General features: G+C 40.7%; 1 protein-coding gene across 1 annotated transcript; it reads right to left on the bottom strand.

Moving 5' to 3' along the window:
• Positions 1-19,420: 19,420 nt before the first annotated feature.
• Positions 19,421-51,116, bottom strand: LOC124777236 (SET and MYND domain-containing protein 4-like). Its single transcript, XM_047252563.1, has 5 exons — positions 50,421-51,116; positions 50,080-50,341; positions 28,439-28,560; positions 27,615-28,352; positions 19,421-19,921 (listed from the first exon to the last, which is right to left on the bottom strand). Exons 1-5 carry the CDS (start codon positions 50,937-50,939, stop codon positions 19,451-19,453), a joined length of 2,112 nt encoding a protein of 703 aa, XP_047108519.1. The 5' UTR covers positions 50,940-51,116; the 3' UTR covers positions 19,421-19,450.
• Positions 51,117-72,089: the final 20,973 nt, after the last annotated feature.

Here is a 72,089-nt window from a genome sequence, read left to right as displayed (position 1 = left end):
ACCCCGCCCGGAAGATCTTTTTGATAAACTGTGCCCAGGTAAATAGTTTTCGAAGTTGGACCTAGCAGATGCGTACTTGCAAATCCCAGTGGACACCGAATCCCAGCGCGTCTTGGTGGTTAACACGCATCTTGGTTTGTACCGATTCAAAAGACTGCCATTCGGGTATGCATCCGCCCCTGCATTGTTTCAGCAATATTTACAAACTGTTTGTGCGTCGGTCCCTACTGCTGCGAACAATCTGGACGATATTATGATCTCCGGGAAGACAGCCGACGAGCATTTAGCACACCTACGAACATTATTTCAGGTATTGCGACAAAATGGTCTTCACTTGCGGAAGGACAAATGTGTGTTTTTTGCTCGGGACTTGCCGTATTTGGGACATGTCATCAATGCCCAAGGCATACATCCGAGTCCAGAGCACCTCCGTGCCATACAAGATTTGCCTTCACCACGGAATATGAAACAGCTACAGAGTGTGTTGGGTAAAATTAACTATTATCATCGCTTTCTGCGCAATGCCTCTTCCATTTCAGCTCCGCTTCATAGCTTACGCCGTAAGGGTGTTCCGTTTGTCTGGACGACGGAATGCGAATGCGCCTTTCGCCAGTTGAAATCGGCGTTGCTTTCTAATACTTGCCTTACGCCATTCGATCCCCAGAAACCCCTTTTGTTGATGGTAGATGCATCGGATTTCGGGATCGGTGCTGTGCTTGCGCACAAAGTTGGCTCGCATGATCGCCCTATTGCCTTTGCGTCCAAATTGCTCTCATCTGCGCAAAGAAATTATTCACAGATAGAGAAAGAAGCTTTGGCTCTCGAGCTTGGTGTTACTAAGTTCCATGATTTCTTGTATGGTCGTCACTTTACCATCATCACAGACCACAAACCTTTGATGTCGCTTTTTCATCCGAACAAGCCTGTACCTCCGCGTACAGCGCAGAAATTCATTCGCTGGTCTATTTTCCTCTCGCAGTACCGCTACGATATCTTGTATCGGTCCACTGCTAAGCACGGAAACGCCGATGCGTTGTCCCGTTTGCCTGTTGCTGAGGATAGAGCGTTCGATTCTTCCAAACTTGCTTGCATGTTCATTGATTCGGAAACCGATGATGTGGTCGAATCGTTTCCGATTGATTTTCGTCGTGTAGCTACAGCCACAGCTGCTGACCCGGTCCTTGCTACCGTTTTGCATTTTGTTGCTATGCAATGGCCTTTGTCAAAGTCTTGGATCGAGGATCCGTTGGTTCGGCGATTTTTTGCTCACAAGGAGAGACTTTTTGTTCGACGGGGTGTTTTGTTGTTGCGTTCTGATAATGATCAGTCCAGAGTCGTGGTCCCACGTTCGTTACAGTCCTCTGTTTTACAGCTTCTTCACCGAGGACATTGGGGTATAGTGCGAACGAAACAACGTGCTCGTCAGCACTGTACTTGGTTCGGAATCGATGCTGCGATTACGAATATGTGTTCTTCTTGCATGGCGTGTGCCGAACAACAATCCGCACCGCCGCGGAAAGTCTTTGCATGGCCAAAAGCCACTTGCCCTTGGCAACGCTGGCACATCAATTTTGCTGGTCCATTCTGGAATGCTCGATGGTTGGTTCTGGTAGATGCCTTCAGTAATTTTCCTTTTGTTGTCCGGATGTCTTCCACGACGTCCTCTGCCACCATCCAAGCGTTGTCTGCTATCTTTTGCATTGAAGGTCTTACGCAGACTATTGTTTCCGACAATGGCCCACAATTCATGTCGGCAGAATTTCAGTCATTCTGCCAGGCCAATGGTATTCAACATCTGACATCCGCGCCGTTTTCGCCTCAGTCAAACGGTGCCGCTGAATGATTGGTCTAGACTTTCAAGTCACAGATGTTGCAGTTGAAAGAGTCGCATTCTCGGGAGGACGCGTTGTTGCTCTTTTTGTCTTCGTATCACTCTCAGCCCCGAGATGGTCGCTCGCCGGCTGAGTTGCTCCACGGTCGTCCTCATCGAACCTTGATGTCTTTGCTGCACCCGCCGCATCAGGTTCCTGTGCAGCGGCAGACTTCTGCTTTTGCTCCAGGCGACGTTGTATTTTATTGCAACTATCGAGGTTCACGGCGTTGGCTTGCAGGGCGCATTCTTTGCTGCCTCGGCCGCGCGATGTATTTGGTTTTGGGGGCCTCTGGTGAGGTGCGTCGGCAACTCAATCAGCTGCGCCTCTGTCGTCGCACGGGTTCTGCCACTCCCCGTCTGCTTTCAGCGACGGTGCCGTCCGGTCAGCGCCCTGGGGACCCATCTACTGCCTCGCCTCATCCCCAGGTGTTGCCGACGATGCCTTCCATTTTGCCCCATGGTGACGCGCCGCCGCAGCAGCCGCCTGTTCTCCCGCCGGCGCCGCCCGCATTCGACGCTTCGCTGCAGCCGCCAAGTGCCTCCCTGGGTCACGCGCCACCGATCGCTTCCCGTGACCAGCTGTCCTCCGCCATGGAACTCTTGCCCGCTCCGGACCACATGACGTCATCGCGCGTCGGGTACCCCGACGCAATGGAGGTCGACCCTTTGGCCCCTCCTGTCTCTTTACGGGCCCATACACCGCATGTTGACGTGCACCCTGGACTATGTTTTCAGGCGTTTCCTAGCTCCCCTCGAACCGAATGGCCGGGTGCGGGTGGCACAGCCTCGCCTGTTGTTAGGCTCCCCACCTCATCGCATACGTCAACATGGGGTCCTCCCCACGGCGGGCGGAAGCCTTATAACACGACCGTTCGCCAATTTGCAGGGGAGGAATGTGGTGTCACCGCCAGACACCACACTTACTAGGTGGTAGCTTAAATCGGCCGCGGTCCATTTAGTACATGTCGGACCCGCGTGTCGCCACTGTGTGATCGCAGACCGAGCGCCACCACAAGGCAGGTCTCGAGATACGGAAGAGCACTCGCCCCAGTTGTACGACGACTTTGCTAGCGACTACACTGACGAAGCCTTTCTCTCATTTGCCGAGAGACAGTTAGAATAGCCTTCAGCTAAGTCCATGGCTACGACCTAGCAAGGCGCCATTAGCCTTACATAGTTTGATAGTTATCGTATGAAATGTCTCATCAAGAATGCTGTATTCACATGGAATAAAGTTAAGTATTCGAGGAGCTGCATACTTTTCTTATTAGCATTCACTACTTATACTGTTCCAGAATTCACGCCCGTCTGCGTTAGATAGCGTGCATTTCGGCCTCCTCTATCTACAAGGTGTTGGCACATTTGCCAACACATTAATATGATTATGTAGGATCTAAGTGCATCCATAGTTCTATTCATAGTAATAGAGAAAAATATGAAATATATATGTAGCCTTTCTTAATTATTTTTATTCTAAACCAAGTTCAATAAATTGGCAAAATCAGGAAGTACATATTAATGAATAAAATAACAATCATGTATATACAGTAAAACCTAGCCTACTTTCATATATAATTTTCGTAATTTCAGGAGGAAATGTTGGTGATACATCCATATGACTGAATTTTGTGAGAATTAGTTTTTCAATGTACTGCTGTGATTTTTCTCTTGAACTATCTATCCCTGTCCTTTCTACAACATTTATGAGATGATTATTAACTATATTTGCCACCTCACCTGTGGCTCATCATTTATAGCTCTTGCATTCAGTTCAACAGTGATGTTACCCAGTTCCACATGCAGAAGCGATAACACCTGCCAATATTTTTTCACAAATCAAAACATAAAATGGTGAACATGTTATGAACAAAATGAATGTTTTAAATGGTGTAGGTAGTTTGATGAAGACAGAACAAATGTTCAAGAGAAACAGAGGAGTGGAAGACCTTCCATTGTGACTAATGAGTTGATGTAAAAACTGGAGGAAATTGTTTGGGAAGACTGCCGATTGACTGGATGAAATTTCTGCAGTGTTTTCATAACTCTCCAGAACACTTTTATATGGGAAACTCACAGAAACAATTGGGTAAAGGAAACTGTGCACAATACGGTTCTCAAAACAGCTGACAGGGTACAAGAAAATCAGCTTCATAGTGCCTGCGTGTTTTGTGAGTGACTTGAATTGGAAGGTGAGATTTCCTGAGCTTTATTGTATTACACGTTTATTACCTTATGAATAAATAAATAAACTTTTTCCATTTTAAATTCAGTGCATTAGTATTTGTAAAATGATTCCTTCATATAGTGTTCATTAAAAAATGACGATCATTCCACTTGGGACCCGTGGAATGGTACGTTAGCTTATTTGTTTGAGTTGTAAATATTTGTCATGTATTGGTGTTTTTCTGGCATGTTCCACATCCTGGAGGACCTCCTCACTATGGATCAATTGGAATGAAAGTAAATCTAATCTGGAGATGATGTATGGGTGGGTCATTAAATGTCTGAGACAAAAAGACAGTTGTCAAAGTGGCATCACACCAATGCCCCATCTGCCAAAAAATTCAAAACCACAATTTCGGGCAAAATAATCATGACCTCAGTGTTTTGGGATCAAAAAAGCATCATTTTGGCCAACTGTCTGCCTCGGGGAACACCATCAATGGACAACGACATTGTGAGATCATAAAAAAAAAATGTGGAGGGGGGAGTGCTGACAATAGGAGTGAGCTTGTTGCACGACAACACTCGTCCTCACACAGTCTTAGCCACCAAGATACTCTTGGATTCATTTCGTTGGGCTGTTTTGACCCCCCCCCCACCCCCTCTCCTCCCCAATCTCCTTGACTTGGCGTCTGCAGATTATCATATTTTCACTTCCCTGAAGGTGCACACATAAATGGAATTAAATTTTCAACTGACGAGCAGGTGCAGACAGAGGTTCTGAAGTGGGAGAAGGAGGTGGTGGGAGTTTTCTTCGAGGAGGGCATAAAGAAGCTTGTGCCATGGCTCACCACTTGCACTAAATAGGATGGCAATTATGTGGAAATATAGTGAACAAGTGTATCAACAATACCCTGTAATTGATATCAAATGCATTTTTTATAAAAGAAATATAAAAATCTAGTACACTTACTTTCTGAACATGCCTTGCAATTAATCTAACGAATTTACTACATTAATATTTTTGTTTGATGGAAACTACAAACTGTCTGTCTGTTTTTACTTGTCACATACACATTGTTGAGACCTAGCAAGTGCTGAAGACTATCTCCATTTGGCACAGGTTTATAATACCAGCAGATATAATATCCAGCTGGCTGATGGTCATCCATCACAATAATAAGCCACACAATAACAATACCATGTCTCCGGCACATCTCTTCCCCTTACAATAAAATGCATAAATCAATACTCATTGTATGTACGCCTTTTAAAATGTATTCATCTCCTCTGGGCGACCCCTCAAATCAAGTTCATTTTATGATATCAATCAAGATTTGTTGTTATGTGGTGAATAAACCCAAAGTTTATGAAAAATAAGTAAGAAGATCATTTCAGTTGTGTCTGACACGAAATTTTTACCAACTGGATAAAACAAACAATGAACAGTCCATGTTGAAATATTAACAATATTATGAAAAGGATAGAATGCTAAGCATTGTAAAGGTGACACTTTGAGTTGAAGATAGGCATGATGAAATGACTGTTACATATAGGCTTTCAGCCAAAGCCTTCTTCAGAGAAAAATGGTGCACATATTCATACAAGCAAGAACACTTCACTCACATGACTGCTAACTCTGGCCGCTATGACCAGGGCTGGATTGTTACCCTGGAGACTACCTACTCAGAACTCTGCAGGTGCAAATGGGCATTACATGTCCTTGGTTCTTACCACCCACCTGGCCTTAATATTCATCAATTTCTTCAGTCTTAGCATTTCTTCTCAGTAATTATTCCTTTCTCCATTCTTCTTTAGTTTTCAATATCTTTTATTTTATTTTCTGACCTGTCTTTTCTTTCCTGTCCCCCCCTCCCATACAATACATTTAGCTTTCCACTCTCATTAACTCTTGCATGATGTTTTGTCAGTAAACTCTGTCTTCCTTATCACCCATCTTCCACTTATAAGCTTTAAGGTTTTCAGATCTTATCCAGTGCAGTCGCAAACAATCAGCCTTTCCTTCTCATCCCATCTAGTAAGTCTCCCCTGACCCGAGATTCTGACACTCTTCCTTCTCCTTCAATCTTTCTTGCAAAAGAAGGAGCAACTGGCTCCAAAAGCTTGCAAATTTTCTCAACCTTTACATGTGTGTTTCCTCCTGCCACCACTTCTAGAGTACATTTCTTATCTATTCAGTTACATTATATTTTCAAAAATTGATTAGTTTTGTTGATGTAGACTATATTCATCATCATTTCATATCAAAAGGAACCTATTAAACCAGAACATGCATGTAAAGTAATTACATGGACTGAAATCAGTGTCACTATTGATTTACTAACAGTATATTTGAATTGTTTGCATTGTTATCTTTTGTGTCTTTGCATCTTAACTGGTTTCAGCCTCATCAAGCCATTCATTTCATTTCAGTGTATGTAATTAATTTCATACATATATTTCTCTTGTGGTAAGGTAAAGCACTGTCCTCCACTGCCTCTACTCTCCAGAGGTGCTGTTACCAAATAGCCCATGGACAGACTCTGACAGTAATGTTTGGAAGTCATAGATGGAAACATCAGTGACTACAGAAGTTTGAGTTGAGGCCCAGAGATGCCCTCAGATAGCCTGATGTTTGAGGTGACTGCTCATGATAAACGGATCCGGGTTCAAGTTTCAGTCTAGAACAAACTGTCAATTGTCGTTGTAGTTTTATTACAAAGAAAAGAGTTCAAATGATGAAAAATAATAATTTTTACAAATTATCAGATCATAGATTGGAAGCAGTCTTGCAGAAAGGAAAACGTCATTTTCAAAACAAAGTGGATTGCTTTCTATAGTATCCTACAGGTATTAAATATGATAATCAAACCTGATACAATCAGCTGTTAGCTATACGAGTCTCCTAATGGATGCTGAAATCAATCTCTTTATTCATCCGTTAACAATATACATTGTATGGATGTAGTCAATTACAATATAGTTTCTTATCTTTGATTTGTTTCAAAATCTTGGATAATAAATACAAATATTTTATATCAGTATATATAAATATTACTTTTCCATATTCAGATATCCTTCAATGATATAAAAACTGTGTGTTAGTAGATCTACCTTGAATTTATGAAATTCTTTAATTTTCTTTATTGTAGAAGGCAATGCACTAAAAATTATTTTGGGCTGGTAGTTTATACTTTTTTGGTAGAGTGCTTCTTTGTTGGTGTCTCTGTGGAAATCATCCCTGTTCCTTGTTTCATGGTTATGAACCTGATTATTTCATGCTGAAAATTCCTGGTGAGTTTTCAGAAAGCATACACATTCACAGATGTATAAGGTAGGAAGAGTCATTATTTTAAATTCTTTAAATATTTCCCTGCATGGCACTCTGCAGCAAACCCCTTTCATTATTCTAATATCCCTTTTTTGAAGTTTCAAAGCTTGTTTTGCCATACCTGTATTTCTCCAGAAGATCACACCATATCTAAGCAAACTGTTCATGTAAGCATAATAGGCAAACAGCAATGATTCAGTATTGCAGCATTCCTGAAGCATTCTTAGCACCTAGCAGCATTTGCTTAATTTTTTACTCAAAACTTCTAGATGCTTTTCCCATCTCAAGTGCTCATCCACCCATATACCAAGGCATTTTGTGTATGGAGCTTGTGCAATAACATAGTTCCCTAACTCAGCTTTTACTCTTCTTCTAGCTTTACTTTTAATATAACTGAACTTCATCAATACTGTTTTTGTTGTGACTCGCTAATCTTTCAAAGTACTGCCGCGCAGTTACGCGCGTCCTCTACATGCAGCGCTGTCTGCCAGCCATGCAGCAGCAGCGCCACCTAAGCGGCCAGCCAGCCAGCGGACACTAAACTTGGACTCAGTTATGATTTGACTGTTAAAGTGTACACACATCTTACTCTGTTTACCTGATCTGTGACTTTCATGTATTGCGTCTTCCTTGAAATATATTTGTTCAACTTGATTTATTACAATTGGCGACGAGGTAGTGATTTTTCTTTTCCATCATTGACCCACATGTTTCCATGGCTACTTTAGAGCAACTATTGCAAGGTCTCATAGAACAGCAAACGCTTCTCACAAATGCGATTCGTGATTTCATCGCAGTATCAAATGCGGGTCGTCTCTTGTAGTTGCCTCTACCTAATTTTCCTCCTTACGACGAGATGGCAGAAGACTGGTCTGATTACGAAAAACGTCTTCAACAGCACTTCTTGGCATTTCATGTCACAGGCGAACAAACATGTAAATCTCTGTTCCTTTCACGGATTTCACCTCAAATGTATCGGTTGTTGCCGCAATTGGCTCCTTTGAAAGATCCTGCGTCTTTGTCGTTTGCTGAAATGTGCTCACTTCTGTCCGTCTATTTTCAAAAGCAAACACATGTGGTAGCCTCTCGTGTTGCCTTTTATCATTGTCAAAAACAACCGAATCAATCCTATCGCGCTTGGGCTGCTGAACTTCACGGCCTCAGTAGAAAGTGTCAATTTGTTACTGAAGTTCACAAAGAATCCTACGCCGATTCCACGGTATGGGATGCTATTATCTGATCGGCGCCCGACAAAGAAGTTAGGCAACGTGCCTTTCAGTTGGCAAATCCGACTCTAGATGAAGTCTTATCCATCGCTCAGTCTTTTGAAATTTCTCGTGCCACTGGAGTGCAAATAGAGGCATGGGGCGACGTCGGGGAAATACAACCTCTGTGCGATGTTGATGAAGCGTGTGGCATGTCCCCGCCGGCTGATGTGGCTGCAGTACGGTCCCAACCGCAGCCTCAGCCTAATCGTAAACAAACCTCTAAGAAACTGCAGCAAAACCCACGGCAACTTCCTTCATGACCGCGGTGTTTTACGAAACATTCACAAGAAGATTGTCCACAACGTTGGGCCGTGCGTCACAAATGCAAAAAAAAGGGTCATGTGTCATCCGTTTGCAAATCCGACCACATACATGATGTTCATGAACATGATGCTGATTCTGTGCTGTCTGTCAATTGTACTTCTTCCCTTTCAGGGAAGTTATTCCTCACTGTCCAAATACTTGGTCGAGATGTTCGCATGCAGGTGGATACTGGTTCTGCTGCCACTATCATCAATTCTCAGACGTATCTTCAGTTGGGTTCTCCAATCCTGTCACCTGTCACTAGGCAATTACGGACTTACAATAAACAGAAGATTTCTCTCTTGGGACAATTTGATGCTGAGGTATCTTACAAATCTGTCGTTCGCACTGTTCCCATATTTGTGGTCGACCATAGTAACGTGGAGAATCTTTTTGGTTTCGATGCCTTTCGCATTTTTGGGTTCTCCATAGATGACTCTGTCAATATTGTCTCTGATGCTGTTTCATATGCTCAATTGGATTCCATGTCGGCGACATTTTCGTCCCTTTTTCTCCTGGGTTAGGCCATGCAAATGACTTTGAAGCTCATATCGCGCTCAAACCCACTGCTCGTTCTAAGTTTTTTCGTGCTCGGCCCATTCCTGTGCCCCTTCGTGATGAGGTCAAACGGGAGCTGGATCGTCTCACTGCTTCAGGGGTCTTGCTTCCTGTCACTTCCAGTGAGTGGTCCTCTCCTGTCGTTGTCGTTGCTAAGCCAAATGGTGATATTCGTCTCTGTGGTGATTTCAAAGCCACTGTAAATGCTCAATGCCTTATCGACACTTACCCTATGCCTCGACCTGAAGAATTGTCCACTAAACTTGCTGGAGGCCAGTATTTTTCTAAACTTGACCTGTCAGAAGCTTATCATCAACTTTCTCTCAGTGCTGCTTCCCAGCAGTTTCTGGTCCTTAACACACATTTCGGCCTCTATCAATACCAACGATTGCCATTCGGGGAACAATTATTGCTCACTGTCCCTGGGTGTATAAATTACCAGGACGACATTGTTGTCACTGGCTCCACCACTGACGAACATCTTCAAAATCTCCGCACACTTTTTCATGTCTTACAGACTGCTGGTCTTAAGTGTAATCTTCAGAAATCAAAATTTTTTCAGGCATCTATCACGTACTTGGGGTTTCAACTCTCTCAGGATGGTATTCGTCTGCTTCAGCAAATTGTCACTGCGATCGATGCCTTTCTGTTAAGGAACTGCAGGCCTTCTTGGGGAAAATAGCATACTAACACAAGATTTTACTGTCTGCTGCTTCGGTGGCTCAGCCGTTGCATCGCCTGTTGCATAAAAACGTGCCTTTTCACTGGTCCGTGTCATGCGATGCGGCTTTCCAGAAATTGAAGACTATGCTGAACAGGCCCCATGCCTGGCTACTTATCGACCTGGACAACATCTTGTTGGCCTCTCAATATGGGGTTGGTACAGTCCTTGCGTACTGTTTTTCTGACGGTTCTGAACAACCCATTACTTACGCCTCCAAAATGCTCATGGATGCCCAACGAAAGTATTCTCAAATTGAAAAAGAAGCTTTGGCCATTATTTCTGCTCTTCATAAGTTTGGTGTTTTTTTTTTTTATGGATCCAAATTTCATCTTGTTATGGACCACAAACCACTTGTTTCCTTGTTTCATCCATCAATGTCGCTTCCCGACAAGAATGCACGCCATCCCCAGCGTTGGGCTCTTTACTTGTCTTGTTTCAATTATGAGATTCATTTCCGGCCGATGGCTCAACATGCGAATGCTGATGCACTGTCTCGTCTTCCCAGGGGTTCTGATCTGGCATTCGATAGGGACGAACTTTTGTATTTCCACCTGGATGTTGCCGAGCAGTGGGTTGTGGACTGGTTCCCCATCACCGGGGACCGGCTGGCGGTTGCTACGGGTTCTGACCCTACCCTCTCCCAGGTTTTATGCTGTATTCAGAAGGGTTGGCCAGATCGTCTGTCCGCTAAGACTTCTGATCCATTGTGGAATTACTACGCTTTGCGTTACCGCCTCATGGCTAGGGATGGTGTTATCCTCCTTTCCACCGAAAATGCTTCGCCACGTGTTGTGGTACCTGCGTCTTTGCATCCTTCAGTCTTGTGCCTCCTTCACCAAGGCACTGGGGTGTCTCTCGCACAAAATCTCTGGCGCTCTGTCATGTGTACTGACCTGGCATCGACTCCGAAATCACACACATGGTCGCTGCCTGTGGCCCTTGTGCGTCACAGGCCGCCACCCCGAAGTCATCTTTGTCACCGTGGCCTTCGCCTGAGAAGCCCTGGGAGAGTATTCATGCTGACTTCGCGGGACCTTTTTTAGGTACTTATTGGCTTCTCGTTATTGACACCTACTCTCACTTTCCTTTCATTGTCCGTTGCACGTCGCCTACCACCGCGGCAACCGCCAATGCTCTAGCTCGCATTTTCTCTTTGGAAGGACTTCCCTCTACTCTTGTTACTGATAGTGGTCCACAATTTGCCTCTTCTGATTTTGCGGATTTTTGTGCCCGTCATGGCGTCATGCATGTCATGGCCCCTTCGTTCCATCCACAGTCAAACGGTGAGACTGAACGACTGGTCCGCACATTTAAGGCTCAGATGAGGAAACTCCTGACTTCTCCAATTTCTGGCTTCTTACCATTTCACCCCCATGGGTGACCACAGCCCGGCTGAGCTCTTACATGGCCGACAGCCCTGCATGCTACTTCATCATCTGTGGCCTTCCACCTCACAGCCGCGGGTACCTTCACTTGGCCGGTTCACCGCCGACGAACTTGTATGGGTACGGGGATATGGCAGGCGGCCGAAATGAAGTCCTGGCGACATCTTACGACACCGTGGCCAACGCCTGTATGAAATCCAGACAGACACGGGTGTTGCAGTGAGTCATTCGGACCAGCTTTGGCCTCGTGTGCCGGCAACGCCTCTTCCGGATGCCGCTACACCACCTTCGGTTCTACCTGACGCTCGGGATACTGGAATCTCTCATTACTCACAACACAGTCCTCTCACCATCATATCGGTGCCAGCACAAGAACTGACGCCACCAGGATATGTGCCCATGCAGGAACCAGATTACCATCATCTGTCGCAGCAACTCTACTCGCCTCCTTCTCCTACGGACGCAGGCACATCGCCCACGTCTCTTGTTATAACAACTGGACTTGCCACAATGGGCAGATTGGTGCACAGGGACCCAGCAGATTCGACCCCCACGTCTCCTGTCAACTCGACCCGTTATCATCGGAGACATTACTGTCCGTACGGGAAGCCTCCTCCTCGAGACTTTACTGCCAGTCACACAACACCTATGGACGTTAGCAATCTACAGGCCACCTCCATCAAGACCTGTGCAAAAAACTCAAAGGGGGGAAAAGTGTTGTGACTCGCCGATCTTTCAAAGTGCCGCCGCGCAGTTACGCGCGTCCACTACATGCGGCGCTGTCTGCCAGCCATGCAGCAGCAGTGCCACCTAAGCGGCCGGCCAGCCAGCCAGCGGCCGCTAGACTTGGACTCAGTTATGATTTGACTGTTAAAGTGTACACACGTCTTACTCTGTTTACTTGATCTGTGACTTTCATGTATTGTGTCTTCCTTGAAATATATTTGTTCAACTTGAAGTTATTACAGTTTTATCCTTATTTATGATCAAAGCATTATCACTAAACCATTTTCCTGTCTCGTTTATTGTCCTAGAGACACTCTGCTGTAGATCATCCTCAGTGTATCCTTTTATAAAAATGCTAGTGTCATCAGCAAACATCACCGTTTCTGCAACTGTCAGATGGTTTGGCAAATCCTTTATGTACACCAAGAACAACAGAGGGCCTAACACAGAACCCTGTGGCACTCCATAGCTAGTTTTTTTGAAATATGAAAGATACTCTTTGCCTTCATGGCATATTTGTACTTTCTGTTGTCTATCAGAGAGATAAGTCTTGAACCATTTGAAGGCAAGTCCACGGACCCCATAACATTCTACTTTCATAAGCATTAAGTCATGGCTGATTAAATCAAATGCTTTAGATAAATCTAAGAATATTCCACACCTTAATTCGTTCTTGTCCAAGGCATTTAGAACCATTTTCATGAATTGGAAGACTGCCATTTCTGTGGATCTGTTCTTTCTAAACCCATTTCGAGCATCAGTCAGTATTTTATTTTTACTCAGGAAGTCAGCTAGCCTTACATACACTACTCTTTCAATTACTTTAGAGAAACCTGACAATAATGACACTGGTCTATAATTATTTATGTCAGCTGTACTATCCTTTGAGTGAAGTGGCTTTATTATGGAGAGTTTTAGTTTAGATGGGAACACCCCCGTCCTGAAAGAAGTATTAATAATGTCAGTTAGGTGAGTATCTCCCCCCATGAACCATGGACCTTGCCGTTGGTGGGGAGGCTTGCGTGTCTCAGCGATACAGATGGCCGTACCGTAGGTGCAACCACAACGGAGGGGTATCTGTCGAGAGGCCAGACAAACGCATAGTTCCTGAAGAGGGGCAGCAGCCTCTTCAGTAGTTGCAGGGGCAACGTCTGGATGATTGACTGATCTGGCCTTGTAACATTAACCAAAACGGCCTTGCTGTGCTGGTACTGTGAACAGCTGAAAGCAAGGGGAAACTACAGCCATAATTTTTCCCGAGGAAATGCAGCTTTACTGTATGATTAAATGATGATGGCGTCCTCTTGGGTAAAATATTCCGGAGGTAAAATAGTCCCCCATTCGGATCTCCGGGCGGGGACTACTCAAGAGGATGTCGTTATCAGGAGAAAGAAAACTGGCGTTCTACGGATCAGAGCGTGGAATGTCAGATCCCTTAATCGGGCAGGTAGCTTAGAAAATTTAAAAAGGGAAATGGATAGGTTAAAGTTAGATATAGTGGGAATTAGCGAAGTTCGGTGGCAGGAGGAACAAGACTTTTGGTCAGGTGAACAGAGGGTTATAAATACAAAATCAAATAGGGGTAATGCAGAAGTAGGTTTAATAATAAATAAAAAAATAGGAGTCCGGGTTAGCTACTACAAACAGCATAGTGAACGCATTATTGTGGCCAAGATAGACACGAAGCCCACGTCTACCACAGTAGTACAAGTTCATATGCCAACTAGCTCTGCAGATGACAAAGAAATTGAAGAAATGTATGACGAGATAAAAAAAAATTATTCAGGTAGTGAAGGGAGACGAAAATTTAATAGTCATGGGAGACTGGAATTCGTCAGTAAGAAAAGGGAGAGAAGGAAACGTAGTAGGTGAATATGGATTGGGGGGAAGAAATGAAAGAGGAAGCCGCCTGGTAGAATTTTGCACAGGGCATGACTTAATCATAGCTAACACTTGGTTCAAGAATCTTAAAAGAAGGTTGTATACCTGCAAGAATCCTGGAGATACTAAAAGGTATCAGATAGATTATATAATGGTAAGACAGAGATTTAGGAACCAGGTTTTAAATTGTAAGACATTTCCAGGGGCAGATGTGGATTCTGACCACAATCTATTGGTTATGAACTGCAGATTGAAACTGAAGAAACTGCAAAAAGGTGGGAATTTACGGAGATGGGACCTGGATAAACTGAAAGAACCAGAGGTTGTAGAGAGTTTCAGGGAGAGCATAAGGGAACAATTGACAGGAATGGGGGGAAAGAAATACAGTAGAAGAAGAATGGGTGGCTCTGAGGGATGAAGTAGTGAAGGCAGCAGACGATCAAGTAGGTAAAAAGACGAGGGCTAATAGAAATCCTTGGGTAACAGAAGAAATATTGAATTTAATTGATGAAAGGAGAAAATATAAAAATGCAGTAAATGAAGCAGGCAAAAAGGAATACAAACGTCTCAAAAATGAGATCGACAGGAAGTGCAAAATGGCTAAGCAGGGATGGCTAGAGGACAAATGTAAGGATGTAGAAGCTTGTCTCACTAGGGGTAAGATAGATACTGCCCACAGGAAAATTAAAGAGACCTTTGGAGGGAAGAGAACCACTTGTATGAATATCAAGAACTCAGATGGCAATCCAGTTCTAAGCAAAGAAGGGAAGGCAGAAAGGTGGAAGGAGTATATAGAGGGTTTATACAACGGCGATGTGCTTGAGGACAATATTATGGAAATGGAAGAGGATGTAGATGAAGACAAAATGGGAGATAAGATACTGCATGAAGAGTTTGACAGAGCACTGAAAGACTTGAGTCGAAACAAGGCCCCGGGAGTAGACAATTCCATTAGAACTACTGATGGCCTTGGGAGAGCCAGTCATGACAAAACTCTACCATCTGGTGAGCAAAATGTATGAGGCAGGCGAAATTCCCTCAGACTTCAAGAAGAATATAATAATTCCAATCCCAAAGAAAGCAGGTGTTGACAGATGTGACAATTACCGAACTATCAGTTTAACAAGTCACAGCTGCAAAATACTAACACGAATCTCTTACAGACGAACGGAAAAGCTGGTAGAAGCGGACCTCGGGGAAGCTCAGTTTGGATTCCGTAGAAATGTTGGAACATGTGAGGCAATACTAACCTTACGACTTATCTTAGAAGAAAGATTAAGAAAAGGCAAACCTACGTTTCTAGCATTTGTAGACTTAGAGAAAGCTTTTGACAATGTTAACTGGAATACTCTCTTTCAAATTCTGAAGGTGGCAGGGGTTAAAATACGGGGAGCGAAAGGCTATTTACAATTTGTACAGAAACCAGATGGCAGTTATGAGTCGAGGGGCATGAAAGGGAAGCAATGGTTCGGAAAGGAGTGAGACAGGGTTGTAGCCTCTCCCCGATGTTATTCAATCTGTATATTGAGCAAGCAGTAAAGGAAACAAAAGAAAAATTCGGAGTAGGTATTAAAATTCATGGAGAAGAAGTAAAAACTTTGAGGTTCGCCGATGACATTGTAATTCTGTCAGATACAGCAAAGGACTTGGAAGAGCAGTTGAACGGAATGGACAGTGTCTTGAAAGGAGGATATAAGATGAACATCAACAAAAGCAAAACGAGGATAATGGATTGTAGTCAAATTAAATCGGGTGATGCTGAGGGAATTAGATTAGGAAATGAGACACTTAAAGTATTAAAGAAGTTTTGCTATTTAGGGAGTAAAATAACTGATGATGGTTGAACTAGAGAGGATATCAAATGTAGACTGGCAATGGCATGGAAATCGTTTCTGAAGAAGAGAAATTTGTTAACATCGAGTATAGATTTAAGTGTCAGGAAGACGTTTCTGAAAGTATTTGTACGGAGTGTAGCCATGTCTGGAAGTGAAACATGGACGATAACTAGTTTGGACAAGAAGAGAATAGAAGCTTTCGAAATATGGTGCTACAGAAGAATGCTGAAGATAAGGTGGGTAGATCACATAACTAATGAGGAGGTATTGAATAGGATTGGGTAGAAGAGAAGTTTGTGGCACAACTTGACTAGAAGAAGGGATCGGTTGGTAGGACATGTTCTGAGGCATCAAGGGATCACGAATTTAGCATTGGAGGGCAGCGTGGAGGGTAAAAATTGTAGAGGGAGACCAAGAGATGAATACACTAAGCAAATTCAGAAGGATGTAGGTTGCAGCAGGTACTGGAAGATGAAGAAGCTTGTACAGGATAGAGTAGCATGGAGAGCTGCATCAAACCAGTCTCAGGACTGAAGACCACAACAACAACAGGTGAGTATCTACACTGATGGAACTATGTTTGATTACTTTGTGTGGAATTCTGTCAATACCACAAGACATTTTATTTCTCTCTCTCTCTCTCTCTCTCTCTCTCTCTCTCTCTCTCTCTCTCACACACACACACACACACACACACACACACACACACACACTGTATGCCTCTGCACCTGAAAACTAATCTTTTTTCAGATTACTGCCTTACTTGAATGCATGTTACCATAAAATGAGGTGAATCCGATCAAGAACAGCATTTTTTTTTTTTTTTAACTTTCGTCCATTTACTGTTGTGATATCAGAATAAAAATTCAGTATGTTAATTTCACAACTTTTTAGTTTATAATTGCAGTTATTATTTTGAGTTAATTGTTGATTGGTTTCACCTCCTCAGCTGGGGTGAATCCGATCACCATTGTATTTTGTGTGCAGGAATGGAATCAGTCCAGTGGAGTGAATCCGATCACTATCTTAATTTTTTAAAAATGTATAGCTGTATTTGCAACAAAATTTTACAATTTCTAGACTAAACAAATTTTTACAAGCACATTAAACTTGAGATTTTTGGTATACAAACATTTGCATTCACAAAATTTGACAAACAAATATTAATTTTTACTTACGGTATGTCATAATCAATGTGAAAAGTATTACTCAATGTCATAATCATCTATCCCTTCAAAAATAAATTTACCTTGCCTTCTATGTTCTGGAACAACTTTTTAATAATTTGGGCTCTTTCTAATTCAGCTGCATTATCAATTTATGGAAAGACAAAATAAACATTACCATCAAGAGCTTTCTTTCTCAGAAATGCCATTTCACAGGTGTCATTAGAGATGCTCTCAATTTTACCAATAAAAAACCTGAAACTTTTTTTGTAGGAAATTTTACTATGGTGAAATTATTTTCTTTAAATTCATGCTGATCTTAATCTTTCTCCTTGTCCATTTCTTCATTTTCATTTGACTTGTGCTGTTCTAGATCACTGTTAGATGTTCTGGATAGGGACTCCCTGCTTGCAGCCCCATCACTATCATTTTCATTGAATTCACTGACAATAATTCCTTTTCCCGGAATTAATGCTACACGCTTTCCTTGGTGTGGCTTTCCTTTTGTTTCGTTAGAGCAAACCCATTTCAATTGCATTTCGAAGGCTGCTGCCCAATAAACTTCTGATAAGCTGGTGCTGTGTGCATTGTTATTGGTTGCTTCTGGAATCTGTGAAATGACTATATCGAGACAGAAAGAAAAAATTCCTGCTTTTCTGAACCCAGATATTGCATTTGATTTGGATGTGATAGCTATATTTTGAACGGTGTTTTTCAACAACCCAGGAAATTCGGATTTTGGCACCACTCCTCTATTCTTCCTTTTTCAATCATCTAGCACATTTCTCCAAGTAAGTTTTCAAGGTCTAAAAATGGCCACATCAACCAGCAGCCACAAATGAGTATAATTAGGTGGTAGAAGCACAAATTTAATGTCCTGTTTCTGGCATAGTTTAATCACGTTATATGACAGATGACTTGAGAGATTGTCATGTATAATCACTTTAGATCCCTCTAATTGCCAGGTATAAGGCAAGACAATTTCAGCAAACCACGATTCAGACATTGTTAAGTCAAACCAACCACTTTGATTCCAATTATAACCTGCACCAGTTATGCCCCTTTCAGTCCAACTATTGTAGAGGTGTTTTGCCCTATAAACTGCATATGATGGGAGGACTGCGTCATGGGCAGCTGTTGCTATCATCACACTGATACCTGACTTAGAACGATTCACTATCCTTACAAGGTCTTGTGCCTCATTTCACTATTACTTTCACTTGTCCAGGATCGTCACAAAAGTTTGTCTCGTCATAGGTTATAAAATTGGAGGGAGGGACACCACTCAAGGTCACTTCCAGGTTTTTAAGATAATCAATCACTGTTTCTCGGGTAACTGCTGCCTTTGCCCTCTTCACATTTTCATTCAGTCTAACAGTTAGTTCTTTATTTCTTTTCAGAAAAGATTTTACCCACTCATGCCCAGGTTGATTGTCACAAAATCTTTTTCGATCCTCCCTGCTCAACTGAAATATGCCTGTACAATGTCCCTAACATCATTATTCCTCAAAGGAAACACCCATTTCGCACAACACAATTTTCCTTCAACCAGGCTTTTTTCCTCACTATTGGTTAAAGCTGGTTGGCCGCCTATTTTGTATTTGTACCTTTCCTTGAGTTTATCATTTAATGTGGTTTATGGAACTGTGTATTGTTCTGATGCTTTCTAGATGCTTAATTTTCCTAATTTGACAGCTTTCACCACATTTAGAAGAAATTCTGGTTTGTAGTTACATTTCTGTGTTGGTCCCAGAACCTTTTGGTATACTCACATGACTGGATTCACCTTACAAAAATGGAATTTTCTAATTAGGCCTGCATAGTGACTAAACAGTATTATTAATGAAAAGAAAAAAGAAACTGTGTCACTTAAGATGTTCATATGCAAGCAATAATATTGCAATTTACCAATTACATTTCGGAAGTAACAGGCGCCAGCAGAAGGTTTTGCACTGTTGTGTTGACTACACGAGTGTAGCACAAGGATCACACACCTACTTACAATGCAATTTGCTGGTTGCATGAACTCCAACATGCCGTTGTTGTTGATAGATTAGGCAAGAATTCACGACAATGGTCAACTGAAATGTAATTTTTAAAATGCTATGCTAAGTTATCCAAAAGTGGAAAAACTGGTAAATGATTGGATTGACACCACCTGGTCAGATTCACCTCATTTTGTGGTACATGAAATGACCACAGAAAGATTAGAAAGGCACCAACTTTTTATTTATTCATCAAATGGTATAACAGTTTCCAAGAAAATTGAAGCACTGTTTCAATGCTTCTTGACAGTCATTGTATTCTTTCCATGGTCTTAGTACATTTTCATGCAACAATGTCAAATGAGTTACTAAACTGGTAGCAACACCTTCGGTGTGGCCACGTAAAACAGCTGATATATTCTCCATAAATCGATCTGATGACTCCATTAACACTTTCTTCCTCTTGACAACATCATTCACACCCTTGCACATTGTGCATGTAACCAAGTTTCCTTCAGACGGGTTGGTTGGAAAGTTATCTTCTAGCATAGTGCTACAGTGAGTGCATTTAAGCAATAGCTGTGCACTCGGGAGACTGACATATAAAGGCCAATTACCAGTGCATGGTTCACACATGCACGTGAAAAAGTACTGTGAACTCAGATGTAACTGTCTTTCCTCAAGGCTATGAGTTGCATAATGATAACCATAATTGTCAAAGACCTGAAAACGAAAATCATTAATTATAAGAAACTGCTTCTGTTCACTAAATTAACAAACAAATATAATGAATGACACACAGTTAAAGTTGCAGCAAACGGAACTAAGGAAAGGGAACCTGTAACCAGCAGGACTAATGTGTGTGACGCACACAAAATGTAACAGGTCACTATAGTTCAATTCTTTAATCTTGACGGTTCGCGCATGCCCGCCCAGATGCGAGAGATTGCTGCGTTGCCAGTTGTATGCGCCAAGAGAAGCAGTGCCATAGTATAGTTAGCAAACTTACGTTTCGGGGGGAGTGTGCAGTTTATGAAGTAAAGCCACCACAGCCGCATTAACCCTTTCGCTGCTACAGAGACGTGCTCCCCGCATTCCACGATTTGAGCAATTTTATCATCATTGAACTGCTCGCCTGTGCAGACACATGGTGTTTCGACGGCTGTGACACACTTTATCATTCGATTTCACAAAAACTATTTGGCCCAAAAATTTGATTTTTACACATCGTCTTGACTGATACTTTCCCCCCCATATATGACTTAATTTTGTTTCGATGTTCAATGCAGTTATTGTGCAGCATTAGATGTAGTAAACCATTGCACGAAATTTTGAAGAGTTTGCAGAGGTAAAAGTCCATAGCGTATACTTTCCGTATGGTCGATTTTAGTTGCCACTAGAAATTTCAAAAAATTACATTCAAACGAATAAAATTTATGAATTAAGACCCTTCGATATTGTTTTTAAATAAAGAAAATATTAAGCACCGAAGAAGTTTTGAGCTCAGAACCTTTCACTTAGCAGCCATACACTTTAACCATTACGCTAACGTAGCTCGTCATTCAATACGTTTCCCGGAGGACTTCAAAATTTGACGCAAAATACCAACAAACACTGTTGGTATGACTATGAATTACTCATGTTTTGTCGAAGTACAATAGGAAATAAACAATTACCACTTTTCTTTATTGCGAAAAAGCGGTTAGTGAGAATGATACAAACACCTTTCCTTGCTGTCACTATTAGGAGGCTTATTGCTTGTTTGGTTTAATTCATAATAGAATATGAGGCAATTGGTATAAAGAATGCTTTTTCCAAGCTTTCTGTAAAAGAAAGTCCGCTATCAAGACACTGCTTTTGTTCAATTACTTTCTTTATAACTGAACGTTTCTAAAACTGAAGACACTCGTCCGTGCTCTGCACTGCAGTCGAGCTCTGGCAACGTCGTTCTCTGTTCATTGGCTGACTGTGTTTTGTGACGTCAGATGCACACACACACACACACACACACACACACACACACACTCTCTCTCTCTCTCTCTCTCTCTCTCTCTCTCTCTCTGTCTCTCTTCCTGCACTGTGAAGTACTTGACAGGGGGTACTTCTTGGCTGTTATGTGCCACCCATCTTAATTTTCACTAGTCTTTTCCACCTTGATTTGCTTGTCATCTTCCATGCCTTTCTTTATTCCTGCTTTCCACTTATCTATTTATACTCTGCGTTATCACTCACTGGCATTATCAATGGTAGTTTCTATACTCAGTAATGTTATTTAATTTTTTTGATTATTTCTTTATTTACTATTAGTCACATTCAGCTATACATTACTGTGGTTCAGTCTGGTTAGAGGGACTAGAAAGAAAAGAGAAAGCACATGTTTCTATTATATACGGGAACTGGATACAAGACATAATCTTCTCCTACTTCCCCCTCTTTCTATCCATCTTCTCTCACCCTCCTCCCCCCACCCACTGACCTGGAACCTTTTCTATTGTCACTGCAAATTTAGATGCTGTAGTAGTTTTCCAGTCATAAGACGATAAGCCCAAAACACAACATTCCTGTTTTCTGTGAAAACAGTCTGCAAGAAAGCAAACAAAACAGTTCATTGCTGTTTATACAATTTACATTTAGAAACATTCAGCTGCCTGAGACTACAGTTGTGTGTGTGAGTTAGGTTTGCATGAGAGTATGTGTGTGCATTTGTGTGTCTACTGTTGATCAAGCCTTTAATGGCTGAAAGCTTTAACTGTAAGAGGTTTTTTTTTTTTTTTTTTGCTGGGCCTATCTGCGACTCAGCATCTCTGCTATGTGGTGAGTAGCAACTTTCCTTCTCATAATATTGTTACATTCCATCCTGGATTTTCCATTGTTGGATATTATGAGAAAGAATGTACATGGGGGAAACAGTTTGTCTAATTGTTTAAATGCCTCACTATCACAGTAAAAACTAGCTGAATCCAAGGAACAAAAATTCACATTTTTACAACAGCAGAGCATTTTCTTGTTTAGGAGATATTTACAATTTTGTTTTTCCAATGTATAGCTGGAGTCAGCCCAAACAAATAGTGCTTGTCACATTTTTCATGCACTGTAAAGCATCAATAGAAAATGTTGGTTTGTTTCCTGCTACAAACAAAATGATTTTTAAAGTGGAATTTTACATGCAGATTCAGTATAGTGGTCCCAAATTACTCTAGTACGACGTTTGTTTTACCGACCTGTATTTATAGGGGCAGTAAAACATGAGGAGTAACAAGTACTTGAGCAGTGACAGCACTGCCCTGGCCTGCACTGGCTGCTACCAACGTGCAGAATGTGCTGTTCAGATGCTGCTGGAGTACTCATTATTTTTATGTTTTACAGTTCCTGTTAATACATATAAGCTACTGTCCATCTGAATGTTCATTAGAGCAGTGTGTAAAATTTTAAGTAAATCTGTTAAAGACTTTTGTGACTTTTGGTAACAATGTTTCCCCTTTATATATTACATATATATTTGTATATTAAAATGTACATCTAAAATGTTCATAGAGTATTGTGTAAAACTCTGATAAATCAGCCAAAAACTTTTCGAGATGAAGAACTTTCAGAGAATAAATGGCTCTCCAGTGGGTACATGAAAACACGTGTATTCGAATGCAATGCTATGTCAAAATATCAAAGTGACCGGTGAAGAACTTGCACAGATTAAAGATTTTGAACAAATGAACATTTACAATTTTATTTATGTAGATGATTTTATCCATTTGATGTTTCTTGCTATTTCTCATAATTTCTATTTTCATCAATCTCTTGTTTTATGTATCCGTCACCAACACCCCATTATCAGTATGAAACTGAAATCCAAATCCTGGCAGTTATCTCATATGTAAGAGTCTCTGCAAGATACCTTTTACAATTTTTGGCTGTTCTTTGTTTCTAAAAGACGTAAGAATTGATCTCAGGGTAAAAATTCCTTTATAGTCATAAAATCCTCAATTATTTGAACAATCTGCATTTAAATCCAAATAATTTCTGGCATCTTGTGCACGTCTTAGTGCAGGATACAGTGTGACTTAAAACAAATTATCTTCATACTTTAACACATATAAAAGGTCTGAATCATAATTACCTCTAGAATAGTAATTTATCTATGTCACTGGTGGTTGAGCTCCATGACTGTGGATTAAACTACTAGAAGAAATACAACACCCAGTCACTGGTTGATGTATTTCTTCAAGTAACCTGATACTACGTTATAACCATAAAGTAAATTGCTGCCTTTTTCTATTTTGCTTCTCTGTTTGGAAAAAAATTTCAAAAATTCTGAACGGTAGAAATGAAATGAGTTATTTCTTTGAATCTTGAATTTAATGTTAGTGTCTGTCACCTTCTCTCTAATTATACCCTTTTTGTGGGTTGTTGATCAGACATTCATTGCCTGTGATTCATGCAATAAAAATTCATTTTTTACTTTCAATTTGAATTAATTAATTTAAATCTTCTGAATCATAATTCTAAGAGCAAAAATTGGACTTCATTTTTAAGCAGGGAGCCTAACCGGCAGTAAAAATACTATCTGAAATGTTAGAAGCTCATTCTTGAAGGGATTTAACAAGGGAAACCAGTTTAAAAATCATCTAATTTCTAATGCAAGCTGAAATATTACATTTTCAATGTTTTATACAGCAATGAATTTTGCACAACAAGGCATGGCTGACAGAAACACAAGGCCATTGAAAAAGGAAGAACAGATTTCAATTGTTTATTGCAAAGCAACTATGGAAGTTAGAAAGACATTGCACATGTCATTGGACAGAGGAAAGTTCAAGGTCTTACTTTATTTATTTCTTTTATTCTACATGTCTAGTTTCATAGGACCAAATTGAGGAGTGAATCTCCAAGGTCATGGAATGTGTCAGTACATGAAATTACAACATAAAACTAATAAGAGATACAATTTTTATCAACCCAAAAAAGACAAGCCATATGTTTATGTAAACACAATCAACACTATAACATAGGAATCAGCTTAATTTTTCAAGGATCTCCTCGACAGAACGGAAGGAGTGGACCATGAGGAAACTCTTCAGTTTCGATCTGAAAGTGTGTGGATTGTTGCTAAGATTTTTGAACTCTTGTGTTAGCTTATTGAAAATGGATGCAGCAGTATACTGCACACCTTTCTGCATAAGTGTCAAGGAAGTGTGATCCAAATGCAGAGTGGATTTCTGCCTAGTACTAAATGAGCGAAAGCTGTTAATTCTTGGGAATAAGTTGATATTGTTAACAAGAAATGACAATAAAGAATATATACATTGAGAGGCCAATGTCAGAATACTCAGACAAATGAACAGGGGTCGACAACAGGTTTGCAAACTCACATCACTTATTGCCCGAACCGTTCATTTCTGAGCCAAAAACAAGCTTTGAGGATGGGAAGAGTTACCCCAAAATAAAATACCATACATCATAAGCAAATGAAATAAGCAAAGCAGACAACATTTTCTGTGAACTATCACTTACTTCACATATCATTTGAATAGTAAAAATGGTGGCAAAAAGTCTTCAAACAAGACCCTGAATCTGGGCTTTCCATGACAGTTTACTATCTAACTGGACAACTAGAAATTTGAACTGTTCAGTTTCACTAATCATATGCCCATTCTGTGAAAATAGAATGTCAGGTTTCATTGAACTTTGTGTTAGAAAATGTAAAAACTGAGTCTTGCTGTGATTTAGCATTTGTTTATTTTCTATAAGGCATGAACTTATGTCATGAACTGCACTATTTGAAACAGTGCTAGTGTTACACATGACATCCTTTACTACCAAGCTAGTGTCATCAGGAATCATCTATAATACTAGAGGGCATATCATTTACATAAATAAGGAACAGGAGTGGTCCCAGCACTGATCCCTGGGGCACCCCTCCATTTAACCATGCCCCACTCAGACCCCGCATCATAGTCATTCTCAGCACTGTGGATAATGACCTTTTGCTATGTGTTGTTAAAGTAACAGGTGAACCAACTGTGAGCAACGCCCGTATTTCATAATGGTCCAACTTCTGGAGAAATATTTTTGTGATCAACACAGAGGCCTTAGTTAAATCAAAAAGATGCCTAGTGTTCAAAATCTTTTGTTTAATTTGTTTAGCCCATCCAGTATCTCTCAGAGAAAAGAGAATATAGAATTTTCAGTTGTTAAATCACTTCTAAAACTGAACTCTACATTTGATAGCAAATTATGTGGTATACAATGAGCAATTATCCTTACATACACAGCCTTTTCAGAAACTTTTGCAAACACTGATGGCATAGAAATAGGTCTAAATTGTCTAAATCATCTCTTTCTCACTTTTTATAAAGTGGTTTTACTACTGAGTACTTTAATCATTCATGGAACTGACCATTCTTAGACGTGACATTACAAATATGACGGAGTACAGGGCTAACACATGCAGCAAAGTACTTCAGTATTCTGCTACATACTCCATCATATCCATGAGAGGCCTTAGTCTTTAGTGATTTAATTATTGACTCAATCTCCGACTTGTCGGTGTCACAGGGGAGTATTTCACACATCAGCCTCAGAAAGGTATTATCCAAGAGTTATATGATTGCCTGTAGAGCCTAAGTTTTTATTTAATTCACCAGCAATGTTCAGAATGTGATTGTTAAATGCAGTAAATATATCTGACTTATCTCAGTAACAGAAATATTTTTACTATGAAATGACTTTACATTGTCAACCTTGTGATGCTGACCAGACACTTCCCTCAGGACTGACCATATGGTTTTAATGTTATCCTGTGAATTAACTATTCTATTTGCATTTGCACAGACACTATTCCATAAACTCAACATGAGCACCATGCAATGCTCAAGAAATATTGAAACGGTAGTGACAGCTTCAATAACTTGATTTCTTAGCTCTTGATGAGTAGCTGCCATAGGTGGAACAAAGACATAAGCCCACAGAAAAAAAACTACGAGGTATGAGGTCTGGTGACTAGAGAAGCCAGAATCAATGAACAAGATCTTGCTGTCCAACACACAAAATGATTTCTCTTGTGGTGTAGTCACCATGTTGCTACAAACAAACAACAGTGCAGCTGTGTCAAAATTTTGAACCTTCCTCTATCCAGTGACATGTGCAGTGTGTTTTTATTTTTAATAGTTTGTCTGTAATAAACAACTGAAATCTGTTCTTTCTTTTTGAATCCTGGAAATGATAGCTTCAATTTTTTGAATGCTCCAGTTTTATTAATTAAGAGCAACAAAGAAATAAAAAAGAGTGGAGAAGGAATAAAATAGCAAGAAAGAGTGCACCTGACCAAGGAAAACAAGTGCAGCACAAATAATGAAAAAGACACAAATGAAAAGTGATAAAAAATAAGTTCCCTATGCTTACTAAAACTAAAAACTAAATTCCATCCAAACATGTCTTGTCATGACTAATGGTACTGACTGAACACTGTGTCAGGTGTAACAGGATACAGATAAGGAGGGGCATGTGGTCAGCACACTATCTCCTGGTTGTTGTCAGCTTTTGTGACTAATTCTCAGTCAAGTAGCATCTTAGTTGCCCTCACAAGGGCTGGATGCACCCTGCTTGCCATTAGCACTCGGCAGACCCAAATAGTCACCTATCCAAGTGCTAGCCAAGCCAGAGAGTGCTTAACTTTGGTAATCTGAAGGAAACCAGTGTTACCACTGTAGCAAGGCCATTGGCCCCTACACTTACTAATTAGTCAAATAACAGGAACCTGGGTCAGAGCAATAAGAATGTGAAGGCTTATTATACTGGGTGTCAAGCTGGTGGATTATATGCTGAGGAAAAATTAGAAATGTAAGAAAAGAACAAGAAATAAAAATGTGGTACTATCACCATCAATGAGGATAATTTAGATACAACTGCTACTAATTCCAACTAGTCAAATTTACTCTTATTCATATTGTATTTTTGTGTTCCTCTTTTGCTCTTGATGAAGAAGCTAGTAAGTCAGTGAGCCAGAAAGTCATTGTATCAGTCCTCTTGTAATAATTCTGGTTTCAACTACTGGTGGACAGGCTCTTTTGTTACCCCGTGCAGTCCATTAATGGGAAAATAGCAAACCAAAACTAGTGTTTCACATTACTACACATCAAATGCATAATTTATAATTATGATAATTTTATTACAGTTATATTTAGTTCTCCTCCTCCTCCTCTCCCCATCTCCCTCCCTGTGTGTGTGGGGCGGGGGCATCTCAGTGATTTATCTTTATCCACAACACTAACGCATGCAAACTACCACCTCTCATAAATAGATAAATAAAATAAAACTTAAAATGGAACAAAGGTAGACATGTTTGTAAATGTAATTGCAAACATGTTAACACACAACCATAGACATCCAAAATGAAAAAAAGTAATTGGAATTTTGATACCTGTTCACCTTTCTTGATTGGTTTTATGACTCTCAGAACAGCTGTGCTTCCACAGTGACTATTCCTCACAACATTTGGATCACATGAGTGGTTTATCAAACTTAAAAAAGAATATGCTGCGGCTCCCATTTCTATCATGTCTAAATCAAACTTTTCTTTGTTTTGGGTTACTGCAGAAATGTGTATAAACTCTGAAACTTCATGAGCATTGCATGGTAAATTTTGTAAATGTCTCAATAAAAGACCACCAACAATAAGTTTGGCTTCCTTCTGAAAATCTTGAGGGTTCTGATGACCTTCACTTCCCTTGTTCTTTCCTGAATCAGGCAACTGTTTATAACTTGAAGTATTTTCTGGATTGAAGAAATCTGAGTACTCTTCAAAACAATGCAATATACATGCAGCATTAACAGCACGCTTAAACAAATCAGCTACAGTTCGTTTGTCTGTATTGCCAACCAGATGATAAATTGTTGCATATTCATCAGAATGATATTTTCCATCTTTGCTGAAACCTTTTGTTCGTTTATCTGCAGATGTCTCCATTTCAAAAGATCGTATTTCACTGATCAGCTCATTTAATTTTTTTCCATAAGCTGCTGCAGTCAATATAATCCTTACTGCCAACATTCCCATTTTATCGATTCCATATCTGGTAAGTGGTGCCAAAATTGAACAGTCAACAGAATGACTTTTCTCTAGTGCTTCATTTCGACATTCGTCACTGCAGAACATCACCTGTGAAAGAGTGTTAATGAAATCAGTGATATGATTTAAAAATTAAACATAATGAAAACAGAAAGTTACTTTATCATGAATGTTACCATGGAACATGTTTCACAAGGGATCAGTGCATTACAGCGTAGCAAACAGTTGTAGCAGTGGGTGTAGTATGCATCATCTAACAGCACTGAAGCAAATGGCCTCTCAATTGCAATCACATCACCTAAATAAAATACAGAAAGTTTTAAAAATGGTAATGGAAAGTTCTAGTAGAATATAAATAATTTTGTTAAATTTAAATAAATTTTTGAATACAAGTAACAACTCAACAAAACACACACACACACACACACACACACACACACACACACACACACACACACAACTGTATATCTGCAGGAGGTGCAGAGCAAGGGGGTGTGTTGGAGAAAGGTAGTTTATGGCTGGGAGGGAGGCAGCGGGTGCAAGGAATTAAGACGAAAACACTGGTTTGGAGTAAATGAAAAGTTTAAAACTGAAGTAAATCCTAGGAACACTAAAAATAATGATCCAGGAATCACTGAAATTTATTACAAAAATTACGTGATCACCTACATTATACTCTTTCATACAGTACACAATCTAGGAATAGCAAGTGGGAAGTTACATATATCATACCAGGGTGGCGAAAACATTAAGAAAGCATAAGGTGTTGTGATCTGTACTGAGGGAGGGGGAGGGAGGGAGATACCAGGAAACTAGCTCGCTCTGTTCCTCCATGAGTTCCATGGTGTTGTAGACAATGGCGTTCAGGTTGATGCCGTGTTCCTTGACTTTGCAGACAAGACCTCAACATATTGCTCTGAATGGAACAAAAACAACAGATGTAATGGTAATTTCCGATGCACCCCAAGGAAGGATAGGAAGTTACTGTTTAGAATAAATATAAATGATCTAGTAGAAAGCGTTGGATGCTCTCTAAGGCTGTTCGCAGATGATACAATTGTCCATAACAAGTAGTACTGCCAGAAGACAGTGATGAATTGCGGAATGACCTAGTGAGAATTGATGGATGATAAAGGCTCTGGCAATTGACCCTGAATGTAAATAAATGTAACATACTGCACATAGATAGGAATAGAAATCCACTGTTGTATAGCTACACTATTGATGACAAACCACAGGAAACAGTTTCTGCCATAAAATATCTAGGAGTGACTATCCAGAGCAACCTTAAGTGGAATAACCATATAAAACAAATACTGGGAAAAGCAGATGCCAGACTCAAGAGTCACAGGAAGAATCTTATGGAAATGTAACTCATCCATGAAGGAAATGGCTTATAAGATGCTTTTTCTATCTATTCTTGTGTATTGTTCATCTCTCTGGGATCCCTACCAGATAGGACAGATAGAAGAGATAGAGAGGATCCAACGAAGAGCAGCATGTCTTATCATGGGATCGTTTAGTCAGCACGACAGCATTATGGAAATGCTCAACAAATGCCATTGGCAGACATTACAAGAGAGGCGTTGTGCATCATGGAGAGATTTACTATGGAAATTTCTAGAGAGCACTTTCCGGGAAGAGGTGTATAACATATTATTTCCCCCTATATACGTCTCACATAATGACAATGAGGAGAAGATTCGAAAAATTAGAACCATTACAGAGGTTTACTGACAATCATTCTTCCCATGTGCTGTTTGCAGGTGGAACAGTGTTGGAGTGCTCAGTTAGTGGTATAAAAAGTGTGTGGAGGTAGGGAGGGAGGGAGAGTCTGAACAACACTTTAGAGTCTGCCAGTTGATAAGCCACTATAAGGCGTTATCAGGTTGCAGAATCTGAAGTTTAATTCAGACACTTGGATGGAAAACATTTCTTTTTTTTAAAAAATTGGAAACTTTTCTTCGCAAGATGTGGATATATTGTGAAATAATGCTACATTGTACTTGCCTTGGAGAAAGGAAATTTCTTCCTCCTTTGGTATTCAAACTGGCAAGCTGTACGTTGAAGAGCAAAACCACTCTACTATGAAAAAACAACCTTGGTGATGAAGGACTATTATCTACGCACAGAACAGTACTGACAGAAAGGTTTGTATCATTAGCTTTATCAGTGATGGATGTGAATAAGAAGCTGCCTTGAGCAAGAGCACACCATTATATCCGCAACACACCAGCATCTACTGTTTTTTCTGTTGTTTCAAAGAGAAAATATTCAAATGGGCTGTACAAACATTCATGGACGTTGGTTTGGAATCTCTGTTACTTTAATCTCAACAAGTCTGTGAAGCTACAAGCTCATTACACTTCTGCAGCTCCCACCTTCCTTGTCCACCTTACAGGTCATTACTAACTGCACTTTATCAAATCATTCAGTAAATTCTGAATAACAGTAATCCACAAGATTTCTACCCTTCCCTAATTCTAGGTAAAAAAGAAAACAGACAATGAATGAGAGGACAGAACAACATTTACCATTTATCTTAAACATGAAATGCTGAGTGGTGGTTAAGAAGATATAAAGTAAACATAACTGTCACACTAACACTCCCTGATTCTTCCTACTGACAAGTTAAATTGTAATAGTCATTTCTGGATTCAGACCTTCTTTCAACAGAGGCCTCCAAGCACTTAGCTTATGTTCATCACATCTTAAAAAAATATTATACCTCATTACAGGCATTCCTGATCTCTCTCTGTTCCATTCTCTTTCTCTGGGAGTGGGAAAAGAAAGAAAAATGAGAATTCAATTAAGGTGGAAACCTTATTTTCCATGCATGACTATGTCCTAGCATAACTGAAAAAGGAACCCAATTGCACATAACTCTTGACTATCTTAGACTGCTGTTCTGACATACATATGTATGTCAGTACTTGCTCTCTTGAAAACCTGGTGGATTTCGACTGTGTTGCACTGGAACCTCATCCCAGATCTTTAACCGTTGTAGTGGATTTCCTAACAAAGTGAGCGAGGGGAAAATGGCTGCCTACATTCCCCTGTATGAGCCCTAATTTCTTGTCTCTTATCTTCTCGGTCCTTAGATGCAATGTTTGTTGGATGCAGCAGAATTGTTCTGCAGCCAGCTTCAAATACTAGTTCTCCAAATTTTGTCATGGAGTTACTCAGAAAGAATGTCATCTTCCCTCCAGGGATTCCCATTTGAATTCCCAAAGCGTCTCTGTAACACTTGCATGTCATTCAAACCTACCAGTAACAAATCTAGCAGCCCACCTCTGAACTGCTTTGATGTCTTCCTGGTACAGATACCAAACGTTTGAGCAGTACTCAAGAACATATTGCACTAGCGTCCCATACGTGGTCTCCTTTACAGATGAACCACACTTCCCCAGAATTCTCCCAATAAACCGAAGTCAAATGTTCAACTTCCCTACCACAATCCTCACAAGCTCATTCCATTTTATATTGCTTTGCAACATTATGCCAGTTATTTAAACAACGTGAGTGTGCCAAGCAGGACACTACTAACGCTGTATCTGAACATTACGGGTTTGTTTTTCCTAATCATCTGCATTAATTTACATTGTTCTACATTTAAAGCTAGCTGCCAATCATCACAATGACTAAACATTTTGTCCAAGTCACCTCGTATCCTACTACAGACACTCAACTTTAACACATTGCCATACACTGCAGCATCATTAACAAACAACTGCAGATTGCTGCCCACCCTGCCTGCTGATTCATTCATGTATACAGAGGATAATAGGTGTCCTATCACACTTCCCTGGGTCACTCCTGACAATACCCTTGTCTCTGATAAACACTTGCCGTCGAGGTCAACATACTGGGTTCTATTAATTAAGAAGATGGAATACCCGACTTTCCCCGTCAGGATTGTGCAAAAGGATGATTAAGTCTATCTAGATGAGATGTAAACAAAAACTTTGTGCAGATGAAACGATATGAGAAGTGTATTCACGATGAAACTAATCATCTCAAATGGCCATTTGGATGGGGAGCACATGGTAATACAAATCAATTAACACAAAACATTGTGGGGAATAAAACAAGAGATGTTATCCTATATTCAGATAGTAATGGAAGAGAGTTAGCAGAAAAAATACAATATCAGAATGGACTCAGAGCTACAGGTTTCATCAAACCAGGTGCCTGTATGAAAGAAATTTTAAAAGACTATAATTATAGCAACCACACATGGCAAAATCAGTGCATAGTAATATTCAGTGGTGCAAATGATATCTATAAAAATGAGCTAAGAGAAGCTACTTGAACACTAAAGACAGTCCTAAACAGAATAAAAAATCAAAATGTTATAGGGTTAACGCACATGCATGATCTACCAGAAGGGTCCTGTGTAAATAAAGAGATCCAGAAAGCCAACAGGATCTACCAAAAAATCTGCAGATCCATGAACAATGTTTTCTTTCTTCATACAGCTGATTTGGAAAGACAGTGCTTCACAAAACATGGAATGCACTTAAACAAGAAAGGCAAGTCCTATTTATGTGAAAAGCTTGGGGAGTTAATAAAAACTATTTCCATAAACAGTGAAATACATGACCCAATTCCACTGGAGGCAACAGAGCATCCAGACAGAAGACTTTCCACTCAAACATTCAAACAGCAACTGGCCATTGAAGATATTGAGGATGTAGACGCCACAGAAGAAACAGTTGCAAATGGAGCAGCTTTGATAACATTGGCAGAAGAGGAATCAGTGTCAGCATCAACAACTGCTACAACAGCAGTAACAACAAGGAATGCAAAACCAGTAGTAACAGAAGATCCAGAATGCAGTGAAGTGAACATAAGAACAACAGTGGTGATGGGAGCAGTGTCATTACCAGAAACAAGTCAGGAAGCAACAGCTACAGCAGCGGCAACAGTAGAAGATCTATCATCAAGCAGTGTGAACAAAAGAAGATCTGTGCCTCCTTCCCATCTAAAGGATTTTTTAACGGAAGGAAGGAAGAAGCAGCACCCCAGATAAGCAACTATAATTATTTAACAATATTTACACCAGAATGTTCAGTCAATAAGGAACAAAGTGCAACAGTTAGAAATTGAACTAGAAGCCATAGATAGCTTGATAGTCTGCATTACTGAACACTGGTGCAAAGGATCTGAAATTGAATACATAGCATCTTATTATAGCAGAACAATAAATAGGAGTGGGGGCTCATGTATTTATGTGAAAAAAGGACTACAGTTCATAGTCAGGAGTGATATGATTTCTTTGAGTGAAGAAAAAAATTTTGAACTTTCAGTAGTAGAGTCAAAAGAACAAAATACCCTTAAAAATTGTATACACTGTGTTTATATAGGTCTCCTAATGGTGATGTTGAAACCTTTTTCACTAGATTAATACAAGTGTTGGACAAAATATGTAATCCTAAAGGATATATTATTACTTGTAGAGATTTAAATATCAATGTGCTGAAAATGGGTTCTTGAATATCTTGTACAATTATGGTATCTCACAATGGGTAACAAATGCCACAAGAGTAACCAAACACTCATCTTCAATAATTGACCATATTCTAACACATATTAACCACAAATGCTGTGAAGTAACTGTTAAAAACCTTGGGATATCAGACCACATTCGTCAAAGTCCAAAACTTAAAATATCTACAAAGTTACAAGCAAAAGTGCTTAGCTACAGAAGGGGTTTTTTCTAAATCAAAAAGGTGTAAATTTGCAACACAGATGACTGGCCAGACATGGTCAGAAGTATATTCAGGAACACATGTAAATGAAAAATTCAACAAATTCATGAATATATTCAAGTTAAAATTTGAGGAAACATTTCCTAAAGTAGTACATTCTGTTGGGGGATCTAGTAGGAAGACTCGGGTAACAAAAGGTATCAAAAAATCATCTGAAACACTCAAATATCTGAGATCTATCAAAAATGATAAGAGTGACCCAGGCTTCTTACAGTTTTTTCTCAGGTACAAGAGGACATACAGAAAACTGTTGCAGGAAGCAAAGAGAATCCATAATGAAAAGACCATACAGAAATCAAACAATAAAAGCAGAGCCATTTGGAATAGAGTAAAACAAGAAACTGGTAACTCAAAATCAAAGCAGATGAACATAAAAATAAGAAATAAAGGTAGTTTTAATAGATAATCCTAAGGGCCTGGCAAACTTTATAAGCAACTACTTCAGTAATATAGCAACAAAGCTGCAAGAAAAGCTTCCTAAAACACAACACACAATGGCAAAGAACTATGTATCTCTCACAATGCTACTGCTACCCGCCAATGGAGAGGAAATCAGTAGCATTGTACATAAATTCAAGAGTAAATCATCCACGGGTTTAGATGAAGTTCCAATGTGTACACTAAAAGACTGCATTAGCAGCATAAAAGAACCCTTAGCAGACATTATAAATGAGTCACTCTCATCAGGTTGCTTCCCTAATTATCTAAAGCACGCAAAAATTCTTCCCACACACAAAAAAGGTGATACAGAAAATACAGACCAGTTTCATTGCTGCCTTCTTTTTCAAAAATAATAGAAACTATTATGAAAAACAGACTTATGGACTACTTAAATAAATACCAACTCCTATGCAAAGAACAGTTTGGTTTCAGGACTGGAAAGGGAACAGAAGCAGCTATAGAAAAATTTACAAGAGTAGTTCTAGAAGCCCTAGATAAAGCAGAACAAGTAACAGGCATTTTCCTAAATCTCAATAAAGCATTTGATACAGTTGACCATGAAATACTACTAGGTAAACTTGAAGCACTAGGAATCAGGGGGGTTGTAAATAAATGGTTTAGATCTTACCTTGTGGACAGAGTGCAGAGGGTGGAGATACCTCAAATTTCAAGTAGCTCAAATTATTTAGTGAAACATCTTTCAGATGAAGAATACTTGAACATTGGAGTACCTCAAGGGAGTGTGCTAGGCCCAGTACTATTTCTTATTTATATTAATGATTTCCCACAGTGGGTAATGCAAGGTGAAACAGTGTTATTTGCTGGTGACAGCAATATAATGATTACAGACAGGACACCAGAAATGTCAAATGTAAAAGCTGAAAAGGCACTTATGGCAGTTCACAACTGGTCATATAACAACAAAGTAACTCTTAAAGTGAAAAAGACTAATAACATAAACTTCTGTGCAAAGAAAAAAACCGAATATGACAAAACTTAAAGTTCAAAATGAAACCATAGAGTGTGTAGCCAGCACAACATTTTTGGGTATGTACGTTGATCAACAATTAAAATGGGATGAACATATTAGGATGCTTGGGAAAAAAATTAGCACAGCATGCTATGCCTTACGAATATTAGTCACTGTGTGCAGTAGTTCATGCCAGAGAATGACACACTTTGCACACATACATTCTATAATAAGTTGCAGCATAACATTCTGGGGTGCAAATGCCCAAAATGTGAAATACGTGTTCAGATTGCAAAAACGAGCTATCAGAATAATGAGCAAGAGTCACAAAAGAGCACACTGCAGTGAGCTATTTAAAAAATGGGGTATTCTGACAATCCCAAGTGAATATATCTTGCAAACTACAGTTTTTATTCACAAAAATATTGAGCAATATTTAGCAAACAGTTGCATACATGATCACCAAACCAGAAACAGTAATCGCTTGTACCTAGACAGAATGAATAAAACTAAAACCCAAACCACTATGTTTTACCAAAGTGTCAAGATATACAATAAATTGCCAAAAGAAATAAAAAACATAAAGGAACTCTGTAAATTTAAAGCATTCCTTAAAGAATATTTATTAAAAAATAGTTTTTCCTCGATTAGAGAATTCATGTAGCATAAAATTGGCATAAATAAATAATCAGGTTAATCATATATCTAAAAACAAAGATGATGTGACTTACCGAACTAAAGTGCTGGCAGGTCGACAGACATACAAAGAAACACAAACATACACACGAAATTCAAGCTTTCGCAACAAACTGTTGCTTCATCGGGAAAGAGGAAAGGAGAGGGAAAGATGAAAGGATGTGGGTTTTAAGGGAGAGGGTAAGGAGCCATTCCAATCCCGGGAGCGGAAAGACCTACCTTGGGGGAAAAAGGTAGGTCTTTCCGCTCCCGGGATTGAAATGGGTCCTTAACCTCTCCCTGAAAACCCACATCCTTTCATCTTTCCCTCACCTTTCCTCTTTCCCAATGAAGCAACAGTTTGTTGCGAAAGCTTGAATTTCGTGTGTATGTTTGTGTTTGTGTGTCTGTTGACCTGCCAGCACTTTCGTTCAGTAAGTCACATCATCTTTGTTTTTAGATATATTTTTCCCACGTGGAATGTTTCCCTCTATTATAATCAGGTTAATCAATTATAAAGTGGACATTCTAGATTGTAATTTACCGATACAAGTATTATATAAGTCTTGTGATCTATTTCTTTTGATTGAAGCAGGTTCTTCTGCATTATGTAATTCAATGATGAATTATATGTGTAATATAATACACATATATATTATGAATTTATTATATATAGCTTGTATTTCATTATCTTATGTGACAACATAATGTACATATGTATGTATAATGATGACATCCATACAAAGAAATTTGTTTATGGACGAATTAATAAATAAAATAAAATGTCTTCAAACCACTCACACAACTGTGAACCTATTCCATATGCTCATACCTTCCTTAACAGCCTGCAACAGGACACTGTGTCAATTGCTTTCTGGAAGTCTAGAAATATGGAATCTGCATGTTGCCCTTCATCCATAATTCACAGTACATCATGTGAGAAAAGGGGAAGCTGAGTTTCGCATGAGAGATGCTTTCTAAAACCATACTGATTCATGAACATAAGCTTCTCTGTCTCACAAAAATATATAATATTCAAACTGAGAGCATGTTCAAGGATTCTGCAGCAACCTGATGCAGGGGTATTGGTCAGTAATTCTGCATTTCTGTTCTTTTGCCTTTTTTATATACAGGAGTCACCTGCACTTTTTCCATTCACTTGGGACATTGCACTGGGTGAGAGATTCACAACAAATGCAAAGTGCTAAGGCCATAGACTACTCTTTGAATAATTGAACTGGGATTCCATTCAGATCTGGTGACTGATTTGTGTTCAACTATTTCAGTTGTTTCTCTATGCCATGGATGCTTATTACTGTCATCCATACGGAAGTCTGTTCGATGGTCAAACAACAGTACATTTATACAATTCTCCTGTGGTGTCACCGCCAGACACCACACTTGCTAGGTGGTAGTTTAAATCGGCCGCGGTCCATGTAGTACATGTCGGACCCGCGTGTCGCCACTGTGATCGCAGACCTAGCGCCACCACCAAGGCAGGTCTCGTGATACGAGAGTGGACTCGACCCCAGTTGTACGAGAACCAAGCTACCGACCAGTTGTACGCGAACCTAGCTATCGCCCAGTTGTACGAAGCCTTTCTCTCTCATTAGCCGAGAGACAGAATAGCCATCAGCTAAGTACTGGCTACGAACTAGCAAGGAGCCATTTGTATCAGTGCCTATAGCGTACGAGTATTCAAGAGAGATGTATTCCAAGGAACCAATAAAAGTTAAGTAAAAAGCATCTACATACTTTTCTTCTTATTCATTCATAAGTTTTTATGTTCCAGACTTCACGCCCGTATGCTTATTGCCGTGCGTGCACTATCGGCTACAGCATTAGTCTAGCGTGCCTTTCTTTTGGCTACTACCGTGTGGCGTAACAGTCTTGTTACGTCACTACATCTCCCACTTGTATGATTTCTTGAGCATGTAATTTAAAGATTTGGCATTTGTTTTGTTATCTTCAACTGTCACACCAGACGTGTCAACATGAGACTTCATGGAAGCCTTAGACACACTTAGTGATTTCATATAGAACCAGAATTTTCTCAGGTTCTCTTCCAAATATTTTGCTAATGTATGATGGTAGTAGCAGTTGTATTCTTCATGCATAGATCTTTTCACAGATGCACAAATTAACTTTTACTTGTCATCATTTACACTTTCTCTTTTGAACTGAGAGGGCAACAGCCTCTGCTTCCTCAGCATTTTTGAATCTCGTTATTAAACCATGGTGGGTTTTTTTCTGTCCTTAATCCATTTATTAAGCACATAATTTTCTAGACCATGATTTACAATATGCTTAATCTTTGCCAATAATTCCTCTACATCCATCTTAATGGAACTAAGTGATGTCAATTCACTAAGTGAGACGCTAATAACTGCTTTTCTGCCATTTCTACCAGAAACACTCTTCCAGCCTTCTTAACTGATTTATTAACTTTCATAACCACATCTGCTATAATGACATCATGATCGCTATCCCCATTTCTATACCGACATTGTCAATAAGGTCCGGCCTATTTGTAGCTATTTGAATTATGTTTGGGCTGCTGAACTAGCTGCTCCAGACAGTTTTCAGAAAGCATGTTCAAAAGTACTTCATATGACTGTTTGTGACCCCCACAATGAACCCATAGACATCCCAGTCTGTACTCCAGAGGTTAAAGTCATCTTCAACTAGTATTCCATAATCTGGGTATTTGCATGCTAATGACTGTAGACTTTCTTTACATAACTCTAGAACTGTCACAGCAGAATCAGGCGACCAGTAAAAACATCCAACAGTTAACTTGTTTTCACCCAGACCTCTTACGTGCGAGCAAAAAACTTCAGTGTCATTCAATTTCGATCTCAATAGAGACAATATTTTTGTAAACTGCAATGAACACTCCCTCTCCTATGGCCTCTAATCTGTCTTTCTGATATACTTTCCATGACTCGCTAAATGTCTCAGAGCTTTCCAATTTAGGTTTCAGCCAGCTCTCGGCCCTGAGAATGATTTGAGTGTAAGAACTTTCCTGGAGGGCAGTAAATTTAGGAACTCTGTTATGAATACTTTGACAATTTACTGATAAAATTTTGGCAGTCAAAGTGTCTTTATTAAGAATGCTGTCAGACTTCCCTTGCTGCGTATCAACTAGCAAGTGTTCATCAGAGTACATCAAACTACTCCCTAGCCTAAAAAACCCTCATGTGCACTACCCAAGTATTCCACAACTCGAGAAGTGCTTCCTTTGTGTAGTGCAATCCTGACCTATCCAAGGGGGGTCCTACAAATCCCCAAATGATAATGCAGGACTAGAAATCTGCAGCCAAGACCATCACTGAATTGACAAATCCTTTGCTCAGATCCTGCCGCCTGCCCTATGACACTAGGAGGGCCCGACCACTCCCCACCTCGGCTACCCCTACATAAAGACTGCCCAAGCACATTTCAACACTTTACCAGTAGATTAAATGATGATAGGAGAAAGACTCATTAAAATGTAGTGTCATTTACACAAAGTGACTCACCTGGAAACCCTATAACTTTGTATTAATGCAACTGGATATTTACCACTCCTGAAAAATGCCACCCACAAACGAGGAACAGGGCAGGGAGTGTGAGGAATTGGGTCTTACACTGAAGTATACCCAGCGGAAGTCCACTGTGTCACCTGCCACAAATCCCAAAGTTAACAGACAAGATGTTTGACACTGGTTGTGAATACTCTGTAAGAGGCAATAGTTTAAACTGCCGTAAAGTTCTGCATAGTGTACCAGTTATATCTAACACTGAAGTGAACTATGTGTGAACGAAATATCCTCTACCCCTATTTCTTCACTGTAATGCTTACCTCGCAATGGCCTCCAGTAAATCTCAAAATCAATTTGGCGTAGACTAATCTGTACAACACATTGTAACTTTCCCATAAATTTTTGATTATTTATTAATTTTCTTTTCTTTTTTAACTCATTAGATTTAACAGTTTGCTCCAGGTTGTTTCCCGGATGACGCACTCTTCTGCAGTGTACCTCAAGATGAAAGTGAGACATATTTAACCAGTACATTTCCTTGCAGTACACACACTGCTTATAGATACTGATGTGCTGCGGTCTCATAGGTGAACATTTACCTCTTTTAGCGCGCATGTTACATGAAGCAGTCATATCCCTAAGGAATGTTGTGGGTCAAGCTGCAACACAGCCTTAACAACCAGCCATGTTGTATGCAGGTCAACTGCAGTTGCAATTCTAAAGCTGGATGTCATAATAATGCTGCTGCAAACTGTTGTCAGGCCACTAGAAAACCAACAATACTGTATTCAGTTACCATACCGGTATACAATGTAGCATAGTGTGTCATTCCACAGTCAAGTATGTGACTGGAGCCTGCCTACTGTAACAATAAACTCCACTGTGTAGTATAAATATTCTTGGCCCAGTTGGCAAAATTATTTGGTATCATGCAGGCTACAATCACAGTTGGCTAAACTGCACTTATGGTGCCAGTGATTGTTCTGCTGTGTGCTGCCATTGCTGTTGGTTGAAGCTAATCAGGCAATAGTATGCAGTAGCCAATGAAAATCTCTGAATCTAACAACCTGTTTTGGTAGAAGACACAAACATAGAGAGCATGACATTGACAATTACTGATTCGGCTATTATGGTTAACAAGGTTGGTTATTGTTCTTGAAATTTGGTTTTCTTGTCTGGTTTGTTTCTCAGGATATGACAGGATTTACTGCGAAATTGTTTACAGTTTGAGAGATGGTGAAGCCAAGGAAAAGTGGCTGTGATGATGGGTTGATCTGTAGCATAGCCTACGGTCTAATTTAGGTTGAAATGTTAGCTTGGTTGTGAGTTGGCAAAGCCAACGAATGTGACTGGACGAAAAGTGGTTGACTGATGCACTGAATTGTAGCATAAAACTTGCGTCGTATTTTCAGAATGTCCTGATATCTTTGATGTTGGTTAAGCAGGAACCCAGCAGTACAGTTCAAATTTTACATAATATTCTGTTTTACATATCAGGATTCTGCACTATATATTCCATTATACCACCACATAATTTCATACAGTTCACATCATGACAGCACTTATAAAAACTATTTTCTCAGTGATTCTGCCATATTGTGTAATCTGTTGTGTTCACTTTCCATCATTCATCCTGTAAACAGTTAACAAATCCAGCACACAAGAGAAAATACACTGACATCACAAGTATGCTTTTACTGGCACTCTCTCCTGATCAGTCATTGGTCAGCCGTACTGTCTAGTCCACATTGGCCCTCTCTGAGCAGAGGTGTCTACAAGCTGCAAGCCAGTCTGTTGATTTTGAACGTGGTCCTCCAGCATGGTGGCCACTATCACGTGACATGTCAGCCACTCTCCGAGGATACCGAGTTCAATCCAGGACAGCTGCATGTTTCCACCAGCTGCCACAGGCCACAGGCAGTGTACACCAAATGCTTGTTTACTGTGCTGTGCTGTGTAGCTGACATACTACTGGATCAGCAATGGCACTGTTGTCACCAGCTGCTGTTGAGCTGCTTTAGCATTCAGCCATATGAATGTCACACATTGCCTGTGGATTGCTGGCTCCATCATGACAACAACCACTATACTGATGTACGGAGTCAGTGGTCAATAAATGAAGTACAAATTGTCCTTACATTCCTACTTTCACATCCATTACAGTAATGAAGAAGAATGGAAGCGCAATACTGTTCTGACTAAGTGTCTGAACCAATCTGGAAGAAACAGCTAATGATTCGTGTAATCTTGCTGGTACATTTTCAGCAAGAGGTGGTGGTCAATGTATAATCAACTGGAGCATAGAGGAAACCTCCATGTGGTGCCCCTGGCACTGAGTGTTTCACTGGCTAAATTCTCTACCACATGAGCAATGCATCATCAGGTGCCAGGACAATTCTTCTGTAGACCATCTGTGACAATGATGTCAATTAACACTCGGGAATCATCTTCATCCAAAGATTACACACAATCCCAAAACAGGATTACTGAAACATGTGATATTCTATGTGAACAAGAGGTGCAAACAAATCTCTCTGACATATGAACCACACTGAAGAATCTCTTTGTTGAAGAATTGGAAGTGCCATCATACCATAGACTGAAGTTGTGCGAGCTGGTAGTACCAACATAGATGATCATTCCAACAGTGATAAAAAATTGTAGAGTCATCTTTGTACACAAAACCAACTAAAATCCCATTCCAGTTTACTAGTCTCACATCTTTTAAGCTATCAGATATCAACATTGTGATAGCGGCATTTTAGCATTACAATAAGGCATGGGCTGACATTGATAAGAATGGTGAAAATATTGAAAACTGAGTACAGGAACATAAACTCTTAATGCACTCCTATCACATATTAGATGTCTTCATGAACAACTGCCAAAATTCAAAGAAATCCTCAAAGAGTAGGTAATAGAGAAATCTTTTTATATGGTTGATGAATTTCTGAGACACAATGAGCATAATGCTAAACTTACAATTATTTTAGAACAAGATTTGATGAATTTTATGCCAGAATATTTAATTTAAACACAGTTGTGATGCACAACTTAACAATGTGTATAATGTCTGCATCTTTTTTGCCATTGGTAACTTTACAATTGTTTTGGAACTAGTTCTGATCAATTTTATGTCAGAAGTTCTATTTTAAACATGGTTGTGTTCTTCCACTCAAGAACAATGTAACCTGTAATGTCTGTGTCACATTTTTCATCTTCATTGTCTCCTCACGTATATGTTAAGTTTTAATTTATCAATATAATGGAAGGAAACATTCCACGTGGGAAAAATTATATATAAAAAAAAGATGATATATAAAAAAAGATGAGGTGACTTACCGAACAAAAGCGCTGGCAGGTCGATAGACACACAAACAAACACAAACATACACACAAAATTCAAGCTTTCGCAACAAACTGTTGCCTCATCAGGAAAGAGGGAAGGAGAGGGGAAGACGAAAGGAAGTGGGTTTTAAGGGAGAGGGTAAGGAGTCATTCCAATCCCGGGAGCGGAAAGACTTACCTTAGGGGGAAAAAAGGACAGGTATACACTCGCACACACGCACATATCCATCCACACATACAGACACAAGCAGACATATTTAAAGACCCATATTTAATTTCTACTACTCTCATATTATTTTGGGCACTACCATAGACAAGTGAGTAATTGGTTTTTGTATTCAGGTATCCTTCCATTCGAGATTTTACTTACATTATATTGTTATTGTCATGTAAGTTATACTTGAACTCTGTACAATTTGCCATGTTACATATCCCTGCAACTTACTTGCTACCTGGATCTGCAGAACACAAAATAAATAAAAAATAAAAATAACTAAATGAAAACTAAAGTTTTTCCTAATTTCACAGATACGTGGCTACTACTCAAACTTAATTTCTGTCTCTGAAAATAAGTGCCAACATACAACATGGGCTGCTAGTCTGCCAAACTGTTGCCTCAGTAAGACTTTCAATTGTCCTGTTTAAAATAAGATTACATTTTGAGACAGCAAATTGGGTTGAATTTTCTGAACAGATATTGGCACAGCTGTAACAAACATCAAATCACTGCCATACAGTTATAGACTTTTATGAGAGATGTTCAATAATCATCACAAAAAATAGGAAAAAAATCCCAAAGGACTGTAGAACTACATGCCTACTTGCCATGAACTATGAACCAGCAAACTGTTACAACAATGTGTCTCATTATATGTACGGGATCCTTTCAATGAAATACTGTCAAACTAGGAAAAGTCATAACTGAAGTAGTAAAAACAGTAAACAAGGAAAGTGTATGACAACTGTTGAAAGTACAAATTAAGAAGTTGTGAGAATTAGAGGTTGATTAAGAATCAAAACAGAGACCCAACAAAATCTAGGAATAGCTCAATGTCACTGCAGATAAAATGGCTCTGCAACTTCTTGCTTCTCATGGGAAAAAAATTAAAGGTGGTAATTTAAGGAAGAAAAACATGTATCACACTAAAAGAACAAGATATTAACTGGAGGCAGCAGTGATCAAATCTAGATGTGGTAAAGCTACTGGAAAAGATGAGATATTAAATGGACAGAGAAAACATTTCCATGGCTCAAGGCTGAAGTATACACACTATTAAAACTGACAAAAGACTCAGCAAATCCTAAGAGCTATTGACTAATATCACTTCTAGCATACAAAACCTCTGAATGTATAAATTGACAGATCAAACCAGTAGCCGAATTGATTTCATGGGAGATAAATCATGTACAGCACAAATACTTCACCTTATCCAATCTATAGAGAACTGAGGAAAGTAACAGGTGCGGTACTCATTGACATAATAGCCTAGCTGAAAAACTTTCCAGAGTAGCAGAGAACACTAGTCTCACCAAAATAATATCATTCTTACTATGTGACAGGAAAAAGAAGCAAGTGCACCATTCCATCTGCAAAATAAAGGATCCTGGCAGACTCAACTGAAGTGGATGCATGCTAACACAGACTCACTAACCTAGTTAAGTAACGCCATCAATTAACCAATCATTCACTTTAATAAATCACGGTGAGATGCTTAAGCAGCAGGTCCAGAGGATAAACAACTTACTTCGCAAACATAGGCATACCACATAGGCAGCAAGCACTTCTATTTGCATACTTCAGCTTCTGCACTGTGCTAGTCTGCAATTGTATATGCTTGCACTGAATAACACATAAATAATTATTATTGAATGAGTCAAACTCACTTCACTTGTAAAGCTCATGACATAAATTGCTCTATCAAATGTCAGGAGAAAATCCTGCACAGATGCTGAATAATGGAAAATCCAGGACAGAATGTAACAGTGCTATGAAAAGGATAGTTGCTACTTACCATACAGTGAAGATGCTGAGTCGCAGATAGGCACAAGAAAAATACTGTCAGAAAGTATGGCCTTTGTCGGAGATAGGTAATGTACACACATATACCCATACAAATGTAACTCACACATATATGACCACAATCTATGGCTGTTGAGGCCACAGCAGCCAGAGATGGCAGTCACGTGTATGCATGTTGTCTATCTACGACAAAGGCCTTGCTGCCCGAAAGCTCACTTTCTGAAAGTCTTTTTGTTGTGCCTATCTGTGACTCAGCATCTCCACTATATGGTGTGCAGCAACTTTCCCTTTAATAATATTCTTACACTGCACATATGTTGAATTTACAAACTGCGTGAAAGGCAGTAAGGTTCCCCAATGGATACACTTACTGCATGTCCCAACTTTGGCGAAGGAGAAGCTACCTGAAGAAGACTAAAGAGCTCACACAAGCACCAGAAAATGATTATATGGACCAATGGAAGAAAACTTTGGGCAGGATGAATGACTGTGTGAAGCCTTCTGAAGAACATAGTGCAGGGCATCAGTATGGCTGGTCTGTCTGGGGAATCTTTAGTAATTTGCACACTTTTTCATTTTGAATCATTTAATTTTAAAAAGAAGCGAACTTTTTCCACTGTAAACAAGCTTTAAGTACACAGCTTCACACTAAAAATGTAACAGCAAGTCAAGTAATGAGTGGAAACTGGAAATGTCAATTTTACTTCCTACGAAGGCTATAGTCAGTGTTTACTGGAAGCGCATATTGCTGATTACACAGAAAAGGAGAAAATAATAATTAGTGAATACTAAACATGCCTTCTGAGCAAACTGCATAAAAAACAGGCACAAAGAGACATTACTGCAAATGAGAAAGATCGCATTTAGACAGGTAAATGCACCCCCCCCCCCCCAAAAAAAAAAAAAAAAAAAAAAAAAACTGCTTTAGCAATAAGAAAACTGGGATTTAAATCAGAAGTTACTGGAATATTGGCATTTTCCCCGTATCTGTCATCCTATGATTTCCACACATTTTATCTTCTAAGAAAAATTGTGACTTAAAAATTGTGAGGAAAATGAAGAGGTTATGGCAGTTGTAGGTGGCTATTTTGTAAACCTTCCAGAATGACACACCAGTGATGCAGCCTATGCAAAAATTAAAAAAAAATTAAAGCAAATAAAAAACACATTGGATAAATTGACTTAAATATGACAACATAAAAAAGTTCCTTCTGATTGATGGACACAATCTTTCACTGCCTGTACAAAAAAACTTCCCTTTTGTCTTGAACATTCAGTGCACCAGGATAATCTTATCTAAAGCAGCATTTGAAAACACAGTTCAACACTTCTCCTTTTGTTTTGCTACCACTGATATCAGTCCTGTTACGTCTATAAGAGCTTGGAGACTAATTATGGTGCAGTCAACAACCTGTAGAGATGACCAGAATTTGTAGTATGTGCACCTTTTGTATTGCACCTGTAGTATACTGCTTCCAATGTGACATTCTCTAAATTATTCAATAAATAAGAATTGCCTTTTATGCAATCACAAAATTTGGTGATACCTCAACTGGAGCAGCCATAACTAGCACAGAAAATCTTTTCATTCCAGAACAACACTTACACCTAATGCCCTCAATTATTTATTGAACATACTTGCACTTTACAGCATCCTCTAAATATCATGGACTTCCACGACGTTTTAACCCAAGTGGAATCATCCTGTCCCTTATCCTAGTCACTGTATTCCATATTTTCCTTTCTTTTCTGCAGAGAACATTCTCATGTCTTTTCCTATCAGTCTACTCAATATCTAATGCACTTTTCATTTTGAATAACAAAAGCTGAAAGGTAAATTCAGAAATACTGTAGCATACAATTGACCAATCTCTGATGAGCTCTAGTGTACAAAAGACAAATCTCCAATGTGAATGTTAGCGTGCATAATAAGCACAGATCATGCATCAACTATGAAAAATGCAAAGAGTGAAGATGGAGGAACACACTATGTAACTCTTACCTAAATCTGTACAAAAGTTGTGAACAAAATTCACCATCAAAACATAATGTGTATAACGAAAATGACACTGTTCCATACTGATAAATATGAAGGCAAAGAAAATGAGCATAAGGAAATGCTGGCTCAACTTGAGCATTCAATACTTTTTGTCTGCTTTGACCTGTGATGTATCTGTGTTGTCTGGTGTCGTTATAGTGCAGCATATGAGACATGTATCATGTATGCACAAAGCATGTTAGACTATGTGGTGGCATGCTCTAGTGTCGAAGTTTATGTTTCTAAACTGCTCGCAAGTATTGTTAGTGGTATTTAACTCAAGTACTGTCTGTGATTACAATTATGATAATAATGGATAGTTTGTAGCAGTTTCTTAGTGAGTTATTCTGATGTTGGCAGTTACTGGTGATAGAGTCATCTTCAGATTTGTAGTAATTAGTGTGGTGTATTGTATACGATTTAAGATTTTATTTTATGTATTGGTGGTTGTGGATGTGGCACAAAGTCACAAGTCAGGTCCCGGCAAGCCGCAGTGGGGGATGAAAGGAGCATGATTAAATTCCTACAGTTATTTGTTGAGTATGTGAAGTGTTGTGTTTGTAAAGAAGGTTTGACACTGGCTAATGTTGCTGTGTCTCAGCTCAGGCACCAGTTTGTGTGGTGTTGTCTACGGGGCAACGTATGGCAATCTGTCCAATGGGGTGCCTGGTTTGAGAGATTGTGTTGATGACGTACTGTTCTTGCTATCACTAGGTATGTGTGTCAAATTACTTTAGTGGTAAGTACACTTTTATAGTTTAATTTTTTTATTGTAGAATGTATAGTATATCTGTTTATGTACATAATTGTGTGTTTCTTGTACATCAGAATTTGTGTTACTGCAATTTCTTGATTATGTCATTGTGTGTTGATAATTACCTTGAAAATATCAAGTGACTTGATTTATAATTTTTGAACTGTATCAGTCTTATGAGGTGAGCTATATGGGTCAACTGATGTAGTCAATACTGCCATTTGTTAGTTTTCACCATTTCTCAGTACATGTATTGGTCTTCCTCTTTGGCTATGCATAGTATGATCTGTTTTAGTATTTTTACAGTAGTGGAAATTTGTGGTAAGGTTTTACGGGACCAAACTGCTGAGGTCATTGATCCCTTTTTATAGTACGAGGGTAATTCCAAAAGTAAGGTCTCCCATTTTTTTATAAGTACATAGTCTTATTTAATTCTAGAATGGTTTACATCAGTTTACAGCTAGAACATTTAGCTATTTTTCGACATAATCACCACTTATGTCAATTCATTTTTGTACACGCTGTGGCAGTTTTTGTATGCCCATGTCATACCAGCTCGCCGCCATGCTGTTCAGAAAGTTATGAACCTCTTATTTCACCTCGTCAGCACAGCTGAATTGCTTTCCGGCCAAATGTTCTTTTATCCTAGGGAAGAGGTGATAGCCACTGGGCACCAAGTCAGGACTATAGGGTGGGTGGGTGATTACGTTCCATTGAAATTGTTGCAGGAGAGTAACGGTTTGCCGAGCGATGTGTGGGCAAGCTTTGTCATGGAGAATGTGTACGCCCTTGTTCAACATTCCTCTTCTCTGGTTCTGAATTGTCCGTTTGAGTTTTTTCAGTCTCACAGTACCTGTCAGCATTAACTGTGGTCCAAGCGATTCAGCTCTGACAACGAGGTGAAAGAAGAGGTTCACAACTTTCCGAAGAGCATGGCAGCGAGCTGGTATGACATGGGCATACAAAAACTGTCACAGCATCTACCAAAATGCATCAACAGAAATGGTGATTATGTTGAAAAACAGCTAAATGTTCAAACTGTAAACTGATGTAAACCATTGTAGAAATAAACAGGTTTATGTAATTCTAAAAAAAAAAAAAAAAAAAAAAAAAAAAAGAGGAGACCTTACTTTTGGGATTACCCTTGTAGTATCAGTCTCTTAAATTGAGCTGTGTAGCTTAACTGATGTTTTTGATACCAGTTACAGTTTATTTGCTTTTACTGTCTGTTTCTGTTTTTTTTGTTTTCTAAAACTATTGCTTCGTTGCTTATAGCACTGTTGCATTTTGTTTTTGTTTTATTGTCAATGTGATTTTGGGATTAGGCCTATGTTAGATTTTAGTTGTTTTCCTGCACAAAATTCCCACTTTCCCACAGTAGTCCTAATAGCTTTACAATTAATTATTAAGAATTAGTATGATGCTGTACTTGTTTATATTTTTGTGCCATGGATACATTTAAGGCTATTGGTCACCATCTTGAAATAAAGTTTGTGTTGCATCTTAGGGCTTGGTACGATGTAGCAGATCAGTGCTAATAGGTGATACTGAACACCACATTTTATCAGAAATGTTAACACAACACAGCGGAATATACCAGAATGAACTTAAAATTATTTGATTTGCCACTCAGTGATCACAACAGCAATGTGTGAGCCAAAAATACTTCAATTTAGAAAATAGAAAGTACAGAATGCTGTTCTGAGAAACTTGGTGGACAAGTGAACAGTTTTGATATTTCAAAAACCTAAATGTCAAGCAAAAGCAACAAATACAATCAAACAGTACATTAAAAGAGTCCAGTAATGAAATTTTCATTTTCTTTCCAATACAGGAATCATAATTAATAATTTTCCTGTTTGTCATATTCTCCACAATGTAAAAATTCAAATACTGAACCTGTAAAATGCATTTATGAGTACAATCTTCTTTTTTTTCCCAAAAGATTACTTTCATTTCTCCTACCTCTCCAGTAATTTTGTTCACATTTCTTCCCCATTTACTCTTGACTGTTACCTACATGTGTTTGTTATATTTATACATTATGTTATGCATTATGCACAAAGAATCAGTTTTACAATCCAGCATTGTTAAAAACACAGCCACATGGAATGTACGTTCAATAAAGGAGTTTAAAAACAAAAAAGTGAACTAGGGAGACTGAACATAAAGAGAAGTGGTAAGTAAAATTATATGGATGCAGCACGGTGAGCAGCAGTTATGGGACTATTAGAGACAAAATTTGGCAATAAAAGAAATTTTACTTGCAACTGTACCAGGATTTAAATTTGTTGATGCTTGGATGTACCTCCCCATGTCTTGGCTGTATTTTATTTCAACTGCATCACAAGCACAAACAATTTCATTACTTTCTTGGTATGTTTTCCTTGGTAACTTTTGTTGGAGACTAAACAGGTAGGGCTTCTCAGTTGCTGCATTTCTAGACTCTGTTTTTCCTTGCAACTCAATTATCTGTTTCTTTACAGACTGGCATTTCTCTGCAGGCAATGACGCTAGTTCCAGAGCTTTTAATGCACCCTACAAATATTTCAGAGAAAGTTTATTTATTCCAAAGTTTGGGACACTTTGTTATAAAGGCAATACAATCTGTAATTACCGTAAAAGTTTCGAATGCGTCTTCAAATCTGTTCATTCTCAGAAAGCATTTACCCTTCCTTTCTAGTAGTTTGTAATGTAAATTAGCAGGGTATCTATACTTAAATGCTAGATCAATGTCCTTAAGACATGAAGCACTGTCGCCTAACGAAAATGCAACAGCTGATCTGTTGGCAAACCCTAACGATAGCTCGTTACTGTCTCCGTCAGTGTCTGCTAACTGAACAACTGGAGAAAAAGCTATGCCTCTGTTATACAAACTGAGTGCTTTACGATCGTCCTTCTGTTGATAAGCGCGATTGCCTTGCATCCTATATTCTGCTGCTATGGTATCAGACTTTTTGTCATTAAGGCACAACGGTAAAGTCAGAATATTGTACTGTCTCAGCAATTCCATTGCGAATGACACACGGTTACTATCTCTTTCGAAAGATGAAAACATCTTCGACACTTCTTCCACTTTATTATCAGTTTTTAAACATTCACAAAGACGGTAAAATGCATCGATTGGTTCCATCATTCTTTTCCCTTCCGTTAGGCAGATTACTGATGCGAGGAGTAAGTCGTATCCATGAGTCGACTCTTAAATGTTGCAAGAAACCTTCACCTCCTCAATGAAGCGTATACATGAAACCACACAAAACACAAACCAAACTTCAGGGCCCAAATTCCAACACACATCTAGCTAAAGCCATGTGACCTACACTTAAACCAGATGAAAATAAACATTGGAAGGGTGGTGGGGGGACACACTCAACGCCACTTGCAGTTGCTTGATAATCGACCTATCGATAGCTCCCTTCATTGTGCCTCCGCGGTAATCGGTAACCCACAGCCTCCTTGTGGGCAAATTGCTCATTTTGATCAGGATTTCATAGAACAATTGGACGCCATATTTTCGTCGCATACAATGATATCTACACATGCAAGTGTTAAACGAGAGATTGCGAGAAATCAGTTACAGAATGCGAGAACTTTGTCTACTGGCATTTTATTTTCGTGTGTGTGAATTTGTGTTGGCGATGTTTATCAGAAGAATCGTCATTGTAGTTAACGTGAACATTTGTTGCGATCTATGGTAGAAGTATGTTTCTCCATGACGGAATGTTTAATAGGCAATAAATAAATACACAACCGATTTCCGAGTGAATGGTTACGCAGGAACCTAAGAGGACAGCTTGAATTGGTGCGACTGAAACGAGCAACAATAAAATTCATATTCTTCGTTCTCACAAATATTTAGTTATTTTATTTCCGAATACGTGCCGCCTTTCTAGAGCGTGCACCAATCTAAGTAGACAGTTTGAATTGCTGCGAGTGAAACGAACACGAACCTAAGAGTACAGAGTACAGTGGGCAGAAGCCTAAGGGTACATTAGGCGTGAACGTAAGAGTACAACTTTAATTGCTGCGACTGAAACGAGCAGCGATTTTCGAGTATGTGGTTAGGCAGGAACCTGAGAGGATGGCTTAAATAACATTCATAATGTCGCAGAGGAAGCCGAGCAGCGCAGGTGCCGTAGTGCAGCCGGCACGGTAGCTCAGCGTGTTGGGTCAGAGGGTTACGTGCCCTCTGCGAAAAAAGAAAAAAAAAAACAAAAAAAAAAAAAAAACACGCTGAGTCAATCGATCAACAACGAACATAAATGGATGTCTTACGACGTCTGCCCCGAGCAGATGCAACGAACAAAAGCGAACAAAATGAGATTAAAAAAAAAAAGTAGTGTAGTGGTTATGATGCTAGATTGTTGCATGGAGGGTCATAAGTTCAAAAATCACTTGAACTGAAACATTTTAATTTCTATCTTCAGATGAGTACATTCTAGAAGTATCCAAAAATGGCAAGATCCGTTGTACTGGAATGTTCTGTAACTGTATATATACAGTATGTGTTCTGGCCGGAGGCAGTTCGCTCCGCGCTCTTGTATGTGCAAGTGCTGAATAAACCTTTGTTAAGTGAAGTTAGTGTCCGTCATTCATCTGCTTACACTTTCCTCTACGCGACATTATTCTGATGGAGAAGCTTGGTATTGGAACTTGTGACACCGCACATTATCGACGACACAGTGGCTCCCATCAGGCCACGACAGAGCTGCCGTTTACGTGGCGAGAAACCCGAGTTCGAGCCGTATTCAACAGATTGAAATCCATCGGAGACAGAAGAAGAAGAGGACGTCACAATGACAGCAACTGTGTGCCACCACATGAGACATCCTTCTGGGTCCTCTGGTGACAATGGCCAATATCCAAAGAAGTGGCTGAAGGTATATGAGCGTACAGCCAAATTTAACAAATGGGATGATACCGAGTGTTTGGCTAACGTATTTTTCTACTTGGAGGGCACTGCCAAGCAATTGTATGAGAACAACGAGGAGAAGTTCACAAGCTGGGAAATATTCCAGGCGGAACTGCGCAAGTATTTCAGCGACACACAACAACAGAAGTACAAGGCTGAAGGTAAATTAAAGTGCAGGGCACAGCGTCCAAGAGAAAAGACAGCAGCCTACATTCAAGAGGTCTTGGAGCTGTGTAAAATAGTGGATCCTAGAATGAAGGAGGAAGATAAGGTTGCACATCTCATGAAGGGTGTTGCTGAGGATATGTATCAAGCCCTACTCCTGAAGGAGTTTTCGACAGCAGACGACTTCATAAAATGGTGCCAGTATATCGAGACAATGCATCAAAAAAGAATTACACGCATGAAGTTTGAACGGCTTCCAAACTTCGTATCGATGTCTGCGATGGAGGAAGAAACTGATTTCACAAGTGTTCTTCGTCAGGTAGTGAGAGAGGAAGTTTAGAAGGCACTTGGACTGCATGGCGAGCAAAAAACGGACTCATCAAGAGGTCATAAGGGAGGATGTGGAACAGTCATTGAACTCAATCTCTCGTCCTTCATTTGCCTTTAAAACGGTAAAAAAGTCGAGAACTAGGAGAAGTTACGTTCCTACAATGCCGCATGAGGAACCTGTTTGGGCACCAAGGAAGACTGATATCTGGAGGACCCAGGATAACCAACCAGTTCGTTTCCACTACGCACGACCGGGACATGTGGTGCGCTATTGTCGAGAAAGGCGGCGGATATTTGATGACACCCGCGCCAGAAGACAGCAGATCGATCTTAGCTGACGCCAACTCCAGGACGACGAAGATGAACACGAAGATGTGGCTGCAGAACAGCATAGGTCACCATCGCCGCAAGCTAGCCGCTGGAGAAGACGCTCTCCAACACGCCGATCAAGGTCTCCACCGTCGTTTAGAAGCTCCAGTCGATCACCCATCGCAAACTGGGAAACTATAGGGTGCGAGCTTGCTTGGAGGTGAGGTCGCTGAAGAGAAAAATCCTACGCCGTCGATCACTACAAAAATGATAGGAAACTACGTCGATATCCTCATGGCTGGCCGACCAGTCCCAGCTCTTGTGGACTCTGGAGCATCATATTCAGTCATTTAGGAGAAGTATCGTTGCCAGTTGCAGAAAACCATATTTGTCGACAGCAAAACAGCTCTGCTGAAGGTGGCTAATGGGAAGTATGCAAAACCTACAGGAAGGTGTGTCATTTGTGTGGGTACAAGTGGCCATACACAGCCTTTAGAATTCATCATCTTACAAGAATGTAGCCATGATGTTATTCTCGGATGGGACTTTTTGAAAGCGTCTCAAGCAATTGTAGATTGTGGTCGCTCGAAGATTATGCTAGACGAGATGAGATACTGTGGATAGGAAGATGCGCATCTGATTGTGTGGAGACTACGCGTGCTAGATGAAGTGATCATTCCTGCAGCCAGCTCTAGGAAGGTAGCTGTCATGTGTCATGCCATGCATCAACCCATGAATCTTGTAGTGGAATGTAATAGAAGTATACCACTGAAGAATAACATGGTCATACCAGCCTCTGTCGTCTCGTTCAAGAAGGATTCGGTGAATTGTGAATAGTTAACTGTCACCGAGAACCGCAGACCTTCCAAGACGCATGTGCATAGCAAACACTGAGCCGTTAATAGATCATAGAAACCTCCCATGCTGAGTCTGTGGGCGAAATTAGCGCTACCACTAGGAGACAAGGTCTTCTAGCTCGACTATCACCAGATCTCACTAAGGAACAACAGAAGAAGCTACTTGCCATTCTTCAAGTGTTCTCTGAAAAGGTGAAGAGAAAATTAGACAAATCAGCGGTGAAGCACTGAATTAGCAGAGAACATACCATGCGTCAGCAACGGAACATCGAATAATTCGCGACGAGGTAGAAAAAATGATGAAGAATAACATTATTCAGCCTTCGCAGAGCCCATGGTCGTCACCAGTGGCTCTCGTCACGAAGAAGGATTGCAGTTTTTGTGTTGATTACAGGAAGCTTAATAAGATAACTAAAAACGACGTTTACCCTCTTCCACGAGTTGACGATACACTAGATTGTCAGAAGGGGGCTAAGTTTCTCTCAACCATGGACATGTACTAGGGATACCGGCAAATCGAAGTAGATGAGGCTGATCGTGAGAAAACTGCATTCATCACCCCTGAGGACCTGTATGAGTTTAAGGTAATGTCGTTTGGTTTGTGTAATACACCAGCAACTTTTGAACGAATGATGGATAATCTTCTAAGGCACCTGTAGTGGACGATGTGTCTTTGTTATTTAGATGACATTATAGTGTTCTCAGAGACATTTGATGAATACATAAAAAGGCTGAGGGCCATTCTTAAGTGTCTCCAACAAACCAGACTGAAACTTAATCCAAGAAAGTGTCTCTTTGGAGTAAAAGAAATCAAAATACTTGAACACCTTGTGTCAAACGAAGGTGTGCGGCCAGACCCAGAAAAGATGAGAGCTATAACGGAGTTTCCTAGTCTTAAAAGCATTAGAGATGTGAGAAGCTTCTTTGGATTGTGTTCTTATTACTGTCGTTTTATCAAAGACGTTTGTATCAAAGCCAGGCCACTCCAATAGTTGTTAAAAGCCGATTCTAAATTTATCTGGGGTGGTGCTCAACAAGATTCTTTCGATGTGCTGCGAAAAGCTCTGAAGACTGACCCTGTACTTGGTCTGTATGATGAAAGAGCACCTACAGAGCTACATACAGATGCCAGTGGGTATGGGATCGGTGCTGTTCTGGTGCAGATTTTCGATGGAAAAGAGGAAGTTATAGCCTATGCTTCTCGGACACCTACAAATGCCGAGAGAAACTCCTCAACTACAGAAAGAGAATGCCTTGCTGTGATCTGGGCCATGTGCAAATTTCGACAATATCTCTATGGAAGGCCATTCACAGTTGTTACAGACCACCATTCACTTTGTTGGTTGACAGGTCTTAAGGATCCAACCCGACGACTCGCCAGGTGGGCGAAAACACCAAGATGCCGACTGTCTTTCAAGAAACCCTGTGCAAGACCATGAAGACTTTTGAAGATAGTGACTGTCTCGCAACTCTTCTGAATCTTTCTGCTGAGCAGAAGAAGGACGCCAAGATATCTCAAATTATGCTTGCCTTAAATCGGTCACAGGATGTGAAAGGACAATTTAGTTAATGGATTACTTTGCAAGAAAAACTTTGATCCATTTGGAAAGAGGTGGCTCCAGTGATTCCTAAACACATGCACTTAGATGTTCTACAGAAAATCCATGACGCACCTGAGGACGGACATTTAGGATTTATTAAGACATGTGATAGGATCTGCAAGAGATTTTTCTGGACAGGTTTATTTAGGAGCGTCCGTCAATGTGTGTCGCACTGTCGAGAGTGCCAGAGGAGAAAGGCAGTTCCTCAGAAACCACCTGGCCGACTCATACCAATTCCACCAGCCGAAACGTCTTTTCAGCGTGTTGGGATTGACCTCTTCGGACGATTTCCAATGTCTGCTAGTAGCAATAGATGGATTATTGTTTTCACTGATTATCTGACGCGCTATGCCATTACAAAAGCCGTGAAAACAGCCGAAGCATTCGAGGTAGCCAAATTCATCGTAGAAGACATTGTATTAATGTACGGTCGTTAATTACGGATTGAGGTATAGTTTTTCAATCTAATCTTGTGACAGGGATAAACTGTCGGTGCAACATTACTCATCATATGACGACTGCCTACCATCTGCAAACTAACGGGCTTACTGAACGCTTTAATAAGACCTTGGCCGACATGCTATCAAAGTTCGTCAATGTTGAGCAAGGAAACTGGGATGAGGTGCTACCTTTCATGACGTTTACCTACAACACCGCCAAACAAGACAACACAGGTTTTACGCCATTTTTCCTGGTGCATGGGTCTGAGACGACGGCGACGATGGACACTGTGTTTCCGTTACATCCTGATGACGTGGACGACGACTACATCGGCCAGGTGTTACTCAGAGCTGAGGAAGCTCGGCAGTTGGCTCGATCCACACGCTGCAGGCTCAAGAAAACGATCGCCGAAGGTATGACGCGAGCCACCATTCTGTTGTCTACCAGCCTGGTGGCCTCGTCTGGATCTTCGCTCCTGTCCGGACGGTTGGTCTCTCTGAGAAGCTCCTCAGCCGCTACTTAGGACCTTATAAGGTTGTAAGACAATTGTCTGATGTTACTTATGAAGTTGCAGATTTCGTCCCCGACACAAGACGGCGAAAGATCGGAGATACGATCCACGTCCTTCGAATGAAGCCCTATAAAGATCCTGAAACTCAGGGTAAATTCGAAGCTCCAGCGACAGGCAACAAGCGGAAAGGTAGCGAAGAACGTAGCGGCAAGGGAAGTTCTAAGAAGACCACTGCCAGGACGAACATCAGTCATCGGGAGTCGGAGTATGCAGGACCAATGACTCGTTTCCGGTCTAGGAGGATGTAACACTGAGACGCTGTTCTCATAAGGAGGGAGCAATGTCGCAGCAGAAGCCGAGTAGCGCAGGCGCCGTAGTGTAGCGGTTATGATACTAGATTGTTGCAGGGAGGGTCGTGAGTTTAAAACCCACCTGAACCGAAACGTTTTAATTTCTATCTTCGGTTCGAGTACATTCTAGAAGTATCCACAAATGGCAAGAATCATTGTACTGGATTGTTCTGTAGCTATATATATATACCGTATGTGTTCTTGCCGAAGGCAGTTCGCTCCGCGCTCTTGTCTGTGCATGTGCTGAATAAACCTTTGTTACGTGAAGTTAGTGTTCGTCATTCATCTGCTTACACCTTCCTCTACATGACAATATTCTTCCTGTTTATTTACGAATATGTGGCAATTTGCGAGTGTGTAGTTAGCCAGGAACCTAAGAGGACAACTGAAATTGCTGTGAGTGAATCGAGGAGCAGTAACATTCATATTCTTTCTTGTCACAAAGTCGATAGACGACCATGCAGGCATCGACATTACGCATGACTTCAAAATGATGTCACGTTTGCAGAAAGTTCTTGCTTAATCGATTCCGATAAAGATTCTTTGGGTGTTCTGAGTGATATGATCTTGTGCTACAGTGCACTGATGTGTGTGGGGGGGATTAATGTTGTGGTGACTTTGACAAATTTTTATGTCGTGGGTAGTAGGGTATTTATGCAAGTTATTGCACATTGAGGATTTGTTTAGTTTATTTTGCGGGCGATGAACATGAAATGATATTTGCTTCGTTATACACAGTCCAGTCACATTAATGTGATCACATGTCAAGAGTCAGAGTAACCACCTTTTCCAGCGCACACATACAGGGTTATTACAAATGATTGAAGCGATTTCACAGCTCTACAATAACTTTATTATTTGAGATATTTTCACTATGCTTTGCACACACATACAAAAACTCAAAAAGTTTTTTAGGCATTCACAAATGTTCGATATGTGCCCCTTTAGTGATTCGGCAGACATCAAGTCGATAATCAAGTTCCTCCCACACTCGGCGTAGCATGTCCCCATCAATGAGTTTGAAAGCATCGTTGATGCGAGCTCGCAGTTCTGGCACGTTTCTTGGTAGAGGAGGTTTAAACACTGAATCTTTCACATAACCCCACAGAAAGAAATCACATGGGGTTAAGTTGGGAGAGCATGGAGGCCATGACATGAATTGCTGATCATGATCTCCACCACGACCGATCCATCGGTTTTCCAATCTCTTGTTTAGGAAATGCGGAACATCATGATGGAAGTGTGGTGGAGCACCATCCTGTTGAAAGATGAAGTCGGCGCTGTCGGTCTCCAGTTGTGGCATGAGCCAATTTTCCAGCATGTCCAGATACACGTGTCCTGTAAAGTTTTTTCTGAAGAAGAAAAAGGGGCCGTAAACTTTAAACCGTGAGATTGCACAAAACACATTAACTTTTGGTGAATTGCGAATTTGCTGTACGAATGCGTGAGGATTCTCTACCGCCCAGATTCGCACATTGTGTCTGTTCACTTCACCATTAAGAAAAAATGTTGCTTCATCACTGAAAACAAGTTTCGCACTGAACGCATACTCTTCCATGAGCTGTTGCAACCGCGCCGAAAATTCAAAGCGTTTGACTTTGTCATCGGGTGTCAGGGCGTGTAGCAATTGTAAACGGTAAGGCTTGTGCTTTAGCCTTTTCCGTAAGATTTTCCAAACCGTCGGCTGTGGTACGTTTAGCTCTCTGCTTGCTTTATTCGTCGACTTCCGCAGGCTACGCGTGAAACTTGCCCGCACGCGTTCAATAGTTTCTTCGCTCACTGCAGGCCGACCCGTTGATTTCCCCTTACAGAGGCATCCAGAAGCTTTAAACTGCGCATACCATCGCCAAATGGAGTCAGCAGTTGGTGGATCTTTGTCGAACTTCGTCCTGAAGTGTCGTTGCACTGTTATGACTGACTGATGTGAGTGCATTTCAAGCACGACATACGCTTACTCGGCTCCTGTCGCCATTTTGTCTCACTGCGCTCTCGAGCGCTCTGGCGGCAGAAACCTGAAGTGCGGCTTCAGCCGAACAAAACTTTATGAGTTTTTCTACGCATCTGTAGTGTGTCGTGACCATATGTCAATGAATGGAGCTACAGTGAATTTATGAAATCGCTTCAATCATTTGTAATAGCCCTGTACAACAAGAGAGTCAATGAGGTTCTGGAAGGTGCTGACATGGATGTAGAGCCATGCTGGCGCTACTGCTGTAACAGGTTTCTTGGTTGAGGATCCATGGTGCAAACAGCCTGATCGAGACTGTCCAATAAATTCTCAGTTGGGTTTAAATCCTGGTAATTTGGTTGCTAGGGGATACAGTAAACTCATCCTCGTGCTCTTCAAACAATGCACGTCCGCTGTGTGAGGCGTTGCATATACCTGCTGGTAGATCCATCGGGATAGGGAAAAAAACAAACTTCGTGATGGCATGGTGTATTTGTGTTGATCCAGTGTGCCTTCCACAACGATGAGATCAGCCAGGGAATGTAATGAAAACATTCCCCAGACTATGAAGCTCCTTCCTCCGGCCCAGACGCTTACGACCATTATTGTACGGTCATACACACCAACGGCCTTCTGTCGTATGGAGTACAAAAAGTGATTCATCTGAGGAGGTCACTTGTCGCGACTCAGTGGACGCCCAGTTGTAGTATTGGCGTGCATTTCCAGCGTTTGCCACCGATGAGCAGCAGTCAGCAGGAGTGCATGAACCAACCACCTACTGCAGGGTAGATGCTGCAGCATGTGCAGCAAACCCATATTGATCAACGTCGCAACATTGTAATGATGAGTGTCTCAATTTCTGGTACCATTGTGGTTCTGACTGTACTTTGCGCAACTTGCATGTATGTTAGGCAGAAAATCCCCCACCTGCCAGAATTCCTGGTACATTAATTGGCAGTAGACTGTATTAACATTACAAAAATAAGAATTAATTAAGTACTCAGCGAATGAGGTTTAAAATGTGCTCGGATAAGGAAAACTTAATACAAGGTGTTACAAAAAGGTACGGCCAAACTTTCAGGAAACATTCCTCACACACAAAGAAAGAAAATATGTTATGTGGACATGTGTCCGGAAACGCTTACTTTCCATGTCAGAGCTCATTTTATTACTTCTCTTCAAATCACATTAATCATGGAATGGAAACAGACAGCAACAGAACGTACCAGCGTGACTTCAAACACTTTGTTACAGGAAATGTTCAAAATGTCCTCCGTTAGCGAGGATACATGCATCCACCCTCCGTTGCATGGAATCCCTGATGCGCTGATGCAGCCCCGGAGAATGGTGTATCACAGCCGTCCACAATACGAGCACGAAGAGTCTCTACATTTGGTACCGGGGTTGCATAGACAAGAGCTTTCAAATGCCCCCATAAATGAAAGTCAAGAGGGTTGAGGTCAGGAGAGCGTGGAGGCCATGGAATTGGTCCGCCTCTACCAATCCATCGGTCACCGAATCTGTTGTTGAGAAGCGTACGAGCACTTCGACTGAAATGTGCAGGAGCTCCATCGTGCATGAACCACACGTTGTGCCGTACTTGTAAAGGCACATGTTCTAGCAGCGCAAGTAGAGTATCCCGTATGAAATCATGATAACGCACTCCATTGAGTGTAGGTGGAAGATTATGGGGCCCAATCAAGATATCACCAACAATGCCTGCCCATACGTTCACAGAAAATCTGTGTTGATGACGTGATTGCACAATTGCGTGCGGATTCTCGTCAGCCCACACATGTTGATTGTGAAAATTTACAATTTGATCACGTTGGAATGAAGCCTCATCCGTAAAGAGAACATTCGCTCTGAAATGAGGATTGACACATTGTTGGATGAACCATTCGCAGAAGTGTACCCGTGGAGGCCAATCAGTTCCTGATAGTGCCTGCACACGCTGTACATTGTACGGAAACAACTGGTTCTCCCGTAGCACTCTCCATACAGTGACGTGGTCAACGTTACGTTGTACAGCAGCAACTTCTCTGACGCTGACATTAGGGTTATCGTCAACTGCACGAAGAATTGCCTCGTCCATTGCAGGTGTCCTCGTCGTTCTAGGTCTTCCCCAGTCGCGAGTCATAGGCTGGAATGTTCCGTGCTCCCTAAGACGCCGATCAATTGCTTCGAACGTCTTCCTGTCGGGACACCTTCGTTCTGGAAATCTGTCTCGATACAAACGTACCGCGCCACGGCTATTGCCCCGTGCTAATCCATACATCAAACGGGCATCTGCCAACTCCGCATTTGTAAACATTGCACTGACTGCAAAACCACGTTCGTGATGAACACTAACCTGTTGATGCTACCTACTGATGTGCTTGATGCTAGTACTGTAGAGCAATGAGTCGCATGTCAACACAAGCACCGAAGTCAACATTACCTTCCCTCAATTGGGCCAACTGGCGGTGAATCGAGGAAGTACAGTACAAGGAAGTACAGTACATACTGACGAAACTAAAATGAGCTCTAACATGGAAATTAAGCGTTTCCGGACACATGTACACATAACATCTTTTCTTTATTTGTGTGTGAGGAATGTTTCCTGAAAGTTTGACCGTACCTTTTTGTATCACCCTGTATACAGGGTAATTCAAAAGTCACTGCACACACTTCATTGGTGTAACATATTCATCAAAACAAGCAGAAAATGTTAATTAATTTTTGTCTGAAACTGCTTTATTTCAGAGTTAAGCAGCAGTGTAGGAACCACAAGTGCAACACAAACAACACAAAATTAATTCTTCTCAGAAAGCAACAACTTGAAGGGACCAGAAATTGAACAAAGCTATAAACTGTACATTTACCACAGAACTTGTTCAAAATGGGACCCATATAGATGAAGACTGGGATGTGTTCGACGTCTTACCGATCTCAGAATGTTGCAGGCAGGCTCCGTTCATCTCATTCTGGACAGTTGCGTAGCCAGTATCTGTTGAGTGCTGGTAGACGTGCTTCATTCTCGATTCCAGCACCAAACATGAGCTCCTTGAAACAGCCCCAATGGTTAAGAGGCAGAGATCAGGAGGGACAAGCAACTGGGCGTGCACACTATCATCTCATCAGAATAAGCAACACTGGGACACTCTCTTGCCTCCTGACTGAAATGTGCAGGGCCACCATCGTGCATAAACTGTTAAGATGGTTTGTGTAGCAAGTGTAACATCTTGAAGCAGATCACCCATTTTGTGTTCCAAAAGCAGTGATACACTCTGCCAGTAAGACGTTGTGGGACAACATGTGGTCTGAGTACCTCATTGTCCACGGTACCACACCAAACGTTCACTGCAAAACGATGTTGATATCCTCTTATTGTAGTTATGCGAGGATTGTTATATGCTCACATGTGCTCCACAGCGCCATAAAGTACAACAGACCACAACGAAGTCATGTAAACATAGATATTTTATACAAGAACCAACCAAGCAATGTAGAGGGGTGTACAAAGCAACATCAGTTGATTTGCAGGTGAACACGAGATGCCAAAAGCCTGTAGTGGCCCATGATGTAATGCCTACCACAAATGACATTATGCATCATCACTCGGAAATAAAGTAATTTCAGATAAAACTTTATTTAACATTTTACTCTTATTTTGATGCATACACTACATTGGATGAAGTGTGTACAGTTACTTTTGAATCAATCTGTATAGTACCTATTTGTCAAAGTATGGAATATGTTGTCTAGACTTTTATGAAAGCTACAGACAGTTCACGATCCAGTGGTTGGATCTCTCAAAGATGGGAGGAATGTTACACCATGGTTCTACTTGCCACAGTAACCAGGAAATCAGTTGAATATAAAAAGTAACTGGCAAAACTATAATCAAATCTACATTGAAGAGCCAAAGAAACTGGTATACCTGCCTAATATCGTGTAGGGCCCCTGCGAGCACGCAGAAGTGCTGCAACACAACTTGGCATGGACTCGACTAACGTCTGAAGTAGTGCTGGAGGGAAGTGATACCATGAATCCAGCGTGGTTGTCCGTAAATCCGTAAGAGTACGAGATGGTGTAAATCTTTTCTGAACAGCACATTCCAAGGCATCCAACATATGCTCAATAATGTTCATGTCTGGAGAGTCTGGTGGCCAGCGGAAGTGTTTAAACTCAGAAGAGTGTTCCTGGACCACTCTGTAGTAATTCTGGACGTGTGGGATGTCGCATGGTCCTTCTGGAAATGCACAAATCAGTCGGAATGTGGAATGGACATGAATGGATGCAGGTGAACAGACAGAATGTCTTTTTTTCTGTTCATGTCACCTGTCAGAGTCGTATCTAGACGTATCAGGGCTCTCTCATATCATTCCAACTGCACACGCTCCACACCATTGCAGAGCCTCCACCAGCTTGAACAATTTCTTGCTGATATGCAAGGTCCATGGATTCATGAGGTTGTCTCCATACCCGTACACGTCCATCCGCTCAACACAAGTTGAAATGATACTCGTCCGACCAGGCAACATATTTCCAGTCATCAACACTCCAATGTCGGTGTTGATGGGCCCAAGTAAGGCGTAAAGTTTTGTGTCGTGCAGTCATCAAGGGCACATGAGTGGGACTTTGGCTCCAAAAATCCCCTATAGATAATGTTCCGTTGAATGGCTCGCACGTTGACTCTTGCTGATGGCCCAGCACTGAAATCTGCACCAGTTTGCGGAAGTGTTGCACTTCCGTCACGTTGAACGATTCTCTTCAGTCGTCGTTGGTCGTGGCGATGTCAGAAATTTGATATTCCTGATATTCACGGTACACTCGTGAAATGGTCGTATAGGTAAATCCCAATTTCATCGCTACCTCGGAGATGCTGTGTCCCATCGCTCGTGCGCCGACTATAACACCAGGTTCAGATTCACTGAAATCTTGATAATCTGCCATTGTAGCACAGTAACCGATCTAACAATTGCTCCAAACACTTGTCATCTTATATAGGTGTTGCCGACCGCAGCGCCGTATTCTGCCTACTTTACAAAATAGCTCTGTATTTGAATTCGCATACCTATACCAGTTTCTTTGGCTCTTTAGTGTAGAACAGCCATACCAATCAGAATTGGTGTGTTCAGAACCTGGCCATCATTGTGGTTGAGACGGCTGAAAACCGCACTGAACATAGTAAACAGAAAACAGCCTTATTTTGCCCTTGAATGTTTTTCGTTGAATGGAGTGGGGACCATGATAACAATCAGGTACACATACTGCACTGTAATAATGGGGTAGAAATTAGAGATAAGCTGTGCTCAGTTTTTTTATAAGTGTAGTGAAGAGTGTAATATTGTATCAGAGGCTGCTGTGAATGCAATTGTAGGCAATATCCCAATTACGATCATACTTGACACAGGAGCTGCTGTAAACGTAGTTTCGACTAACTAGAATCTATGATTTTATTAAGGTACCCACTTTGTGCTATGGAATATAGCTATAAAATGCATGTTATTGGTAGTGGATAGTGCATTCAAGTACATTGCTGTGCCATACCACCCGACTAATGTGCTGTTCTATCTTGTGCATAAGAATGATACTCATGAAGGGCCGTCTTCCTTCATCTAACTGACATCTAACACACAAAATCGTGTGATTGGGGTGGTCATTCACCGTCACTGTGGGTATTTAGGGTATAAAAGGACGTGTGATTAGTGCAGCAGGACGCCTTGGTTCGTTGTAATCTAGACAACCTTGTTACGAATATTGGTAATATAAATTATGTCAAAGACGCTATGCTCTTTTGCTCTTTAGCAGGATGAATTTAAATGTGCTTACATCCACTGTAGTACCGTTTGCGAAGAGTATTTGCTATTTGTAGGGCCGTAGAATTGTCGAAAATGATGTAGAAGTGGTTGAAATCGAGACTTTGCGATTGGTAATATGTGTGCAGATTCTCTATGTATATGTGTGTAGAGCTGTCAGCGGTGGCTGGTTGTCTGGTTGTGATTGGAACACATAACTTGCTAACTGTTCGTCTATAAATCGCACTGCTGGGGAGACACTCTCTGTAGGTAGAGAGGGAGAGAGACAGAGATGGAAAAATTTTATGGCCCAAGATGCTACCTGTAGTCGACACGCTGTCAATTAACGAATAACTTATTCTGGGCCAATAAAAATAAATACCCAAAAGGGTGCTGACAGGGTTATGGGTATGTATCAGATTTGGGAGGCATAAACAGAAATAACGAAGCATATCTGGTAAGCAATCAGAACATATACTTATGGAAAAAAATCCGAGCAGCAACAGAAATCCGCTCTGTACACATGTCAACTCCCTATTGCAGATCCGTACATGATGGAGCGCAAGTCAAATGAACATGTAGAACTATTTCGAAACTTCGAGTTTCCATCAATTGGAATATTACATGAGTCTGCAGACAGGCTCTCTGATGAGTCAGAGCAGTACACGGGAATTTTTTTCCTAGCTTCGAATTCTCAATACATCCGTCAGCTCATATAGGTACTAAGTGATATTATATTTTCATGTTCGTCTTATCGAAAATGCATGCATGTGGGTCTTTGGGAAGAGGGGATGTTTTAGCATTTTTTTAGTAGGTTGGTGTATAAGACTCGCAAATATTCTCGTAGAAAATCAAACAACACATTGGTATGTCAGCAATTTGACCACATACATGCAGAAAACTGTCGAAAAAATATGAAAACTGACATAACATCGGTAAAATCCACTGGTATAATCACGAAAAATTGATGGATTACATAAAACTGAGGGAAATAGATGAAATATGTAAAATCGCGAAAACCTATCAAAATTACGGAATTTGACTAAGAATACATAAAGTTAGAGAAAAAATACCATGAAATGAGTTCTGACAGAAAACAAAATTGCGTGTTCTGGACTGATGCTACAAATGCACACCCTAATAGCGGGAAGAGGAGGTGCTCTAAAGATGTGGTGTCGGTGTGAAAAGGCCATATTATCCCGCACATCAGCAATAAAACCCGACATCGGACTATAACTTCTGTGTGCAAAAGTAGCGTTACCGTGGTTGGTGGCAAACTGCAATAAGACTATTACATTTCCTCTGCCTGCTGATCGTGGTGTTTATTTTCTCGTAAGATGTCGTTTTCAGCTGTTGACGATAATTTTTATAGGACCGTTGTGAACACATCATAATTTCCGAGACATAGTCAGGCTTTAGCTTCGTTAACAAAAATGGTTCAAATGGCTCTGAGCACTATGGGACTTAACATCTTAGGTCATCAGTCCCCTAGAACTTAGAATTACTTAAACCTAACTAACCTGCCCGAGGCAGGATTCGAACCTGCGACCGTAGCAGTCCCGCGGTTCCGGACTGCAGGGCCTAGAACCGCACGACCACCGCGGCCGGCTAGCTTCGTTAACAGCAGGTGTCATACAACTCTAAGAAACCTATGTAGTGTTTGTGTTACAAAGAATCGGTGTTTACTTTGTTATACAAGGTAGCTGTTTTATCGCCTTACAGTTTGTCAGCATAATTTATCGGAGAAAAACTTGCAGGGAGACTATATAACAGATGTTAAACATACATGTCCTTCATTAGAGTATTAAGAGCGTTGTATTCCACACGACTGATAGGTCAGAAACTACACAGCTCTAGCATTTCAGCGTGTTTACAGCGTGTTTAAGTGCAGAACCGTGTAGTTTTTTGAATGTATTTCTTTCCACGACCATTTCTCTCTTTCTGATACCTTTTTGGTATGGACACTAGTCACTGGGACAATACTTCAGAATTATTAGCACGGTTGATTTACATAAAATGCTTCAAACACAGTCCATTTAGAACCCTGGCATGCATAACCTACTTCTGGTCAGCTGTAAATTAAATTGGCTACAGCGTCACAGAAAAGATTGGTCAAACACAATGCGGGGAGATCTTTGAATCTCCTTCTTTGTCCTATGAATGCGAAAATACTCTTTGACTCTCATCCACTTAGGGAAAGATAGGCTATTGTACTCGTGAATTCTGCCTACGATCGAAGTGTTAGTGTGTAGATAACCTGACTGCATGGGTATAGGACGCTGTTGGTATACTTTGGTGTATATGTCTGAGTGTTAATCATTAATGGGTTTATCACACAGTCATCTATCTATATTTGCGATGTAGTGTATGGTTCTCGAAAAGTAGTGAGGGGTGGCTTAGCGGTGATACAGAAGTTGGAAAACGTGCTGCTGTGTCATTGGTTGATGTTGAAATTATGGAAAAAGTGGCAAAATTGCTAAAATTGATCACACTATTATCCGTGGTGCTAATTACAATACATTGTCCCATATCTACAGTGTTTTTTCCATATCATCCATCCACTGGCATACTGTTGATTACCACATGGTGATTGACAGACACAACTTGTTTGAGTTGGAGAGAGCTTTGGAGGGAGCAACATCTCCCAGAGATGGCCTGCACCGAAACGCTGGTCATGTACATGGGTGCAATGTGAAGAATCAATGCCCAGGGTCTCTTAGAAAATGGAACACCTAGACATCTTATACCATGCCACTGTAGAATATGAGTTTAAATGTAGAGCCCGGTTGTTTGAAACAGGCCGGCCGTTGTGGCCGAGCGGTTCTAGGCGCTTCAGTCTGGAACCGCGCGACCGCTACGGTTGCAGGTTCGGATCCTGCCTAGGGTATGGATGTGTATGATGTCCTTAGGTTAGTTAGGTTTAAGTAGTTCTAAGTTCTGGGGTACTGATGACCTCAGATGTTAAGTCCCATAGTGCTCAGAGCCATTTGATCCTTTTTGAAACAGCTGTTTGAAAAGCTCCATATTGCCACAAACTTTTCCAGCTTCCATACGTTGCGATGTCCTCCATATTTATGTCTATAAGAAACACCATCTATGTTTTTTTATTTCAACCATCCTGTATGGTGTGGGAGCAGCGTAGTTTACACCATGCAATGTCCAGCTTTCTGTGAAAGCCAGTGGATTGAGATGTGTTAACGTCAGTTTAGCACAGACCTCAAAGTCGTGTTGGAAATGCAAAATGTATGGCAGTGTACAAGGCTGTAGTCACACACTGCTTGGACGTGTTACAGCAGAAAAACAATGTATCAAACTGCTTAGGAAAGAACAACATAAGAACCCTCTCTTGTGGTCGATAGTCTGTGGGTTACGCTTCTCCTATAGTATGCGCGACGAAACTGTATGCTGGTCTGTGCAAGCGACTCTGTCACTGGCCAACTGCTCCAATGGACGCAACCTGTGTATTTAATAGGATCGCCACATATGCTCGATGTCAGCATGCAGATGGTATTTGTTTTCGCTACATTGGAGAAGAGGGACATGGTAATATCTCCACCGGGTGATGCTCGCGAAGTTTTTATAGTTCATAGTTTTTCTCTGTTGGATGGTACAGAATAAGGATGGGGGAGAGTGGAATGTTTGGGTGACAGACATGAATGAACCCTGAGAGATATGCAGATCTCCTTCGGGCTGCGGTACCTGTATGTAGTTTTGAGACATACTGCAATGCAGTAGCAAAATCCTAGTCCTTCTTCCATGCCCTGTATGATATGGAGTCTTCCTAATTTTCCCAACAAGAAACAGCACAGTAACTGCTTATACTATCTTTTCTCTTATCTCGTGTTTCAGGAGAAAGCTCTGTTTGGCGCTGGCTTTACACATTGTACACCGTTGGCGGAGCTACAACAATATGTTCCCATTTCCACCGAGTAGTCAAAACACGATCCTGTCGCACTAACTCAGCTAACCCCTGTTTCTCCATGGGATGCAGGAGGTGGCACAAATAGCACTCTCTGGCTTCTGCTTGGTTCCGACTTTAATTGGAACAACCATATGAGCAAAACCACAGGGAGGGCAGGACAGAGACTGAGGAACATTTACAAGATGAAGAGAGATTGTTTAAAACCATGCTGGAGTTTTGCTGTATGGGGCATTTAGCAGATTGGTTCGAAAAAGGTGACTCGTTTTGAGATATGAGTGTGCCACAGATATGATTCACCAGTGGCTGTAATCGTTAAAAGACATCTCCATAGGTTCCAACACAAATGTGTGGTAGAATGGAGAGACTTGATTCCAAATCGCTGATAGAATATCTATCAGAAAGCATAGCACTATAGATCTGAAAATATGGTGTATTGGACATAGGATTTTATGCTGTTCTGTCAACTTCAATCTAGTGTTGTATTTTTTTAAAGTGATTCCTCACATAGCACGCCATCTATTGTATGTGATCATTCACAAACGACCATCATCGCCCCTTGCTTGTAATTCTGTGGATATGGTACAGAATGTCTCTTACACTGTCTACATGGCATCGAGATAGAAAGCATTTCGATGCTGTTTATTAATGTGAGGAATATCTAGCAGCAGCATTAGGGAGTTGCAAATATCAGCTTAACTACGTTCCTTACCCTAATCACTTTCCAAATTCGGTGAGGATGATTTCATCCTGGGCTTACAAAGCTGGCGACGTGCACCCGCACTTTCGATCTGTTGTTACACACCCCAGAAATCATCGTCTGTCTTCAATATCGCGCTATTTGTGTGGAAGACCACTTCATTCAGAAGCAATACATACTGCTATTTATAAAAAATGTATAGTTTTTAGCAATGGATGTTGTCAGCGACTCTTGTGTGTGCCTGTACAACAAAGACTGGTTTTTATGATGGGTGACAGTAACATACTCATTGTGATCGTGTTTTTAATAGCACGGTCCTTATGTGAAATATATGTTGCTGGCGGTAGAATCCTTTTGCGATCAGCTTCAAGCTTCAAACGGTGGTTCTCAATAGTGTTCCTCGAAAAGAACATTGTCGTCCCTCAGGGAATTCCCACTTGAGCTGCCCAGTGAGTGTAAATTCGACTGCTGAAAAAAAAAATTACTTGCCTTGCAAACTCTCATGATCAATTTAATTAATCAATTTGATGTTAATGACTGCCATCTGGTGGGTTGAAGCGATAGCTAGGACACCACGGATGTGATTTAGGAGCTGGAGTGGTAATCAGGCGTTTTTCCATTGCAGCGATATCTTTTAACAAATTTCAATCTCTCACCTACGCTGGGAGAGACAACCATCATAATAAAATCAGATGCATTACCGAATTTATGAAGTGATGCGTGGTATGAACCTGATATTTATTATTTCTCTGTGCTGTTACCTTAAGGAACTTTGCATGTGGGGAAGCATTTGGTTATTTTAAGGGAGTTCTGTAGTGAGGAGGCATCCTGTGACAGAGGTAGATCTTAGTGCTCCATCATGTGGCAAAATTGAATTTAATATTCTAGTCCTGTGATACAGATATTAAGCTGATTAGAAAAGAATTTTTTACTTGAGAAGAGAGTACTTTGAAATATACTCTACTGGTCATTAAAATTGCTACACCAAGAAGAAATGCAGATGATAAACGGGTATTCATTGGACAAATATATTACACTAAAACTGACATGTGATTACATTTTCACGCAATTTGGGTGCATAGATCCTGAGAAATCAGTACCCAGAACAACCATCTCTGGCCACAATATCGGCCTTGATACGCCTGGGCATTGAGTCAAACAAGAGCTTGGATAGCGTGTACAGGTACAGCTGCCCATGCAGCTTCAAAACGATACCACAGTTCATCAAGAGTAGTGACTGGCGTATTGTGACGAGCCACTTGCTCGGCCACCATTGACCAGACGTTTTCAATTGGTGAGAGATCTGGAGAATGTGCTGGCCAGCGCAGCAGTCGAACATTTTCTGTATGCAGAAAGTCCCGTACAGGACCTGCAAGATGTGGCCGTGCCTTATCCTGCTGAAATGTAGGGATCGAATGAAGGGTAGAGCCACGGGTCGTAACACATCTGAAATGTAACATCCATTGTTCAAAGTGCCGTCAATGCGATCAAGAGGTAACCGAGACGTGTAACCAATGTCACCCCATACCATCACGCCGGGTGATACGCCAGTATGGCGATGACGAATACACGCTTCCAATGTGCGTTCAGCGCGATGTCGCCAAACACGGATGCGACCATCATGATGCTGTAAACAGAATCTGGATTCATCCGAGAAAATGACGTTTTGCCATTCGTGCACCCAGGTTCGTCGTTGAGTACACCATCGCAGGCGCTCCTGTCTGTGATACAGTGTCAAGGCTAACTGCAGCCATGGTCGTTGAGTACACCATCGCAGGCGCTCCTGTCTGTGATACAGTGTCAAGGCTAACTGCAGCCATGGTGTCCGAGCTGATAGTCCATGCTGCTGCAAACGTCGTCGAACTGTTCGTGCAGATGGTTGTTGTCTTGCAAACGTCCCCATCTGTTGACTCAGGGATCGTGACGTGACTGCACGATCCGCTACAGCCATGCCGATAAAGATGCCTGTCATCTCGACTGCTAGTGATACGCGGCCGTTGGGATCCAGAACGGCGCTCTTATTACCATCCTGAACCCACCGATTCGATACTCTGCTAATAGTCAATGGATCTCGACCAGCCGGCTGCTGGTGGCCGAGCGGTTCTGGCGCTACAGTCTGGAACCGCGCGACCGCTACGGTCGCAGGTTCGAATCCTGCCTCGGGCATGGATGTGTGTGTTGTCCTTAGGTTAGTTAGGTTTAAGTAGTTCTAAGTTCTAGGGGACTTATGACCTCAGCAGTTGAGTCCCATAGTGCTCAGAGCCATTCTTTGATCTCGACCAACGAGAGCAGCAATGTCGCGACACGATAAAACGCAATCGCGATAGGCTACAATCCGACCTTTATCAAAGTGGGAAACGCGATGGCACGCATTTCTCCTCCTTACACGAGGCATTACATCAATGTTTCACCAGGCAACGCCGGTCAACTGCTGTTTGTGTATGAGAAATCAGTTGGAAA

The sequence above is a fragment of the Schistocerca piceifrons genome, chromosome 2 (assembly GCF_021461385.2).
Source record: "Schistocerca piceifrons isolate TAMUIC-IGC-003096 chromosome 2, iqSchPice1.1, whole genome shotgun sequence".
In the NCBI taxonomy this organism is placed as follows: domain Eukaryota; kingdom Metazoa; phylum Arthropoda; class Insecta; order Orthoptera; family Acrididae; genus Schistocerca; species Schistocerca piceifrons.
The sequence above is the reverse complement of the archived record's forward strand: the minus strand, read 5'-3'. Positions and strand labels throughout refer to the sequence as shown.

Excerpts from the sequence above, each read along its gene's own strand:
- LOC124777236 (XM_047252563.1), bottom strand. The coding sequence starts at position 50,939 with ATGATGGAACCAATCGATGCATTTTACCGTCTTTGTGAATGTTTAAAA. Across the intron at positions 28,353-28,438 it reads CTTGTGAAACATGTTCCATG|GTGATGTTCTGCAGTGACGA; the intron begins GTAACATTCATG and ends ACTCTTTCACAG. Across the intron at positions 19,922-27,614 it reads CAATCAAGAAAGGTGAACAG|GTCTTTGACAATTATGGTTA; the intron begins GTATCAAAATTC and ends TTTCGTTTTCAG.